This window comes from Fusarium tjaetaba (assembly GCF_013396195.1).
Source record: "Fusarium tjaetaba strain NRRL 66243 chromosome Unknown NRRL66243_c0000239, whole genome shotgun sequence".
Taxonomy (NCBI): Eukaryota; Fungi; Ascomycota; class Sordariomycetes; order Hypocreales; family Nectriaceae; genus Fusarium; species Fusarium tjaetaba.
In genome coordinates, this window is record NW_023501435.1 from 13,769 (window position 1) to 81,895 (window position 68,127).

A 68,127-nucleotide genomic window follows, 5' to 3' on the forward strand; every position below is an offset into this window, starting at 1 on the left:
AGTTACTTTAAAGATCGAGAAAATAGACAATCACTCTCCAGGGCCATGCTGGCCATCGCTGGGAAGGACAACCGCCTCCAGGAAGTTGCTGGTCTCTGTGCAGCTCTCAATTCTTTCAAAGAGGGGCGAATCGATGAGCCGGATTATGATAGACGCCTGGCCGCTTACAGTGCAATTTCGGGCGATCGAGAGACTCCATTGACTCCAAAGCAGTGGCTACCTTTACTTCATAACATGACTTATCACATTCGAGACGATGCCGAGTTCGGTATTCTTTCGTCCAACTCGGCCGACGGACTTCGGCGGTTCATTATGGATGCAGCAACATGCTCTTCTGAAACTTCGAAGGCGAGATTTGACATCCATTTGAGAGGTGTCATCTTGCCTGCTCTTTACGCCGGAGCCCGGGAGCCATCCGACACAGCTCGGCGAGAGTATCTTCGAGTTATGGGTCATCTCCTATCAACAATGCCCGAATGGGAACCCGTAGCTGACCTCAGTGCATTGTTGAATGATCGGACCGAGGACAGCGCTGAACTAACCTTCTTCTTTAATATCTTGAGTCCTGCAACGGCAAGACAGTTAGAGGCTCTGCATATTTTAGAAGCAGCCAACAAGCAGAAGGAGATGGGAAGCCAAAACCTGGCTCAGTTCTTTATTCCACTCCTTGAGCACTTCATTTTTGGTCGCGCTGATGGAGTTGATGACCATGGACTTGGCGCTCAAGCAATTATCACCATCGGTAATCTCGCAAGCTCTCTGCACTGGAAACACTATCGTACCACTCTCCAAAGATACATCGGCTATGTTGAAGCCAAGCCCGAACAACAGAAGCTAACAATTCGACTTTTAAGCAAGGTCGCTGATGCACTTGTCGACGCAGCTGAAAACCAGCCGCAGGAGCGTATGGAGATTGATGAGGTCGATGCATCGTCATCAGCCACCACCAGACTCCCCCTTACTATTCCGACGGCAGAGAAATTGAGCGTCGAGGTTACTAATACCTTCCTGCCCACGCTTGTCAAGCATCTCCATGAAAAGGACGAGTCGGAAGTCAGCTACCGTGTCCCCGTTGGCGTGATCATTGTCAGACTTCTGAAGTTGCTGCCCTCGGAGCAGATGGACCAGAAATTGGCTGGTGTCTTGACTGATATTAGTCACATTCTTCGCAGCAAGTCTGTCGAAGCTCGTGACATGGCTCGAGACACATTAGTCAAGATTGCTGTTATCCTCGGCTCCTCCTACTTTGGCTTCATCCTGAAGGAGTTGCGAGGAGCTCTTACCAGAGGTTACCAGCTCCATGTGCTTTCATACACCATGCACTCCATTCTGGTCGCAATCATCCCCATCTGCTCTCCTGGTGATTTGGACTATTGCCTTACCTTTGTCGTAACGGTCATCATGGATGATATCTTCGGCGTCATCGGCCAAGAGAAGGATGCTGAGGGCTATACCACCCAGACCAAGGAGATCAAGAGCAGCAAGAGTCAAGACTCGATGGAGCTTATAGCCAAGAACGCTTCGATCAGTCGACTTATCGAACTGGTCAAGCCACTACGTGCACTTCTGATGCAAAAAGTTGATCTCAAGATGGTTCGTAAGCTTGATACCCTGATGGCGCGTATTACAGCCGGACTTCTGCAAAACCCTGCTGCCGAGACCCGCGATACCCTCGTTTTCTGCTATGAGGTCATTCAGGACGTCTACAATTCTCAAAAGCCTGAAGTCGAAGAGAAGCTGGACCCTCGAGTTAAGAAGTATCTTGTTCAAAAGGGCGCGAAGAAGAGCGGCGATCGAGGCAAAACTACTAAGCACACGTACAAGCTAATCCGCTTCGCGGTGGACATTCTGAGGGCAATACTGAAGAAGCACGATAGCTTGCGAACCCCTACCAACATTTCCGGATTTATTCCCATACTCGGCGATGCTATGGTTGGTGGAGAGGACGAAGTGAAGATCTCAGCGTTCCGGCTACTCGCTGTCATTGTCAAAGTGCCATTCCTTGACGATGAGGGATCCAAGTTGTACAAGGTTGCAGTGAAGGAAGCAACCAAGAGCATCTCCATGGCAGTATCTACCACAACCGACCTATCTCAAGCAGCTCTGAAAATGCTTGCTGTTGTCCTTCGAGAGCGTCGTGATGTTGTCGTGAAGGATGCAGCGGTTGATATGCTCCTTGCCAAGTTGAAGGACGATCTCACTGAACCCCTTTATCGCCATGTCACATTCAATTTTCTGCGGTCGGTTCTGGACCGACATCTGGAAACCGCTGCCGTTTACGACACTCTGGACTACGTTGGCACAGTTATGATCACCAATGATGATAAGGACACTCGTGACCTTGCTCGAGGCGCCTTTTTCCAATTCATCCGTGAATATCCTCAGAAGAAGGCTAGGTGGGCTAAACAACTGAACTTCATTGTTGCCAATCTCAAATACGAGCGAGAGGGTGGCCGGCTATCTGTCATGGAGATTGTCCACCTGCTTCTCATGAAATCATCAGATGACTTCGTGCAAGAAATCTCCTCCACATGTTTCCTTCCACTATTCTTTGTCCTCGCCAATGACGACAGCGAGAAGTGCCGAGTTGCAGCTGCTGGACTACTAAAGGAGATATTCCGCAAGGCTGACAAGGAGAGGACTCAAACTTTCCTCGGACTTGTGCGAACATGGCTAGATCAGGACGGAAACGAGGCAGTTCTCAAGCTTGCCTTCCAGGTTTTCGGCTTCTATCTAGAGTCCGACGAAAATGCATCCAAGAACAAGAAGGATTTCAAGCTCGTTCTAGGAAAGATCACTAGCGTCATTGAGGTGGAGGATATTCGAGGGGCTGACGGAGAACTTTTGGAGGCGGCACTTGAAGTCATCCGGGTCTCGTTGTCTGTGTTCCCTGAAAAGATTCTGTCAAGCAGTAGCGAGAAAATGTGGTCCAGCATCTTGAGATGCCTGTCACATCAATCGACTTCGGTCAAATTGTCATCTATTGGACTGACAAGCTCATACCTGGCTGATTTTGCTCAGCAAGCCAGTGATGTAGCGGTTGGCGAAGCAGTGGTTGGCAGCCATGGACTTACACTTGATTTACCCAAGGTCCAAAATCTGGTGAGACTTGGTTTAGGTGTCCTGGCGACCCGAGACATTGACGAGAAGCTTGGAGCGGAAGCTGTCCAGGTCCTTGCTTTCTTGGCTCCTCGCCTCCCTCTCCGGCCTGTAACTGAAGGTGAGAGGTCTGACGATGTCGAGCAAGAGCAGCAGGATGAGGAGGAAGAGCACGAAGAAGAGGGGGGAGAGCAGGTTGAGGAGACACAACGAAAGACCGATCTTCAACATCTGTTCTGGAAGATCTCTCACATTATTCGACGAGAGATCCCCCCTAGGGCTGTTGCCATCACACCAAAGGTGGCTGCGATGGAGCTTCTTGAAACGGTTTGCCGGAGATCTTCAGCCGATCGCCTGCGACCATCTTTCAAGACTATCCTCGTACCCCTTCACAATCTTACTGACCCCTCCATTGCACCACCTTTCTCCAACGATGAACTCTTCAAGACGAAACATGAGGCTCTCAAGACAAGAGCCCAGATCCTCATGGATTCCCTGCAGAAGAAATTTGGTACGGCTGAGTACTCGAAGCAGCTTCTTGCTATTCGAGAGGAGGTGAGGGCCAAGAGAGAGCAGCGTTCAAGTAAGAGAAAGATTGAGGCACTGGCACAACCGGAGAAGTACGGAAGAGATAAGAGAAAGAAGTTTGAGAAGAACAAGGAGCGCAAGAAGACTCGATCAAAGGAGCAGAAGGTCATGCGAGAGTCTTTCAAGCGGTGGTGAGGATGATGGACGACGTTGCATCAACTGGCGTTAGGGATTTGTGTCATTAGTTAGATTGCTTCTCGGCGTCATGATCTGGACATAGTAAAAGTCATTTGTAGAAGAAGACGAATTGAAAATTTAGCCATTATCTGTCGCAACTTATTCTTTCTCTCCACACGATGGTCTTCCGTCAATTGGAGCAATATAATTCTGATGCATCAGTCATGTATAAGCCAGACTACTACTCCGTATCTTTCTTGGGGCTTCCAATCCAAGAATCGGATATCGGCCTCTGCATCAGTCATCAGCACCCCAGTCTCTATCCGACGTCGGGGAACGTTGGTACGGAATCTTTACACGAAATGACGTCTTGTGCTGAGACTACGACTCTGTGATTATCGGCATGTTTGAGCTAAACAAGACATTCGGAATTCCGACCGCTCAGCATCGTTGAAGATCGTCATAGTTAGGAACTCCGAGTTTCCACTCCGGTCCATCTTGAACAAATACATGAAAAGGGGCTTCATAACGGATTGATTCCGGATTAAATAAATCATAATGCAACATAGGTCTTCCTAGACAAAACTCAAAACTCATCAGAACTACATTCCCTCCACTGAACAAGTCAATCATGGGCTCACGAGGAGAAGATGTCTATAAATCTATCACTGCGGGGAAACTGTTACGCCAAAGGATAGAAGCGGGTGATTTCATCCTTGCTCCTGGTGTATACGATGGGTTCTCTGCGCGCATTGCGCTCGAGGTTGGATTTGATGTCCTGTACATGGTTAGTCTGCTATGATGTGCTATCAAAGCTTCGACTGACGAGTATAGATAGACTGGAGCAGGAGTCACAGCATCCGTTCACGGATGTGCTGACCTAGGGATCGCAACACTGAACGACATGCGGCGGAGCGCAGAAACGATCGCCAGTTTGTCACCATCTACGCCTGTTATTGCTGACGCGGACACCGGATACGGCGGACCAATCATGGTGGCACGTACGGTTGAACAATATTCGCGCTCAGGTGTCGGGGCGCTACATATCGAAGACCAGGTGCAGACCAAGCGATGCGGCCATCTCGCTGGAAAGGTCCTGGTGGACTTGAAGGAGTATGTGGTCCGTATACGGGCTGCCGTGCAAGCACGTCGAAGGATTGGAAGCGATATAGTCATCATTGCACGGACAGACTCCATCCAGAAGCATGGATATGAAGAAGCACTGGAACGGCTCCGTGCTGCACGCGATGCTGGAGCTGACGCTGCTTTCCCTGAAGGTCTTCGATCGGTCGAGGAATCGCGGCAGATGATCGTAGATCTCGCACCATGGCCAGTATTACTGAACATGGTGGAGAATAGCGTCACGCCGAAGCTCTCAGCTAAAGAAGCAAGGAACTTGGGGTTCAGCATGATGATCGTGCCTCTGGCTACACTGGCGCCGGCTTACACTGCAGTCAAGGCTGGTCTGCAAAAGCTGAAGGAAACCGGTTCAGCAGATACAGAGCTTACACCACAGGATCTATTCCGGGTTTGTGGGCTCGATGAGTCGATGATGGTTGATGAGGAGGCTGGAGCATCTAACTTTGAAGGTGGCGTGGACTGATGCGTTTTAAGATGCCATGCTACACTCAAGGGTGGCTACCAAACCATCTTGCATAGAAGACGTTGTATATAGCTCCTCGAAGCACCTGTGCTTTCTTTACCCAATATAATCAATATTCAGAGGGAAGTTCCAGTCCATATAAACCTCGGGGAGGTTGGATAATCCGAAGCTGTCGCCTACAGGCGCAGCTGTCGAGTTCCAAAACGTGCTGGCATCTGTGTCATCCGACTGACCAGGTTCTGGCGCAGTGTTGTCCGTGTCGTATGGGCTGCCTTGCCCGTTGTATTCGACTCGCCACCACCAAAGAGAGTCAAAGACGACGCTCATAAACTATAGCAGTTAGGTGAGTAGACCTGGGGAACTTTCTCTTGCACGTACCAAACGACTACGGATCCTCAGATCCAACCCATTGGCTGTAGAAGTATCCATCGAATCGCTGTTTGACCACAACTGGGAGAGGATCGTCCCATACCTCTCATCCAGGTCACCGTGTTGCATGGAACGCCTCTTGACGAATGAAATCGCCTTGAAGAGCGACTGTTGAGCATCACGCAGGTCAATGTGCTCTTTCAACTGGCTACGGACTATTCGTAGGATGCAGAACGCCGCTAGCAAGGCCATGCGGGTATAGTAGTTTGAAGCATATAACGCAAAGTCCTGCATAGCATCTAGGCGAGACACGACATCAAGAACTTCTGTGGCTGTTGAAAAGGTTGTGATCAGGCCTGGTTTCTTAAAGTCATGACTTCGTAGGAAGAAGTAGTAGGCTGATATTGCGAGACGGGTACAGCAACGGGTAAGGTAGCCTGGTAAGTCAGTCAAATTTAATACGGTTAAATGACACTTAACTTAAGGTTGGCTCGCACATACATAAGTCATCACGGAGAGGAAGTGGGATGGCTTCCACTTGTTCACTAAAGATCCTGATTAGCGGTGGCAACGACTTACTGCCCTCGCCCTGCTCGTTTATGATGTCGCCAAATGCTCTAGTGGCATCAATCAAGATGTCATGGCACTTGATGCGGTAATGGAATGAAGCGTCCACAATCTCCTCGAGCCTAGCTTTCCTCTGGTAGGGCTTGGACTCGGAGATAGAAAGGTGTGGGAGGCCATCACACAGGCTGGTACTGTTCATCTTGAGCGAGTACCATAATTTTATAGACAAGAGAACTTACGCTTGGAAAACTAAACAACAGTTGAGCCACAGATGAGCCCTCATATCTCTCATCTCTTTGGATAAAGAAGTATGCGTCCGTGCAAAGTCTTGCTCGTGACCATCGACGAAGAGCCCATTCTGGACAGCGAGCGAATAGGCTGTGCCTGCATACACATGTGAAGGGTCTTTCCACATTGTGTCCACTGGAAGAGGCCAGAGGCAAAGAATCAGGGAGCTTTTTATAATGGGAATAGGGCTCGTAATGTGTAAAAGGGGCTGGAATGTTCCGCCTCTGATGTGTTGAGCAGCTATCTGGTGCAGCTTCGTGGCATGCTCCAAGTGCCTGACACCTGTGACAACTATTGTCCAAAACAAGAGGGAAGACTCTTTGAAGCACGATTCGCAGTTTACATCGTCTTCACTGAAGATCCCAGGCAGAAGCTTGCTATAGTGGCTGAAGAACCTAGCAATTTCAGTTGGCGATCCATTTACTGCATGTGGTGGGATACAACACTTACCGAGCAAAGCAATCGTCTATCTGTTTTACCGCAATGTCCTCTCGGCGCAAGATTTCAGAAAGAGATAAAGATCGGTCTGACTGTACAGCATATGATGGACCAATTTCAGGAGATGGCTCAGTAGCGGTAAACATCAAGGCACTGCTTGAAGTGCCTACAGCCGTACGATCAGACCGGGCTGGCGAAGCGTCTATAGTAGCCTCTGGAGCTTCCACTATATTGTTGCATTCTATACGCATGCGTTTGCAACGTGAACATGGCTGTCCGGGGTGCTGGTACAAGTCGCACCTCAGCTATAAGCCATGAATTAGCAAATCTCAATTATCCTAGGCCCAAGGAAGTCTTTTAACCTTCTGTCGCCTGCAACGAGCACAGGCTTTCATGCGACTTGTCATATGCATGATTTACTCCTCTGAAACTAGTAGTCAGAGACAGTACGACAAGGGTCGTCGTGTTGCCCGAACAGTTGACTTGTTGCTTATGGAGTCGGAGTCAAGAGATGGAACAACTTCCCCACGATCCGCCGGCATTAGTTTGTGGATGTTCGGAATTCCGACTGCGGGTTCTTCGGCAGATCGACGCGGGGGTTTAAGTTTCCGGCATGAATTGTTTTTACTAGAAACTAACTAGAGCATGAAGAAGCGGAAACTTTATTATTCCCAATCCAACGTCCATGTAAGTACATAGCACAAGAAGTGGAAGTCATAGCTGAATATCGTTCTGGGCTTAACCATATCAATCAGCTCAAACAACATATCGGAACCCCCTTGGATGATCATCGCCTTCCATTCCTACACCAGGATCCTCAATCATCACTCTGTCCAGTCGCTTATTCTCCCAGCAAAGTAAAAGCGAGTAGGTTATGCTAAGTAGCACGACCAAAGAGGTAAACCCGCAGGAGATCCAAGCACCCTTGTGATAGTAGGGTCCCTGGTCTTTGGGGAATATGTTCGTGCCAACCAAGGGCCCAAACTGGCCCAGCGTAGCGAATATTGCCCACCCACCGGCGCGCTTGCTCTCAGTGTGGTGTACGCTCGAAACCCACGGAAGCAGAATGCTGATACTGACAAAGATTTGTACACTGAGGAAGACTCCCGCGTATCGAGCAGCAACCCCCTCGGAAACACCGAGAAGGCAGTATCCCACTGTTGATACAATCGCAGCAGCGGCCACAAAGGGTCCACGCAGCTTCGCACGGTCGCTGGCAAAAGCACATGCTAGAATTGTGATAAAGCAGAGAGCGTATGGGGGAGCGGACAGTCCATTGCTTTCTTGGTGGTTGAACGTGCCCATTTCGGAGATGATAGTCGGAATGAAGAGAGGCAGCGAGCCGAAGCACACGTTGCAGGAGAAGTACATCAAGCCTGGCACATAACCTAACACAACCATTCATCAGCCTGAGCAAGTAAAGAATAATGGAACTACTCACTCCGCCAGTCCAAGAATGCTGAACGCCATTCAGCCCAGCTGACCCCTCCCGCGCCCCCTGAGTCGACGGTTTGTCCCCGTCCAACACACTGCCAGGCAACTTCTTTTTCTCTGTCGGTAAGAAATTTGGCACTGAGCAGGTCGTCCGGGAGATAGAACCATGCTAGGATGGCAACGATCCATACTGGTAAACCTTCAATGAGGAACAGGCATCGCCATGGCGCAACTGAGCCCCGAATACCCAGAATAGCATATCCCAAAACGCCTCCATATGCGTTTGCAAGGGCAGAGCCAGAGAGGAAGATGCCCTGGCGGAAGCCAACTTTGTCTCTGGGGTAGAAGAAGGACAGATATAAAGGCACACCGGAAAACATGCCTTCGAAACAACCGAGCAGCACACGCAAGACGACCAGACTGGCGTAATTGGTGACGGCGGCTTGACATGCTGATATGGTCGAAAAACCTATAGCAGAGAAGAAAACCCATTTATGTGGAGGAAATCGTTTGAAACCGACGGCCGTCCACTGAGAACAAATATCTGTTTTCTTATCAGCGACACGAACCTGGCCACTCCTGTTGGTTCAGTGACTCACATGCGATATAGAAAGCCGTTCCAAGCCAGTCGTAACGTTTGCCCTCCAAGTTCACAGAATCTGTCAATCCTGCAAGACGAGCATTGCCCAAGTTACTGCGATCCAAGTTGGAAAAAGTGTAGACCAGGAACAAGAGAGGCAGAATATGGAAATCAAGCTTGCGCATGACTGCCTTCTCCTCAGCCTCTGTAACAAGAGCCATTCTGTCGCCAGTGATAGGACTTCTTTGCTCTGTCACCCTCTCAAAGGTATCCTGCTGAGCCTTTTCTTCAGACATGATAAATCGTTAAGGTCTTGATAGTATTTGCCTTGATACGTGCGTAATACCAGACAGTTTCTTGAAAGAAAAGCTGGGTGACCTACATCAAACTCCCTTGCCTACACTCGCGGTTTTAATACTTCCACAACCTGAAAGCAGGGCGGGCTATGTGAACCTTCAGTAGCCTCGAGGATCTGTCGGGGGTGGCATGGACGCAGTCAGAGGGTGAGATACACTTCGGAACTCCGATGTTGACTCTCCAGTGTAGGCGCATGGCCCCCGGAAATCAGCATCCGTCTATTCAGCCGTAGTGATATAATCAATTCCCACTGTACGTGGTAATCCCAAAGTTCACTAGGAATGGCCCGGTTCAGAATGCAACCATAGCATTAAAGGTGATCTCGGGCCTCCGTGTGGCTTCTTCTTGTTAGCCCGCCTGAGTACGTAGCTAATGCGTTGTTCGGAATTCCGATCGAAACCGTCATGACATTTGTGTAGACTTCGAACTAAGACGGCTCCGATGCCTTTGACTTGATGAGCCAATCAGGGAGGAAAGTCTGGGAATCTCGTTGAATGCTAAATCTCTCCGCAAAGAGGTCATGTATAAGATGCTCAAGTGACCTAGGACAGTGATGTCCTTTTATCTACTCGTACATCTACCAGCGACTTCAGCATGAGTGAACCAGAACCAAAGTCATCAAGCCCGACGGTGCAACTGTCACAATGGGTTTCAAAGCTGAACCTGGATGACATCCCGGACCGAGTGCGTACTCGAGCAAAATACCTAATTCTCGATGGGCTGGCGTGCGCATTCGTCGGATCTCATCTACCTTGGTCTGAGACGGCAGCGCAGGCGATCCTCAACCTGGAGCCAACACAGGGAGACGCCTCGCTCATCGGGTGGGGAGGACGCAAAGTTACCGCTCTCACTGCCGCGCTTCTAAATGGAACCTTTATCCAGGGTTTCGAGCTGGACGACTGGCACAGCGAGGCTCCCCTTCATTCGAACAGCATCATTCTGCCAGCTCTGCTTGCCGCTGCAGAACAAGCCAATGCACAAGCTTCCCGCTTCACAACCTCCGGACAAGACTTGCTTCTCGCGACTATTGCAGGCTACGAGACAGGGCCACGTGTAGGCCGTTCTCTCTGGGGTACACATGTTCTCTCATCAGGCTGGCATTCTGGAGCAGTCTTCGGACCTGCTGCTGCCGCCGCCAGCGTCAGCAAGCTTTACGGGCTCGATGCGGAGACGATCGAGGATGCTTTTGGGATAGCATGTACCCAGTCATGTGGTCTCATGTCTGCCCAGTTCGAGAGCGACGTAAAGCGCATGCACCATGGGTTTGCAGCACGGAACGGTCTTCTGGCTGCTGTCTTGGCACAAGGCGGCTATGTTGGTATCAAGAAAGTCTTTGAGCGCGAGTACGGAGGCTTCTTGAAACAATTCAGTTCTGGAAATGGAAAGCAACCTCAATACCGACTGGAGGAGTTGACGAGCGAGCTGGGAACCAAGTGGCAGACCGAAGGCATAAGGATCAAGCCGTACGCAGCGATGGCAGGCACACATCCTAGCATTGACTGTATCCGCCATCTCCAGGAGCAACATCCCGATAGGCTGAAGAGGTTCGACGAGATAAAGAAGATCGACATCCTTCTTGGCGAAGCTGCTTTCCATCACGGAGGCTGGAAAGCCGTTAAACCTCTTACAGCAACGGGAGCTCAGATGAGCAACTCGTTCACGGCTGCCACACAAATTGTTCATGGACAAGTTTTGATGCCACAGTTTACCCCTGAAATGCTCGTTGATAAGGATGTTTGGAGACTTGTCGATCTCACCGAGTGTAAGCTCCATATTACTGATGGCGACTCAATCGGCTGTCAAGAAGTGAGGATTATGTTTGAAGACGGGACGGTCCTACATCACGGTGTGCCGAATGCATTCGGCGTGGATCCACCCCTGTCTAATGAAGATATAGTGGACAAATGGAGGCAACTAACCAAAGGCATTGTTGAGAATGAAGTTGTAGCAAAGATTGAGGAGATAGTGTTGTCTTTGGAGGAGCAGGATGATCTTGTAATGCTTTTTGAGCTCATCCGTGAAACATCGAAGAATCCGCTGGCCAGATAGAGCTACACTATGTTCCATAGGCGGTGCTTGCAACAATTAAATATATAACGGACTGGCCCTAAAAGAAAGATATTCTTGATGCAAGGACTGTTAGACTATCGCAATGCGCTAGTAGTGGTCCACTGGCCACAGAGGTACTGTAGTCTGTCATGATTTCATCTCCGGGTGGGTGACTGGCCTCTGAACCATGCTAGACATGACATGGAGTTTGCAAAGGACGACATAGTGTTGGCTTGTATTGTACTATAAAGCTCATATAAAAACTATAGAATAACACAATGCGTCAGTTTAGAACAACTCTGATGTTCAAGAGTATAGTATCATTATTCAATATTACTCAAAGCCTAAGGTAGAGGAGAACAAGCTTGTTTTAATTCCAGGAATAGTATATCTTCAGTCCCGGGCCCTCAGTGAAGGGTATCCATCAACGCCACCCAATGCTTTTACCCAACCTGGGCATTGTACAAACCTCGCTTTTGTACTCTATTGTTACATCCCTTTAGCCACATGCCATATGCCATCATGAGCTCTCGCTTTTACCAGCTTGAATGTCTGCGGGAAGAGATTCCTCTGGCCAAAACTCAATATCGCCGTCCTCGCCTAAACTTCCCCTCTTCACAAGACGACCCTTTTCCCTCATAAGGTCTTCGATAGTGACTTTCCTATCACCAAAGATGTTCAAGTGGTCGCTGATGACATGTCTGTTCCTGCACTCGGGACATGTGATGAGCGTAGAGCCATAATGGTAGCCCTGCTTAGAGACATTGTGGTGAGAGCGATGGCCGCATGGAATGCACGTAAATGATAATTGGTAGTGCGACGCCTTGATCTCGGGCCTTTCTCCTTCGCTTTTGGGCGTCTCGCCAGTTTGCGCCTGCTCAGGGTTCGGTCTGGCGTACGTTTGGGTAGGTGGTCGTGGAATGTTATGCGCAGCGCGGAAAGACTGGAGGTTTGTAGTGGCAGGACGAATGAAAGGAGCGCGCAGGAATGGTGAGGAGCGCTGCGGTTGCTTTGGAAGCTGGCGCAGGACTTTGGAGGCGAAGGAGGGCGCCCGTGAGGCCATTGTGCGAAATTTGATTGACTTGAAAAGTGAAGGTTGGGGAAATGTTCTCATGAGTGGAAGAAACGTCTTGGTCTTTGAGACGTCATTTGTGGGGCTACCCATGTTAGGAAAGATGATGGAAGGTCAGCGAATCATATCGTTCCCATCACTTACACGTCTTCACTGCTACGGGCAGAAGAAAGATGGATGCATTCTTTGCCTTGATTGTCTTCCCTTGCTCCTAGGTATGCAGTAAAGACTTCTTCTTGCCGGCTTCGGCAAGACTCAACCCTTACATAAGGTTCATTTGCCTCAATAACGAAATTGCTGCCTTCATTTTCCTGTTGCTGCGTTTAATCGTCCAGAGGGATGTATTAGAGCCTTTTATAGCCCGTAATGGCAGGCAACTAAGTTATGTTTTAGGTTTCTATAACATCAGCCTTATGACAAAGCCATTCGTATTGCGGCATAACATCTAAGTTATAAGCTAGATACATTATTTGCAGTCAAGATTTATTGCTGATAGCTTAAATCAGCATAGGGAACTTGGCTGCCTTAATCAAGCAGTAATAATATAAGTTTCCTTTTTCCCTGTCTTTGTCTTCTTCTCAGCTGCTCGCAACCATCTACTTTCATCCCACATAAACAATCTTCGATCGACCTTTGCAACCGCGCCTAGTCCACCCATCACACTTCCTAGGTCTTGGGATAAACTGGTCTTAAGGCTTGTTAAGATATACCAAACTTGCCTGTGTCTTTTCATTACTTAAAATCACCACCCAAGTTTTCCTGTCATGCGACTCACAGCTCTCGCTGCCTGGTTGTGTTACACTGGCTTCTGTCACGGATATTCTGTTATAGAATCGGAAGACGTCGTGCACGGCCTTTTCAAGCTTAATTCAGCACGTTATGCATATGGGTACCATCCTTTGATTTGGGACTCTACCCTTGCCTCCTATGCGCAATACTATGCCAACCAATTGGGCTATGGTGCCGTTGTTCCTGATAATTTGCAGAGAACTGCTGTATACACAGAGGCCTCGGCCACGTGCGTGGGTCAACCACAGAGGCGTACTTTCGAGACTGCTGCGAACTTCTGGCTTATTGCCAAAGAGAGGCCCAACCGTGAACAAAGGGACTACTACAACTACCGTAAGCGATATCTCCGCTCCGTTATGATCTTCACATTCTAACTAATGACCAAGATGTAATCATGGATCCTAAGGCGAATCGAATCGGATGTGGTCTGTCATATGATTATCAAAATCCATGCGTTTTCCACACGGTTTGTATGCTTTCTTCCTAAAGAGATTGGTATGCTGTCCTACAGATCAAGTTAAAAGAAGTACAGAGTACTGACGGGTTGTCTACCAAGTTAGCTAGTGCGTGAATAAGATAAACCCTACCCTTATGGTAACCATCACAAAGGGGAAAACGGTAACATCCGACATCATATCATGGAATAGGCGGCGAAATCAAGAGTTTGCTTTGCTAGTAGTAATAAATCAGAACCTGTCTTCACCATATCCATCTCGTCTTTCAATCATATAACGATGTCTACAGGGTAGGTAGGCAGCACAGCTTATATAATCAAGGTGGGTCGGTTGGCCCGTGCACTCTGCCCTGCAGACTGGTGGAACAAGGAACGACGCGATCGAGAAAAAGGTCCCGTTCGCGCGACTCCATCAAGCATTGAACGTTGAAGCCATCGCGACAGACAGAAAACTCCACATATCTCGACACCTTTAGTTCACATCGATAGTGCCATCATCATCGGGTAAATTTTGGCATCTGAATCACTTCTATCAGTTCCAGCATCCGGCGATAGCGAGAGGAGACTCTTCGCGTGTTTGCGTAGCTCCTTTCCCGCAGCATGAGATGACCATCGAAACCTCATAGCTCACACGATGGAACGATCAAAGCCCCAGGCTTTCTTGACGAGCTATGCGCCGCGACTGCGCGCCTACAACAACTCCCTTCTCACCCCTGTTCTACCAAGCAGCGCGCCCGCCGGACCAGCTTCGAGAACCACAAAGCGAGGGACGACGATCATAAATTATGCTGAAGATGGCTATGATGACTTGGAAGATGATAGCGACGATCCTAGACGACGGCCGACGGGACTGAGGAGCTTACGAAAGGAGGACTCGGTCAGCAGACAGGACCTCGCCGACAAGATTGGCAAAGACACCAAGCAGCCTGTAGAGGTGCAGGGCGTCTGGCGCGATTGGATCGCCAAACACAGGCTGCTGAGGAGTGACCAGCAGAATGCCGTTCAAGCAACATTGCCTCTCACCCTCATTCCGATTCGAATCGATGTGGATGTTCCTGCGTTCATTCCACCAGCTCCATATCCCATGCCGCATAACCCGAGTACGGTGGACACCACACTTCCTCAGTATCGTCAACAGGAAGCGACAGCGCCGTATAAGCTTCGGGACATCTTTTGCTGGAATCTGCACGAGACCCTTATCTCTACCGATCAATTTGCCCAAACTCTAGTGCAGGACCTCGACCTGCCTAACCGGCAGGCAGTCATTGCTGATATCAGCAAGCAAATCCGGACGCAGCTCGAAGAGTACTCGGGCGTTGCCCTCCATCCGCTATTCCATAGTGACCCTCAGGCCCTCGCTGTTCCGCAGCCCACGACTGCTGCACTGACGCCACGGCCAAGCTTCGCGCTGAAGTCTCGGGATGACTCTCCCGTCTCCGCTATCCGAGGGGCGTCCCGGCCTGACACTCCGGCGCAGACTGGAGGCGCGGCCACTCCTTCGCAATCCCAAGTTCCCGATGTCACCGCAGAGGCAACGCCGATTCTTCCTGAGTCTGACGACTACAACCCTGACGATACCTATCGATGCATCATCAACTTGAACCTTAATCTGGCATCAATGCTCTACACTGATAAGTTTGAATGGTCTCTATTGCATCCGCCTGGAACCGCCGAAGCGTTCGCCAAGGTCACTTGTACAGATCTTGGGCTGACAGGAGAGTGGATACCGGCAATGACGCATGCCATCTACGAAGCGGTTCTGCGGCTGAAAAAGGAAGCCTGTGAGGCTGGCGGCCTTGTTGCTGGATGGGGTGGAATGCAGCAGGAGTTACCGAACGATGCTGCCCATGGCTCTGAGGCTGGCTGGAGGTACGACCCGGAGCACCTCGGAGATGACTGGGAGCCGAAAGTAGAATTCCTTAGTAAGGAAGAGATTGAGAAGCGAGAGGGCGACAGAGAACGTGAAGTTCGTCGATTACGCCGTGAGACGGCGCGGTTCAGCTCTACAACAGGCATGCTCGGAGGTACGCCCTTTGGTGCGCCGATGGAAGTCGAGGAGGAGAGAATGGGGCGAGGCGAGCGGTCCAAAAAGAAGCGGCGTTTCCGAAGCTTGAGTCCGCTTGGCCGAGGCGGTACACCAGGAGGGCGAGGGACACCAGACGTTGGGGGATATGGAGGTGGCGGAGCTTTGACAGACCAAGAGAGATATCAATGGAGGTGTATGCACTGCAGGATATGGGGCACAAGCGTCTGGGCTGTGAGAGATGGACCAGCAGGTCCAAGAGTAAGTTCAAATCTTGGCACTCCGTTTTCATTGCTAACATTACTCAGACTTTATGTGCCAACTGTGGTTATCTCTACGAGCGTGACCAGAGACTGCCCCGTCAAAGTAAAAACATTCATATATCAGATATCCGCGGATAGAGACCCTACGAGTCTGCTCTTGACAAGGAGAAGGTCCTAGACATTGAGGCAATTGAACGGCAACCGCCTGTTCTCATGGGCAGTGGCGAATAGTACTAGCAATGCGTCACCCCGACAGCCAGTGATGATGGTGTTTGTTTTTGCGAGGAAAAGCTTTTTGGAGGTGGAAATTGCGAGGGATGATTATACGGCGTCTCGGGAGGATATGGGGTTCCTCATGTGGAATGATACTTTCTCCCCTATCTATGGAACGTTGGTAATTGCGGGAAGGATATGAGATGCAGTATTGCGAAGTACGCATCCTTGTAGCTTATATTGATGCCCGGTGGTTTACAAGGGGTGTTTGTGATGCGTCCATTGACACTACTATCTTGAATTATAGATGGGTTGAGCTTAACTCAGAATTATGCTCGTGTGAAGGGCAACGCAGTGTGAGGTGGTTTACCTTTAGATACGATACGATTTTCGTATAATCTACCTACTATACCTATCTAGGTAGACAATGGATGTGTAGATTATTCACAGAGAAAGGAACTACCTATAGGTGATATGTGGTCATCACGTGTGCCAGCTTGACCAGGCCTCCATATTTCCTAAACCTGACCACAACAACCTCATTCTATCCTTGACATGGCCCCGTTAGGCAAAATACGTAACTTCAACAGAGTATCATGCGTACTATCCACATATGCAAGTCACCTCTGGACCCTTGCTATTGCATAGCATTACATTGGCTGTCGAGCCACCCAGGCAAAGCCGCACCACGCTTTGGGGTAATCCGGAAGAACCTCCTCCACGATCCAATCCGTCCACTCTAACGCACCACATCACAGCCTAAGGAACGATTAACTTACACCCCGCACTTCTGAAATGGGCTATTCTGTATCTTCCGAAACAGTGGATATCACGTTCCACTGGGGTACTGGACTACTTGGAGACGCCCCCAAGGCGGTTCGAGCCGAGAAGATGCTGCCGATTCATGCAGGGTTGATGACTTTGATACCCCTCGTTAGCCGTCTTCCGTGTCTGGAAAAGGCATTCCGTTCGAGAGCCTCGGCAGTCCGAGAAATCTGTATTATCGTTGCGAGTGCTTCGTATATTGAAGAACAGAAAGTAAACACCTCAGAATTGAGGCGGCGGCGAACAAATAACAACCTGGACAGGGCTCATAAACCAAGTGCAGTCAGTCAAGGCCCGGCGGAACAATTCAATCACCGTAACATTCATGTCGATTGTGCGCTGCACATTCGCCAGCCATCACATGAGACTACCAGTCGCAGACAAGATCTGGTAGCCTGCCTGCTCGCCTGGCAAGGTCCTCACACATGGCCGGCAGGAGAATCCTGGTCTATAGTCAACAATATGCCGGGGTTATAGCCACTATCTCGGTCATGATGTATCCGAAACTGCTGGATTTGGACGAGAAAGCTCTCCAAGCCCTCACCTCCATGCGCTATGTCAGGGGTTTAACTTCTGCCACCTCCGCATTGCCCGGCAGCTGACCAACAACAGCTGTTTTTCGAGATGGGCATGGGCGCACAATGAACACATGAACAAACTAAATTTGACGGAAATTCTCTTCCACGATACCTGCAGTTGCCGCCTCGAGACTTCTTTTAAGCGGACGGGCTGAATCCCGAAGTACCGCGAGATCCCCTTTACCAGGACAACTCATCTAGGTTCCACGGCTGTAATTGTTCCACCATCAAGAGCATATGAGCTATGGAACTTGAAGTCAAATATACACCAATGTTTCGGGTTCCGGTTTACAGACGGGAAAAGGAACATCAACGCTACCAAAGACGGATCAGCTGGAAACGGATGCTCAACAGACAGTGTGATGTAAAGATGCCCTTCACTTCCCTCAACAGATCAATATGCATAAACTATCTCCTAAAGGATATATAATCTTTACCGGAGCTACGGCCCATTGAAGCGATGTCTACTGAGGAGCATTGTGCCCGTGGTGCAAGGCACCCGTGGATCTCGAAGACAGGCTTCTCCATATTGATACCAGACGAAGATGTGACAGCACCGCATAGTTGGTAAACACCAGGCTCGAATAGCGGCAAACGGGCCAAAGCTTTGGGTCCATGAGAGAACCAACAAGTTGTGGGGTCAGCCTCCTCACTTGAAGTACGGCTAAGTACAATCAACCCTGGGCGGAGATCCATCTGGTTAAGATGGCAGGGTGACTCAAGGGTGACCGTTTACTCCTAGTTGCCTTTCCGGGACTGGTAACTAGACTACCTCACGATCATTCTATGGATTATATCATGGGTCTCATTAGTCCACGGCAAAAAGACGATGGAAGCGACGGCCCGAAAAACGAACGATGTTCCTATCCTTTAGATGCCTGTGAAAACAGTAATCCTGAATCTTGCTCTTATTCTTACACGGCCTCGATAGTCCAAGCTACAGGGTCCCTCCAATGAGCGAAGATCATGAGTGCAGCCTCTTCGGAGGCCAAACCATTGCTCTCCTTCGGGAACTACGGACCGGCCTACTCGTTCTCTTTGCTACTGTAGGTATTCATCGGACACTTACCGTACGCCACCGGAGGCTATCACGGAGATCGGCTCAGGAACTGCCCCCTGCAGTCACCGTACCTCGTTGTGGCTCTTCTCGACAAGTCTCCGCTCTGGAGGCATGCCATGCTTTGCCTGTTGTCACCAAGTGGGACATCACTGGCTCAGCAAGGTCCTTCTTACCTTCGTACTGTCCAAGGGCGTGCGGCCCGTGAACCGATTCTCTCCTGAAGCTACGAAAATGGAGCCTCATCGGTATGACGGCTTCTCTTGATGTTGATCACTCCTTTCTTTCGAACTTGGACATGGGTGGAGGGGACGATCTTCTAAGTTCCAGATCTTCTTATTGACGACTATATAACAAGCTCGGATTCCCAATTCAAATCGAACTCACCACTCCTCACCTCATCACCACTTCTTCAGTCAACCCAGTCTCATCTATCCAACGGTCTAGCTTCACTTCAAAATGTATCGTGTCGTCGCAACCGCCTCGGCTCTTATTGCCGCTGCCCGGGCTCAACAGGTCTGCACTTTGACCACCGAAACCAAGCCTGCCTTGACCTGGTCCAAGTGTACATCCAGCGGCTGCAGCGATGTCAAGGGTTCCGTTGGTATTGATGCCAACTGGCGATGGACTCACCAGACTTCTGGATCTACCAACTGTTACACCGGAAACAAGTGGGACACCTCCATCTGCACTGATGGCGCGACCTGCGCCCAGAAGTGCTGTCTTGATGGCGCCGACTATGCTGGCACCTACGGAATCACTTCCAGCGGCAACCAGCTCAGTCTTGGATTCGTCACCCAGGGTCCCTACAGCAAGAATATCGGCAGCCGAACCTACCTCATGGAGAACGAGAACACCTACCAGATGTTCCAGCTTCTGGGCAACGAGTTCACCTTTGACGTCGATGTCTCTGGTATTGGCTGCGGTCTGAACGGTGCTCTCTACTTCGTCAGCATGGACGAGGATGGTGGCAAGGCCAAGTACTCCGGAAACAAGGCCGGAGCCAAGTACGGAACTGGTTACTGTGATGCTCAGTGCCCTCGTGATGTCAAGTTCATCAACGGAGTTGTAAGTATTAACCTAGAGCACGATTGCAGGTTTGGGACAGACGCTAACCAGTACTCAAGGCCAACTCTGAAGGCTGGGAGCCCTCTGACAGTGATGCTAACGCTGGTGTTGGTAACCTGGGCACTTGCTGCCCCGAGATGGACATCTGGGAGGCCAACTCCATCTCCACCGCCTTCACTCCTCACCCTTGCACCAAGCTCACTCAGCACTCTTGCACTGGCGACTCTTGCGGTGGAACCTACTCTGATGACCGATATGGCGGTACTTGCGATGCCGACGGTTGTGATTTCAACGCCTACCGCCAGGGCAACAAGACCTTCTACGGTCCTGGATCCAACTTCAACGTCGATACCACCAAGAAGATGACTGTTGTCACTCAGTTCCACAAGGGCAGCAACGGACGTCTTTCTGAGATTACCCGTCTGTACGTCCAGAACGGCAAGGTCATTGCCAACTCCGAGTCCAAGATTGCAGGCAACCCCGGTAGCTCTCTCACCTCTGACTTCTGCTCCAAGCAGAAGAGCGTCTTTGGCGATATCGATGACTTCACCAAGAAGGGTGGCTGGAACGGCATGAGCGATGCTCTCGCTGCCCCCATGGTTCTTGTTATGTCTCTCTGGCACGACGTAAGTCTAACGCAGCCCCCCTATTCATATGTGAAATAGGAACACCACATACTGACTTTTCTCTACAGCACCACTCCAACATGCTCTGGCTCGACTCTACCTACCCTACCGACTCTACCAAGGTTGGGTCCCAGCGAGGTTCTTGCGCTACCACCTCTGGCAAGCCCTCCGACCTTGAGCGAGATGTTCCCAACTCCAAGGTTTCCTTCTCCAACATCAAGTTCGGTCCCATCGGAAGCACCTACAAGAGCGACGGCACCACCCCTAACCCCCCTGCCAGCAGCAGCACCACCACTGGTTCTTCCACTCCCACCAACCCCCCCGGCAGCGTCGACCAGTGGGGACAGTGCGGTGGCCAGAACTACAGCGGCCCCACGACCTGCAAGTCTCCCTTCACCTGCAAGAAGCTCAACGACTTCTACTCCCAGTGCCAGTAAAGGGGCTGCCGAGCTATCTAGCATGAGATTGAGGAACGATGTGATGAGTGGATGATAAAGGAGAAGTGCGTGGATGAGATGGACTCGATGTGGGGAAACAGGGGTTGGCTTTCAGTTTTCCGGGTACTTTGTGCTCTTCTTTTGCCCTTCGTTTGTCTCGCGCAATAAAAAGCGACCTTTGCCCCTATTGTTATATACATCGGTAGAAAATAGTTACAACTGTCGTTATCAACCTATCTCTTACTCGACTCGCTTTGAAATTTCTGTATGAGTAACTGTTCCACCGACTATCTTTCGAAGATAATTAATGACTTTCTGCAACGCCCGTTTTAGTACAGTTCTTGGCAAGGAACGATGTGACCAAGAAAGACATGAAATCCTGTCAACAAGATGACATGGGAACACAACATACATAACAGACCATGATATTGGAGATAATATCGGTATTGTGAACGTCGAATTTAATGTATGGATAAAGCTGTTGCGTTCTACGGCGTAGTGTAAGACGCCTTATATTGTGCTATGCTGAAAACAAGCATCTTGTCTTATTATGTCGATATTTGAGAGCTCTGAGCTATACTTTAAGTATTACTATAGAGGGATTTGGCTTTTCAATATGGATATGGCTGTTGAGTTAAAAGAAGCTTCGAGCCCAACTAGGAGACAATGACGCCCAGTGTCGACTTCATGATATGATGTCCGTCAGCTAACCTCCTATTACACAATCTGGATGGGACATGCCACTTTCAGGATCCTGGACTTTTCCTAGAGATCACAGCAATGTCTTCGTATCTTCAATGTATCCTTATATCAGCATATATGTCTAGGTAGATACACGGCTGAAACGATTGTCTTCCATATCTCGAATTCCTAGATGCAAAATTATCCTAATTCAAAATCCTCCATCAATTACAGTATATTTAAACAGACTCGCGCTTCTTCTCGCTCTGCTGAATCTCAGCCCCGTCCTTGAACTCTTGGGTCTGATGTTGAGCAGTGTCAACACCGAGCATCTGGGCACCCTTCTCAGTGTGATCGGCACCACCGAAAACAGTATCCATGTGCTCAAGAGCGATACCCTTGGTTTCAGGGACAAAGAAGAAGACAAAAATGCAGAGCAGGATGTTGACGGCAAAGAAGAAGAAGAGGCACTTGAGGCCGGTCTTGGCGAGGAATGTTGGGAAGAACTGTTGGAAAATGGTGTTGGCCACATTCTGGCATTGAGAGGCCATACCGACGGCCTGGGTTCGGACGTTGGCGGAGAAGACTTCACTGGTCCACATCCAGACACCGGCACCCCATGAAGGCTTATAGAAGAAGCTATAATAATATGTTAGTATGCGTTTACAAAGGCGAAAAAGCAAGAAAACTCACATGAAGAGGTAGAGCATGACAACAATGCCAATAGCAGTGGGCTCGGTCTTGGGGGTGGGAGTAGCGAGACCAATGACGGGAACAATCAACATGCAGACAGCCATACCCGCGGCACCGACCATGAAGAGCCATCGGCGACCAAAGCGATCGGCGGTCCATACAGCGTTCAAAGTGAATAGAATACCCATGGTGGCCCACAAAGCGTTGATGAGGTTGATCTTCTCAGTCGAAGTCCAGACTTGCTTGTAAATGGAAGTGGAGTAGGTGTTGAGGGTACCCTGGCCGGTGAGCTGCTGGCCGACGTTGAGGACAACTGCAATACCGAAGCGCTTCCTGATAGAGGGGTCCTTGAAAAGGGCACGGTATCCAGGGCTGATGGCCTCCTTCTCGTACTCGATAGCAGCCTGGATAGCCAGGACCTCGTCCTCAACCTCCTCCTCAGTGTCACGGATACTTCGAAGGGCGGAGCGGGCGTCGTCGATCTTTCCCTTCTTGATGAGGAAACGAGGAGATTCTGGCTGGAATGGAAGCAGGATGATGACAAAGATGGGAACCATGACCTGGAAGATAACAACCATGCGCCAATCCCACTCGCCAAGCTTCTCTCGGTTCTTGCCGCAAGCGAAGTTGATCCAGTAGGCAATAAAGGCACCGACCGAGTAGAAGAGTTGCCAGAAGGTCATGACCTGACCTCGAATCTCAGCGGGGGCAACCTCACCGATGTAAACAGGGCCAGCAGCTGGGAGGAAGTCAGTGACCAGTCACAGGAGCTGGTGAAAGTATATAACTTACTGAGAGCGGTGCCCTGGCCGATACCGATGAGGACACGGCCGAGAATGAAGACACCAAGCTTTCCCTTGGGGGCAAAAGCCTGGATGATAGCGGCGATGATGGTGATGAAGCAACCAATACCCATACCGGCACGTCGACCAAGCCAATCAGCCAAGGGGCCACCGATGAAGAAACCACTAACGATAGCACCGATAGTGTAGCATGTGTTGATGAGACCGACAGTGTAACTGTCATTCTTGAGGTCGAGATTGAACCAGTTCAGCCAGTTCTCCGAGGCCTGGAGAGCGTTGAAGACACTGGAGTCAAAGCCGTAGAGCGTCATACAAGACGCAGCTACCATGGCAATGAACCAGTTGTAGACTCTGGTCTTGCTGGGCATGTTGGCGGTGTCTGGCCCTGTGCCTTTCTTTTTTTCTTTCGGGTGTCGTTAGTCGAGAAAGAGTTGCCGATTATATGACTCAAGAATGAGAAAGGTCGGACTCAAGAAGAGGCAGAGAAGAGAATGAGGATAGTGGGACAAAGAACAGAGGAGAGAAGGAGAGAAGATGATGCTTCCCTTGCTATCTTTTTATCTTCGAGACGAGGAAGGAACCCCCAGAGGCTAGAGCCGTCTTTCTTGCCCCCAGACCCCAGACTATGTCTTTCCTAGGTTAACCCCAGACCCAACCCCAGGATGCGGTTGCGGTTGCGGTTTGCGTTGCGGCTACCTATGGGTGGTTTACGGACGGACGCACCTTCCCCACCGTTCCGTAAGTCTCTACCTCTAATTGTGTGTTAAATGTGATGTCTCGATGTGAATGGCCGAACTTGCTTTCTGTTGTTGCTGTCTCCTGAAATCTTGACTACCTCAGTTGTTCGGCAGAAGAGGCAGCATTTACATCCACCATTCACGCTCGTCAGTCGACCCCTGGTAGGTACTTGATGATAAGGCAGTTGAGCCTGTATATCAGTTTCATGTCCTCTTATCGAACGTTGAGAATTCGCTTAATTATCGTTGTTTCCACTTTTCTAGCACTGAGTCGGGATCCCATCATCCCATCGTTGAGCGCTTCACAGTTCAAACCCCCGCAACTATTGAACGACTCAACGTAAGGTAGCTCAAGATCGGAACCCCCAAAGTTGCATCCTATTCCCCCACGATTCATTTACCATGAGTCTAAAGAATAGAATTCAGTCCAATGTATCAAAAGAAGACTCCCTTAATTAGACTTGTGATGCTACTGTGCCGTGCCGAGTTCCGTCTGCCCAGGTCGCTGACCCCTGCCATGCCCTCCACCGGCTCGGCGCCTCTGTCAGTTTTGGGTGGCATGCTTAACGCCTGTTGGAGCAATTTCTTCCTGGCGTTCTCTTAGACCTCGACTCTCTTTGGAATTGGCTTCCTTGGGGGAGTGGAGAATGGGGGGGATGTCTTTTTGCGGCTGATGATGGCCATACCGCGTGGCCAGATGGCAGGGCATCAAAAGCTACGATTGGTGGAATATCTCAGGAAATAATTCCTCCGTCAGAAATAGTCAAAATTTAACTCTGCCCGTGCTAGACCCGTTCTGAGCCAAGCTCCATTGGTCTCCACCTCCACGATTCACCCGTGCGGAGTAGACCGCTTCTCGTTTTCCTGGATCTCTTCCCCGCATTGGACTTGCCTTGGTTATGGAGAAGAATCTCGGAGAGAAAGCAAATAAAGATAAGCGGTTATTGGGGAGTGATTACTCCGTGATCTTTGGTGTTCTATCTTAGGGAGGTATGCTGCGATATGCTACGATTAGTAGCTGAGCCTGATGGCGCCACTTCGTATATACCTTTGACAGTTGAGTCTATCTCAACAGCACAGAGAGTCATGTAACCCCAAAACGGGTCCTCCAACTTGAAAACGACCTCATGGATGATGGACGTAGGTAGTAGACTTGGTCAAGGCGCAGCATGGCTTGGTTGACTCCAAAACTGAACTACATAGCTCCAGCTCCAGCACCAGCTCCAGCACTTGCCAAGACATCGACCCCTTATTCAGCCCGATCTTACACCCTCTTACAAGTTGTCATATTGCATCTTGGCCATACCGCTTAGACGGCAACATCAACACACCACACCATAAATCTCAATGCCAAGTGCGATCAACCCAGGGTCTCAAGCGCCACCGACAACGGACCGATGCTCCCTTTGTGACGACGTTGTACATATCTTACCTTACAAGTGTTTGGCCTTTGCAGAGTACCTAACTAATAGCTATTCTTCACAGTTTCCCTCTCCTTGATAGCAGCACCGTTAACGTTAACTGACTCTTTGGCGAGAGGACGTTCAACATAAAACCAAATCAGGCGACACCTATGTTCCGGCGGGGTCGGCCGATTGCTAGATAAATGAGAGTGAATACTCTCTATGTACCATATTTCTGCCTTGACTCCATCATTCCAACTCCGAATGACAGCATTGTCACCCCCAAACTTTGCGTCCATCCCCGTCATTTCCACACCAAACAATGCAGCTTTCGGCTAAATTTGAATCGATGCAGTGGTTTTCATCATACTTCCCTAACATTGACCAATAGCTTGCTTTACGGGGTTCTAGTCGTAGTCACAAAATGCATTGTCTTTCTAAAATACCTTAGGTTGACAACCTATTCAGTCCTGTCAATGAAACTCTTACACCATGAAGCATCCTGATTCGAAACCACCCTCATAGTAATTGAATCTCGATTCATACCAGCAATAGGTTTCACCCTATACACGGCTAAACCGCGAACATCGAGAATATTACGAATTCAAACCTCCTATCTAATCTATTGAATGGCCTTACAAAGATATACATAAGAATTGGGATTGTATGTCACTTTGGAATTGTTTGAAAGGTAATGTTCATAAACATGCCCATACGCAAATTCTTTACTTCCTATGGCTTATGCGGTCCGGCCGACCCACATCGATGAAATTGCACACTCCAACTCCTAATCAACGCATTGAACAAGGTATGATACACTGCATCTCGGCATACTAGGAAGTCAGGCTTTAACTCTACCCAAAATCTAACCTAAGAGCCTCAATCCTAGAGCGTGCTTTGGAATTAAACATGAGGAGTGTTTCTACCCTCATCTTCCAAGCCCAGCTCCTGGGATGTATTATTAGGAGTCGTCACCGTGAGCATTTGTGTAAGATCAACCCCTCCCCATGGCATCTCCTTGATTTGCTGTGAGATTTGTATTTAAAACCCAGCCTGAGTTTGGGGTGGTATACCCCTGCCTTGATACTGTAATTGATACTGTTCTCTAGCGGTATCCCGTGCTTGCTTTCGCCTCGAAAGTCGTTCCACCATTTCCTGGGATATCATACTAAAGCTTTCTCTCCAGGTCGAGGCATCTGCCCAACGGTCTCCGTAGGTATCTAATGTCTGTGAGACCTTATCGAGACATCTCAAGCTGCGATCGAGATTATCCTCTCCATTCATCCCTTGGGGTTGCAGTCGCCTTGGGAGAGGAGGCGCAGGTGCAGCACCTGGGCGAGAAATCGGAATTGGAACCGGCATTCCCGAGAGAAGCATATCTTCTGCATCTCTTAGAACCGCGAGGAACTGATTCGCCATAAAATAGACCCTCAACACGTCATGGTATGTATAGAACCCGGAGTTTTGTGCACCATGTGCTATCTCATGGACAGTGTCAAGGTAGGCCATCGAATGCTCAAAAATCAGGATACGGTTATAGTCGGTAATGCTGGGTGCCCTGGCCGAGGGTGCAATACAGTAGACGTAGCTATACCTCAGCTCTTGGTCGAACAATTGTCTGATTTCAGGGGCCAGATTTGTCGGCAGAGTGTCTTGCCATTCGCGCATATCAAGACACATTTTCCAAATATAGGAGATTGGATCCTGCAGAGGGACTGAACCTGATTGGTACAACTCCTGGTACCAATGGGATTGCGCTCGTCGGAGTTGAAAGAGCAGTAGAGCAGGGTCCGCGGGCTGGGGCCCGGTGATGGGACCTGACGCAGAACTCTTTCTCCCGTTACTAGATGCCTGGGGAAAGGCGACATTGACAGTATCATCAGTGAACGAGAATGTTCGCGCATGGACCATACTAATGGCACTAAAGTGCAGATTAGCAGGTGCGGGCTTGGTTAAAAAGGAAGGGTTATGAAGACTTACCGGTCAAGAGCGTAGACGCAGTAAAAGATCTTGCGTCGCATGTCCAGAGAAGCTTTGTCAGGGACAGAAGACGAAGGAGGGTCTTGGTGAAAACCCAGGTCAACTATCGCACGGGCTGTGAAACCTATCAAATGCCAGCTATCGAAGTGGGCAGGGTCCAACATGGCATACTGCGTCAAAAGAAGAAGCGACTGGATTTGCGTCACGTATCCGGGGGTGAGAGCACCATCGGCATGGTTCATAGCTCTTGACGCATACTCGAGGCCAGTAAGATAGTGTGTATCCTGGCTACGTTTGCTTTGGGCTATAGAGCCAATGGCAAGGACCATGTACACCATCCAGTAGTCCGAGTCTTTGATGGTCCGGGTATCTTCTTGATAGATGTCGTCAAGAGCGGTTAAAAGTGAGGTTTCTGAAAAGCAGGGGAACAACGAATAGACATTGTCCATGTAATGCTGGACCAGCACATGAGCAGTTTGCCTTGGAGGTAAGCGGGCTTGGTCAGACTCTGGAAGGGCATCGTTCGTTGTTGCCGCCAAGACAAGTCTAGCAAAAGTCATGTTTGTTGATATGGGTTCAAAGTCTCGCGTTGTGGCATTGACAGAACTAACGAGGCATATTAGCATAAAGGGACTTGGCTGCTGTTCAGTACTTACAGAAAGCCAAAGTCGGATACAAGAGAGTTGACATCAGAAGTCTCCCGCTTTTGCGCCGCTTTGCGATGTATAGCGGCACGAATGAGCGCAAGAGAGTCTCTACGGTCCATCTGTTGCACATTGAAGGCCGATGCATCTGTATCATGGAGTGCAACGGATGCCTTGCGTGATTTTGCAAACTGAAGCCGCTTTTCAAGCTTCTCTATGCGCAATTCCAGGGCCGCCACGTAACTGAACACAAAGATTAGATGGGCTCTCGCTCTCAACGACCAAGTTATCGACCAACCTTCTCTCCTTGCCCCGAGCGAACTGATCGTTTGCTGCTGAACACTCATTTGAACGGCCAGCCTTTTCGCAAGCTGTACAAGCCGGGAGTTTGCCATCACACTGTATGATATTAGCCACTGTCCGAAACATATGAGCGGCAAGCTAGTTGCGTTTACCTTGACCTTGGCAGCGCGGCCTTATACATGAAGCCAGTCAGCAAACATGACCCCTCGAATATAGGCTCACTACTTACACCGAGAGCAAGCGGACACTGGCCTTGACACCCTCAAAAGCGGGTTGTGAGAGAAACTCGGACGTGGCATTTTTTCCAAGTCTGTAGATGCCGACCTAGCACAAGGTATCGACGGCAAAAGTCCTGAGGGACTGATAGGGCAGAGTGTCCGTGCAATCAACTACAATAAGCGCAACGAATAGAGCTTGACTGGAGATAGTAGGTGATGGGTGAGGTCTGGGGTAACAGTTCGTTCGACTGTTGTCAAATTTCTCCACTCGGAAGCGGGACAATCAAGACCACGAGGACCAGGTTTGTTCCAGGAGTCAGTGGATCGACCTGTAATCTAAGCCGTTGACTCCGGGGATACACAGAGATTGTAGTTGGCCTTTGAAGAACCTCAAGGAGCCTGACCACAACGTGAAGCGCAATCAGAAAGAGGCGTGGGAAATGGGCGCGGTCTTGTGCAGGCAGGCAATCCACTGTTCCGTGGCGTCGTTGGCTAGTTCTTCTGAGTGGACGGTTGCGGGACAATCATCCAGGAATGGACTTAAAAAAGAACTCGATGCGTCGGTAACGCGTTGTATTGGGGTTTCAGAACTCTCTACAAGTTTCTGGAAAAGATAGGCTCAGATGATGACGGGAGGGAAGTGGCATCTCAACCGCAAAACATGGCAATGTAGGTAGTTTTGTCGACAACAAAGGTAACAAAGTGCTATTGTCTCATCGAGTCGACTCGTGTCCCTCGAGTTGTCGAGCGGGGCGGGGCAACAGATGTGGGTGGATAGGCACCTTTAGAGAATAGATGGCGTAGTAGTAGTGCGGTTATACAGCGGCACAAATGACGATTATGAGCAAGAGGTACAGGTTCTATTATATGATCCGTGGCGGGCAGTCTTAGTATTGAAGAGCGTTGCTATTCTGATGGCGATAATAGTTGTTTATTGTGTACCAAGAATGTCAGCGGCATGAGTGTAAGGAAGAAAAAAAGATAAGCGCGTGCCTCCCGTCTATGACAGGATGGACAGTTTAGGTGTTTGTTATTGGCAAGTAAGCTCATCCCAGGCGGGCGTCAGTAAAACAACTACCTAAGTACTAACCTCGGTTCATGAGTGTAGGTAAACTCTATTCACCAACCCCAGAACAAAATTCAGGAACAGTGATCAATGACTCCCCGAAGCTTGAATATCCAATATGCCAATTCCCGGGCACTAGCGAATTTCCCTGTATACAAAGGTTCCGAACTCTATCGTATGCTGTCTCATCATGCCATATTAAGCCACCGCAATGCAGAGCTGTAGAACCAGGGCGAACTTAGGATACGACGAATCTTAGACGGACGGGCCGGATTCATTTCCCCGATGCACGTCAGTTCAATACTATTACTTTAAATACTGCCGAATACCTTAGTCAATGTGTCTGTGTACGTACTTGGCCTGCAGAATACTGTGCAATCATAACTCCCTTCGACCTCATTTGACACGCCAAGGTCTGTTGGTTTTGGAGCTATATGTCTCTCTACTTGACTAAACCTCTCATTCTTGGACTGTCGACAACTAAAAATGCTATAACATCAAGGACCGAGTTACAGTCTGTAAGCCCGACTGAGGAGCGATAAGATTGGAATTTGTATCGACAAAACAAAGCATCAGATATTGGACGTGGGATGGCAAGGGTTTGTAGCTTATTTGCTTATTTATCAACCGATAGAGGCGCGAACAGACTTCGAGGCTAAAGTAGGATACCTTTATAGCGGGTCTGGTGAGCAAGGCATCCAATCCATGGCAGATGAAAACAGAACATATCATGCATGCATAAAATAGGTAGCTGTGTATTCGCCCGATGGCACATCCGGCTGGAGATAGAATCAATTCCGCACGGTACTTGATCAAGTTCCGCGGCCCATAAAATAACACGATGTGACACGATGTTTGGTCAAAGCTGGAGTGGGCTTTATCAGATTACGGCAGATGCCTGAATCTATAACAGGGAATCATATGGGTCCTTTGAGGTACCTTACTACGTGTTGTGAGGGACTTCCTGAACATATTTGCGCGACATGTCATTGCTGACACGAGTATCACATATGCATTATTCTTTGTACGCGCGCCATCTAGGTAATGTCGCATACGGCCTCTCGGCCACATGATCCACGCGAGATGCATGTCCTGGAATCAAACGTTGAAGGTCCCAGAGCGGGCTGGCCGAACAATAAAATTCATCATAATTCAGCACCTGTCACTCAAGGATCTGCACTAATAGAAGCTAAGACTAGTCCTGTCGAGGTAAAGTCAATTTTCGCCCACCTTATCTGGGGCATGTTTCTTCAATGCTGAAACATTCATCACTCAGCCAATAAGTTACCAATGTTGTCGCCGAGCCAAACAGCTCGTGACTTCTGGTACTCATCAAGAAACCTGCAAACTTTATCCTTCTGGCGGATCCAAGCATATAAACTATGGTCTTGTGGTTTAGACCAGCAAAATATCGGTGTCAATGTCTATTCTAGCTACTAAGCTATTTTCTCTTGTTTTTCACCGAAGGCCCTAATTCTCTAGGTCAACTTACTAAGGTATTGGTGATGCGTTGACATCCATACCTGACCCGCCTGCCCAGCCTTCTGTGCCGCTTTCAACTCCAGTGGAGGCTCCAAATTTCTCAGGGTCTTGTTAGCGAGCATCGAGACCTCGAACACTTTCCCCGCTATTGCAACCTCGTTTGCCCTGGACGCTTGGGCGTCGCAAGAGTCAAGCAGCCAATCAGCAACACCTAACTTGCCCATCGACCTGTTGCCTTGCCCCTCGTTTCCGCGTCGTCGAGGACCTGACCTGCTTTGGCGTACATCCATCCATCCATACCTCACTCACTCACCTGGGTAGGTACACAATCACTTTGCCTGTGCCCTCTACCTTACCAAATACTCCCACAACACAAGCGCCTGGCCAATACTATTCAGTCAACCTGCGGTGATGTTGCCATCAGCGTATACATCCCTTAACATCACGGATTATCCATAAACGCCTACTCAGGTCCTGGAGCTAGAATCTATCATCATCGTTTGGGTTCAAGACCCCGGCCCGTTCCTGTGCCTTGTTTGCTTTGTTTGCATTCCTCCTGTGCGTGCGTAACGGTGCCTCTCAGCGCATCGGCCTCTCGATATCGATAATCTCGGCATCGGATGCCTGCGCGCGACCAAGTTCAACCTACCTCATAGGCGATTTCGCCGATATATTCAATGGACCCGGCAGACATCTTCCGACAAGGCCTTGGCCAAGTCGCTCCCCGCCAGAATCCCGTTTTCATGGGTCACCCTCAACACCATATGGTCCAGTTCCAGCAGCAGCCGCCACCTCCGCCGGCCTTCAGGAAACCTGCACAGCAGACCGACGAAACTTCGGATGGTGACGGCTCGAGTCACCGCATTGCCCACACTCTGACTGCTTGCTGCCGTTGCCGACAGGTACCTATCCCCTTGGTGCAACTCGATAATCTGAGCTACATGCTAATGTATTCCTATGTAGAGGAAAACTCGATGCGATCCAACTTTGCCCCGCTGTTTGCCATGTGAAAGATCCGGATCGACTTGCGAATACCTTGATGCAGCCAAAGGTCGCAAAATCAACAGGCATTATGTTATCAGGCTACAAGACAAAGTCAGGCAACTCGAGGCCGAGCTTAGCCAATATACCGACGACGAAAATGAGTATCCTACAAGTAATGAAGACATGGTACGGCCCGGTGGAATGGTTCGTCTGAATGGTGGCGATGAGACCCCTCGATACCTAGGACCCAGTAGCGGTATCGCAATGACACGTCTTCTTATGGAGCAAGCAAAACGATACACTGATTCAAAGCGCATATCCGATCTCATCCCCAGTGTACGCGCCAGACAAGCTCGTATGCAGTCCATACAAATGACAGGACCTTCGGCAAGGAGAAAGAGTTACCCCATGATTAGCCAGCATCCAGCCGAGAGTCTGCCCACAAGAGCCGTTGCCGATAAGTTACTGGAGATCTTTAACCAGAAAGGTAAAACCTCAAGCCTGTTATGAATTACAGCATTCGGAATGCTAACTTATCAAAGCTCAACTCTTCTGGCCTGTTCTTCACGAAAAGGATCTTCTACAGGATCTGGATGCGGTCTACAATGGCGACACTGATCCTTATCGGCTTTTTATTGTCAGAATGCTTGTAGCCATCAGCTTACAAAAGCTTGACACACAATATGCTGGCTTGGCAGACAGCTACTACTTGGCAGCAATGCAACTGTTCGAAGACGTCGTCCGCCCCAAGGATCTCAAGACATTGCAATGTCTCGTGCTTCTCGGACAATATTCGCTTCTTACCCCTACAAGGACGCCCATCTACTATGTGATCGGCCTGGCAGCTAGAATATGCCAACAGGAAGGACTAGCCAGCGAGAAGACTATTTCTACAGGGTACAACTTGGATGCCAAAACAATTGATATGAGGAGGCGGATCATCTGGACTGTCGCCGCGATGGAATATGGCTTGGCGCACAGCATGGGTAGGCCCAACAGTTTTGCGACAGGCGACGACCGACTAGACGTCGAATTCTTCGCAGCAGTCGACGACGACAACATCACCGACCAGGGCATCCAGCCAGGCCCTCCCAGTGAGCGCAAACTTGTTGCCATTCATTTCTACAGAATGAGAATGTGCCAGGCCGAGATCCGAAGGGCTTTGTATGAGAAGAAGAAGGAAGAACCGAAGCACGACTCGCACCCTTGGTTTGCAAGGATTGAGAAAATGAACAAAGAATGGCTAGATGCATCACCCACGAGCCCCGATTGGTGCAAGCCTTGGTATGTCCTCCTCCATTTTATTGCTCTCTATGTCTAATGCGATTCGATAGGTTCACCGGCAGGTATCATCAGATGAGGATATTCATGTATAGACCCTCTCCGCAGATCCCAAAGCCATCACCTCGCGCCGCGGCGATTTGTTACGAGAGCGCAGCGTACATCATACAGCTCAATGCTAAGCAGATGGGAAGTGGCGCGGATCTCACATGGGTTTTCCTTCTGACCGTGAACATGTCCCTCAACACACTCTTGTGGACTGTTTCGTATCCAGAAGTGCGCCGAGCGCACCCCCGTCATGAGGTTGAAACTCTCGTTCAGACTTCTATGGAGGTTTTGGATCGCTGTACAGAAAGATGGCCCGGGACTGCGTCCGCCTCACAACTTTACTCCATCTTCTCGAAAGCTTGTTTGCAAGGCTACGATGAGCGCCCAATGACGGGACAGACAGCCGGCTTCTTCACCACGCCCCCTTCCTTCGCAGACCCTAACTCGCCCGAAGCCTTCCAGAACCTTCAACAAGTCCAGGCCCCTTATCAGAACCCACCTCAGTTCAATCATGTATTCAACTCACCGCCAGAGGCCATGACCGCTTACGCCTTCGATCCCAACTTCCCTCCACCTCAACCGAGCTTCAGGTCTAACTCCATCTTCTTCAACCCTGCGAGCAATGAACCTACTACGGGACGAAGATTCTCATACTTCCCACCCGACTTCATGCAGCCCGGCGAGACCATGATGGATGACCCAACACCGCCAGCCACCACGACCCCTGAGCAACATATGACATCGCCTCCAGATCACATGTCAGAGCAATTGCCAACTCCTCCTGACAGCATTCCGACCGGCAATATGACAACACCAACCCCTAGCAACACTTTATCGCCCGCGAACACCCTGACGGCCCATCCTACCCCCATTATGCAGCATGCCTCGCCGGCTGGAGTTTCTCTGGTGCCCGTGCAGACGAACATGTCCCCTCCTATCAAGATTGAACAATCCCAACGTGGGCCCACGTTTGTTGTACCTCAAAACCCACAGGCTGCACCTACTCAAAGACCTCTACCAACCCCAAACGGTATTGGGGATTGGTTCTCGCCTCCTGCGCCATTTATTTCCCCGTACGCTTTTAACAACATGAGCAACAGTTTCTTCAACGATTCCATGGCGAATCCTGGGAACTATGGAGATATGTCAGGCTCTGGTCTTGGGTTACAGAATATTCAAGGTGGGAATGCTCCTCCTCAGTTTGACTATGGTTTTGCCAGGCAGGGTAGCCTTACACAGTCTCAGCAGCTTGAGTTGATGAATGTGCTTGAGACGGAGGGTATGGGGGACATTGATGCGTTCCTCAACGGGGGGAACATATCTAACAGGTGGTATTAAGGTTATTGCTGAATACAAGATAGGATAGAATGAATTTAGGCAACGGATTGGTTTCACAGGATATATAAGCATGGGCGGCGTTTCTTGGTTATAAAACATTAGACATTGTCTGCGGAAGGACGCTTGAATTATAGACCTGCTCCTGTTTCGAGTCTTGATTTATACTGTATGAAATGCATTGGCCATGAAAAGTCCCGCCCCGAGACCACTTAGTGAAGTACACGAAATATCATTTTTCAGATATCAATCAAATGGCGGCCAAGTAAACAGAGGGTTAGCAAAGGGTCGTTACAGCAGCATAGATTCTTTGTCATCTTCAAGGTTCCTCTTCTCTGGAGGACCAGCTTCACTTGCCCTGCTGACAGGCTTCTTGGTACGCTTCTTGCGCCGCGTGGTGCCAGTGACACGGGGTACTTTCTGCACCCACTGTCCAATAAGGCTAGCCCTCACACTGTAAAGGGGGTAGTCGTTGCTATCTTCGTCAGACCATCCCTTGAGACCTGAATTATTAGTAGATGTTGCATTGGATGAAGAGCCGTTGGCAGCAGCAGCGGCAGTTGCTGCACGTTCTCTCTCATCGCGCTTCTCTCTAGCCATCAGGGATGCACGGAACGTAGCATCGTCACAGACTCGTTCATCATTAAGGGCTTCGTAGACTCGCTGGTTGTGTTCCCGTTTGAGCTGACGCTCCTTGTCTGCCGGACTTGGTTCGGCTGGTCTAGCGTTGTCAGATCCACCATTGATCAGAGATGCGGCGGCGGCGGCAGCTTCCTTGCGAGTAGTACCGATGTGCATCTTTGAGACATTCTGGGGCAGGGTATCGTATAAGAACGGGAGGGGCGCAGGTATGCATAAGGTCTCCCAAGAGGCGCTGAGCTGTAGCCAGTTATCGTCGGCACGACGGAGAATTTCGACCCAGTCAGACCGAGCAGCAGAACGACTAGGTTGGAAGACCGGATAGCCATCGGCGATACGGATCAGCCTTGCCGCCATGTAGGTATGGCGTTCAAGCTCCTTGGTCGAAGTTTGGGCGAGGCAGTGGCAAAGGAGGAGGGAGTGAAGGGCGTCGGCCATAAGGGGGTGGTAGGTCGACCATTCGCATGTCTGGGGCACATCGAAAAGCGGTGTTTTGCCATTGGAGGTTGTCAACTCTTGGCTAGGATATGAAGGGAGGTCTGAAGGGGGGACGGCGGCGAAGAGTTCCGAAATGGCGTAAGTGGTATGTGGCTCGAGAGAGTATGTGGCCTCAGAAGGGCGAGGGTTGCGGGTGCCTTTTGCGGAGGAATTGACTCGATCATTAAAGTCCTTTGCGATGGAGGACGGTAAATTGGGGGAGTAGTCAAAATGTGACATAAAGGCGAGGAGATCTCGGATCGCCAATTTTGCGTACTTCTTGACAAGCTTCCGCGCTTCGGTCTGTTCACGGAGAGACTTTTCGTCAATCTCTGGCGACTTGCGGCCGCTGACTTCTGTATCAAAGGCCTCGCCTGGCCTGTGCGAATCGGCATGCCCACTCTGGCTCTGACTTGTTGGGATGCCATCTCCGATATGCTGGCATGCCACTGATAGATACGCCGCGCCACGAAGGAACAACAGCTGAGATTCCAAACTACTCGGTTGCTCTTTCTCAGATGGGACGATGTCCTGGCGCCATCGTCTACCCCGATGTGAATACTGGGACTCTAGTTCGTCGCCACTGAGTCGATGTGGCTGTTGATGTATTCGACACACTGCGAGAGCGGCCGTCAAGTCATGAGCCGCACCTTCATAATCCTCCTTGAAAGTTTTGACGATTGCACGCGTTCGGAGAGCTTCGCCCTCGTTGGGCCTCTCGGATATGATGTCTGTCAAAGGCTGAAGACTAGTTGACTCTGCCAACTGACGCGAGGGTATTTTCTCATGAAAGAAATGTACATATTTGGCATCTGGATCCTGTGGGTTACGCAACAGCACCATCGCCCCAATTTCGTCAATCGGTGATGCACCCTGCATTGTTGCAACGCTGCAAGCAATCTCATCCAGATGGTATGCACGGCTAAGCTTCTGGCTTGCCTGCTCCCTCATCCGAAACTTGCGCTCGCGGCTCAATCTTGTCCCGTGTCCTGGCCCCGTCATTCCCAACACAGACATAGGAGATGCGCCGGGTAGCCCACCATGGACGTTAGTCAACACGGGTGAGGCAATGTCACTAGCAGCTCTCACGGCGAGATTGGTGGCTTCGTCGACGAGACGGCGAATTTTCAGTAGGTCATAGAGGACGGCAGGGTCAATAGGACACGGCCGCGGGGTATTGTAGTTGATGTTGGCAATAGTTTCGAGGAGCTCGATAGGCATCTGGAGCCATGGACCGTGGAAAGCGGATATGTATCGCCAATGCCTAAGGTAAAGCGTCAACGGGGTAATCGAATGGATCGCAAATGGCCACCTTGCAAGAAAAATCAGCGGCGCATAACCAAACCTACTTATTCCGGCAAATATTAAGAGTCTGGAAAGAAGAAGATGAGGAAGAAGAATCATCCTTGGGCATCTTTGGTTTCTTCTTTTGACTGCCTCCGTTTGTATCCATAGTATTCGAGGTTTGTGGATGCGTTTGCGAAGCGTTGTCCAGGGTCGCATTCTGCCCCTCACCACCAGGAGTTTGGCTGCCTTTTTGCTTTGCCATTTTTTGTACCGAAATCGCGGCGTAGGCAAAGAGCGCGAGCAGATGCCTTGTGCGCTGGTACAAAATCTGGAGACCCTCGAACCGGCTTGATCGCAGACCGCAATGTGTAGATCGATAATGAATGGTGTATTCTGGTATCGAAGACGTGGGGTAAGTGTAAAGAATCTAGTTGCGACGGTTGCATGAGGGACGAGAGGAAAAGGCTAAAAAATTGCGACTATATTGATGTTGGCTGGGAGGAAGCTCTTGATAAGGATTTGTGGTCCAAAAACAATAAAATCGTCGGACTGCTATTGTGTTCGAGCGCAGGAAATCGTCATGTTTTTCTGTAGTACAGGAAGTAAGGTGGTTTGGATATGCAAATCACGTGAAGGCAGAGTGCTGCTGAGAAGGTGCTTCAACGATAAGCGAAGGGTAAAGGTAACCAGCAACGATCTGTAATGGAACCTGCCTTTACTTTTCAGATTGAGAATATGGACCTGATATCTCTTACAAGTGACTGTGCCAGTACTTGAATGCCATCATTGACCTGTGCCTTGTCTGATCGTCTTCTCTTTACAAGCTCCTGTTCCACGAATGTGTTGTCCCTAGCAAGAAAACGAAAGCCTGTACAAAGACGGAACGTCGCTACAATTTTGTGACTGTTGGATAATTGACGCAGCATGATCAAGATATGTTCATTACTCTCTCCCGGAAATATAAAATTATTAACGTGGGTAGACGAGGGAGTGATTAAGGTGTAGGTGACTATAGATATTCCCGTTGAGACCTATCCCCTGCGGCCTATGTAGGTAGGTCGACAGACACAAAAACCAAACAATCCCAATTCACACAAAACTCCCTCAATGCACACCGAACTCTTCAGCTGACTCCTTATGGAAATTCAGATAAGCATCAAGCTCTTTCAACACATACATCAATGCTCATAAACAAGGTCGCGCTCACTAAACTCCTTTTCGGATGTGAGATAGGGGAACTTCTCCCGTAGCGGTAAATCCTTTACTGTTCCGAGCAACCGTGGTATTGGTACGCTTTGTGTGATGAACTCGTTGGAAAGAAATGATATAAATGCCTGTATGTCTCGCTTCGTGGTCATGGGACCGAGACTCGCGCGAACGATTCTGTTCCTGTCAGTTGATAAATTTGATGAATCTGGTGAAACATACCCCGTTGGCTTATTATGTATAACTGCCATCTCGCTTGAACCACAGGCATGTCCGCTAGAGAAGATCCTGTCCCATTCCCAGTCCTCATAGTCTAAGGCTTTAGCGACACCACCAGGGCAGCAAACGCCTGAAGCATAGTCGTCAGCAGTGTTAACACGAATCCAGTTGATGCCCTTACCTCCTGCTCGTATATATACTCCAGCGCTATTGGCAAGCCTCTCTACCTCCGTCCAAGGGATATATGAACCATCTTCTCTCATAATGTTGAAGGCAAAAGTTGGCCCTTGAAGTGAAGGGTCGCCATACATGAATGGGCTATCAACATATAGCTCGATCAATGGGGATCCGTTTCGGTGTTTCAGGTCTACAAGGCGTTCATACAAGTAGCGAGCGAGATAACAGCAATGACGAGATATCATATCCTACGATCAACCGTCAGTTAATCTCAATACTAAAGTTGCATGGCAACTCACCATTGAGCCATAAAGCCTTAGGTGTGTATCAATGGCGACTCCAAGCGCCAAGATACTATGAAATGGCAGTGTGCCATCCTCGACACCTTCATGTATATCCCATATTTTGTGCAGATCCCCCAGCCCGGGAACTTTCTTCATAACCCGAGAGTCTTTTGAGGGGGATAGCTGAGCAATTGTTCCCCCACCAAAGTACCTCCTCATGTTCAGTATATGTCCAGATGCCCGCCTGACAACCAGTGCTCCCAAATCAGGGAAGCCAAATATCTTGTAAAACGAAAGACAAGTGAAATCGGGTGCATCCAGCGGATCGTGGAACAGGGAGCCGAGGGAGCTAGTCATAGCGAGAGCCGCAGCATCGAAAAGGGTATAGACATTTCGAAGCTGAGGGTGTTGTCGTATCCTTTTCGACCAGTCCTGTGGTAATCGGCGTCCACTAAGGTTGGACTGGCCTGGATATGCGAACAAGCCCAGACTGGTCGATTTTCCTCTTCGGGACTGGCAACTGAAAGGCCGCGAGATCCATTCTTCAACACTCTCATCGTCTTCGAAACAATGATAGTCCCCTGACGTAAGTGCGCGAACCCCGATAATACTCGTATGAGCTTCCTTATGGCATCCATACCAAAAGCTCTTGGTAGGGGTCTTCTCCCCGATGTCCCGAAACGCGTCAGCAACGAGCTTGATTGCAGCCGTAGCATTGGCGACGAAGACCAGGTCGAAATACTTTGGGTCAGCACCAACGAAATCAAGAGCTTTTGCACGGATATTATCAACCATATCACCCGACAACTTTGCCGGGAGATTCTCTGAGTGTGGATTGCCCCAGAGGTTACCAATCATTGCTTGGGAGAAGCCGGTTATAAGTGATCGCGCATATATGGTAGCTCCTCCATGATCAAGATAAGCCCCTGTAAGCAGGCGTCAGCGGATCTGGGGATGAAGAGCCAAGGAATGAAGCTGGCACACCTTGTGCCATGTTGGGATACTCGTATTCTCGGAAATCTTCGACCGATGAGTTGTATTCCATGTCCGGAGAACGTATATCTCGCTCTGAGCGATGTTCAAGTGCTGTATTTGTTTCTACCTGAGCACGTAGTCAGTCTCATTCCCAAGATAGACAGATTGGTGGCTCTAGATTACAAAGCTGACGTACCATGACTGAGGGGGCTATAGAGACAGTTGATGGGTTTGGGAAGGGAGAAAGACTTTCCCGAGTATTAACAGAAGATGAGACAGTCTCGGAAGATAAAACAAATGCTGATCGGTAAGAACCATCGAGATCGGTCGACAAGTACAGTACTTTAATTGACTTTGCAAGTAAGGAACCATGGTCAAGGGATATCCGGGGATAGTCACCACCTGGTTCACAGCCGCCACTCACCAACCAGAATCAATATATGACACAACTCTGATCAGATCAGCCCGGTTCCTCGGCTTGGCCTGCATCTGTATCTGCACGTCCAAGCTAGGGCAGTTTCTCTTTTTGACCCTTTCCATGTGATAGAACATTCCCGAAGTGAATACTAGTCAGCTACCCAAAGCCAAACCAAGGAAGCAATGCTGATTACAGTGACAAGGGTTTGCAGAGACTTCGGTCAAGAACTGCCTGATTTCTCAAAAGTTGAGAGCCTTGAACCTTGCTTGAATGTTGACTGATGCTTTTCATGTCGATGAGCCGAATAGCCTGTGTTCCAGCTGAAAGAAGAGATGGATGCAGCTAAACTCCTTAGGCTTGGCTGGTCAGCTCTAGTGATTCTTACGTGCGCTAGGGCCGGGCCTCGAGAACGATGATTTGGGGGCAGAGGTGCACTAAAATAGATGCAGGAAATCAATCCATGGTTGCTCGGCATCCACCCAAACGATGCGCGTAATCCTGGTCTCGATGTGAGCAGGGGTATAACAGAGTCCGGAATCTTCTACAGCAATCGACCGATACTGATACCACTACTCAACGAGGAAACAAGAAATAGTGCTTAAAATTGATGTTAATGCCTCACTTCTCACCCCGTTCTTATTAACCATGGTCTGTCGTTGTTGATTCCTGAAAGCCCTTGGCATATATTGATAACTTCGGTGGAATGGTACAGCTACAATGAATCTGATAACAGTTGGGGAAAGTTCTTGGAGGCTTTTACAAAGGTCCCTATTCGACTACTAATGGGATGGAATGAAAGCCTCCGAGACCTCCATTTAAGAACTGGATCAGCACTTCTTGCAGGTACCTTGAGCTCTATTAAACTGACATCCACAAGGTCCAACGGCCAATTCAATAGGCCAGTGACAACGGGCACATCTGCGCCGTACACTACCGGTTACCAATCTGATACCGATAACCGCTGATTTGCATTAATTTTCACCTAAACATGTACCACAGCCGAAAGACAGGTTTCAAATAAGATTCTTTTTTCATGATATCTGCTTGTCAACAAACTAGAATACCCTGCAGCTCCTATCAATCAAGCTTTGTTCAGGGGAACAACAATCTGCTTCCAGACAAGACAGAAACTTTTGGTTTTCTCAACGAACTGAACTGAAATCGCCACTCGCATTAAATACAGTTTCACCATTCACTCCCCTCACATCGCAAGAATGAGAGCAAAAACACCAGCCAGGGCAAGGTTGATCGGGAGCGTAGCAGACGAGGCACCGTTGGGACTAACAACGCTAGTCTCAGTAGAAATAGGCTTGCCGCCAGTGCTTGTGCTTGATGGAGTAGGAGTGTTCGTCTCAGGGTTGACAGTCTCAGTCGGAGTAGGGAGGTAAGCCGGGGCAGTGTAGTTCGGGTTCATAACACCCGGGTTCAGGTTCACAAAGTTGGCGCATGTTAGACGGGTCTTGTTGGCATAATGAAGAACAAAGGACCGGTTGCCAAAGTAGGCCCCGATGCCTTCCTTGGTGGAGGCATAGTAGTCGATGTAGTCGGCTGTGAAGGGGTCGCTGGTGATCTTTCCATGCTTTCCACTGTTGTCTCCAACCTGACAAGACGCAGGTTTCTCAGGGTCACAGGGAGGCTCCTCGCCACGAGCGAAAGGGTCGAGATGGGCGAGGGTGGCGGTACAGTTGCCATTCTCGGGAACAGGTTCAACATGGATGTGGTATGCTATGGCAAGGTCAGCTACAGTCTGGTTGAGCGATAGTCGAACAATTACTGAAGGGACCTCCCTCCTTGGGAAGGTTGCTGAACTGGACCTTGAACTGGACGCCGTGTCCATCACTCGGAGCTTCAGCCTGGATAAACCCCTTGACGTTGCCGTCGATTGCGGTATCTTTGAAGAAAGGCTCCTTGGGAAGGGTAGCCTTGTATTTGACACCAATAGGGTTGTCGTTAACTCTGGGAGCATCGTGAGAGTCATCCTGACCAATGACCTGTCCGGCAAGCGCCGAGAACAGGACGGCCACGATAGCTTGAGTGCGCATTTTGAGTGAGATTGTAAAGCTGTGTATGCAATCTTTGTTGTGTAGGTAGGCGATGCTGTGTGTAAGGCAAGCAGGTGCGACTAAAGACCTTGGAGGCGAAGTAAAGGTAGGATCTCGATATTAAAAGAATACGAGCGAGTGAAATGACCACTAGGGCCCGACAGAATTATTTAGGTGCTGAGGCTTGCTCAAAAGTGAATCAACGGATCCAGTCTTACGTTGTGATGAGATGGTGAACAGCGACAGTGACAATGACAGTGGCAGTGGCAGCCGAAGCTATATATAGCGTGGGCGCTGAAGCTTGCCAAGAGCGTCATCACTAGGTGATAATCCTAGAGGATAAATGAACCTGGATTGGTCTCTCAGTACAAGCCGCATAAACGAGGAAATGCTAAAGTCCCCAATCCGTGTTGGGCAAAGCCTGGCTAGCCTGGTCTGAATTTGTGCAGCAAGCAGCAACCAAAAAGAGGCTCTTTGCCTCTTCCCAACGAATGAATCGCCTAGCAGATAACGCGGGGGAGAGAGACGATCCATTCTAGGCCCGGTAGCAAGCAATAGTCTCCCTGTGCCGAGATATCTGCCCAACGATTGGTGGCCACAGGGGACAGCCCGTATTCACGAGCGACGTGGCTTAGGCTTTGCTTGTTTCAACGGACACGGCGCCATGCGTTTGTTCACCTTTTGATTCAACGGCTATGACGGCCAAGCACAGCATGGGGCATCAGCGGACAGCGTAAAAGTCCTTTGAAAGCTCTTCGGCACACGGAACCCCGTGTTTGCCAGGAGGGTGCATCGCTGACAGGCGACAGACAGCCAACAAGCAACAAGGGAGGGCTGCGTAACCTCACACGGCGTCTAAAGGCAACATCCATCTTACTGAGTCCTGGCTTAGGATCTTGCTGCTTGTGTCGCTGTTGCACAACAAGCAAAGCGTGTGCGTAATGATGGCATCACAAATTTCCTTTTAATGAGATGCTCTCAACTTCCGAGCCTTGGTATTGCCTCATTGGGGCCACTCATCTAAAGTCACTGACAAAGGCCGTCATCTGACGGAATGGAGCCCTCCGTGGTAGCTCTCTTGATCAGTAGTCTGGCGATCATAAAGATGGCGCTTACATGTTTTGTCTTGTTTTGTTTCGTTTCGTTTCGTGTTGAGCTCTGGGGTAGAGGTGTGCCTGAAGCTATTGGAGTGTGAAGCACAGAGCTTAAATGCCAAGGTCGCTCAAGACACCAATACATTTCTCAGAGGCTTAACCTCTTTGGTAGGCTCCAATGTTAGTATACACCATCCAATGCTTACCACCTGCATTGCCACAAGACAGTTCAGTTAACCTCCGAGATCAAGAACAACAGAGAAATATTTACGCAGTTTTAGTGGTTATGGCTAAACCACACACCTTGTTGGTTGGATCTTGGGTTTTAGAACTATTCAAACTGCACGCCGTGATTGTGGTTGCCTCTCGTCAGCCAAGATAATAGCTCAATTTCAATGTTACACTTCTGAACCCGAATTCCGGCTTGAGGAAGATCAGTCAACTATTCTTTCGGATCTTCACACTTGACCATCCGTGTAAGTAAGCATCTTAGAGGTAAACATTGATTTATTTTGGTCAGCACTGTTTGCTCAACTGCGTACCTACCCAGCATCAGAACAAATTAGAGAAAAACCAACATAGAACAAGCACAGAGACATGCATCTTACACTATAATAATACCTAAATAAGGGACGCACCGGAAATCTCAAGGTGTGTGCCCTGCGCGCCTAGCCCCTCTGGGCCTGTCAAGATCTACAGTAGCTGGTAGTGGCGCATACAACATGTGGCGGTGCTTGGTAGTGGCTCTTTCTCCAGCCTTGTTGCTGAGGCAGGAAAGGAGCTAAACGGCGACACATTGACGCATTACCGACCAACAGCAACGAAGCTATAGCTACTACCAAGTATCAACGTCGCAAACAACATTCCATCACCACCACACTCATCGCGATACATCGATTGGTCAACCATACTCGAGCTCTTTCCACATACACCCATAATGAAGCCCGTCGTCAGCGCCTTTAACGCGTGGTCATGGTTCGCCAATTCCTTTGAACTGCCTTGACTTTATCATGATGAAGCTAACATGAAACTTGCAGCACCGTTCTCTCTGTTTTCGCCATTGTCATCCTCAGCGCCCTCGCAGGTCTCTACCGAAGCAACCATGAAGAATTCACGGGTGGCGTAGATGATCCCGAAGATGGGAAGGCAGTCTCAGACACCATCTTCGTCGCTGTCCTCGTCTACGTTGTACGTCCTTTCACGATCAAACAGATTGGCCATCCATGGCCCGAACCCAATCTCGCATCTTTGCTGACAGCAATAGGCTTTCTTCGTCTTTTGTGGCTTCCAAGGATTCCTCCATACTCGAGAAAGCCGTCGAGGCGCGATCGCTCTGTAACAATACTACCGATCGGCGAGCAGAGCACGACACGGAACCTGGCGTCCTGGGAATCTTTATTGATTTGAGTTTAGAATGGCATTGTATTTGAAAGACGAGCATTATAGTTGTATGGGCAAAAGAGAAGATCACCATGAGATGATGATCAAGACGACGCGTATACTGTCTATAGGCACGCTATGTACGAATATTCTTTGGCTTAGACGGTTTATTCAGTTTTGCTTCCTACTACTTATCTTGTAGTAACCTGCTGTCTTGTGAGGCTCAAGTCATTTAACTATGTTGAATGACCCGGCCAGCGGTAGCTACACATGTTCAAGCTTGGCTGTTGTAGCTATGTTCGATTGGCCACCTTTCCGGTATCTCTCAACTGAGAGTGTCAATCCGTAAGTGCGCGGATGGGAAGGGAAATGGATGCTCCGCGATGCATCCTTACTACGCACAACAATGGGATTCAGGCCTGGACATCATGATTAGGCGACGGGCCGGCACAGTGGGGCCGCTCTGGACAGTGCCGAACGGATGAAAGCCGTCCGGAAGTCCCATTGTTTGCAACTTTGTACGTCACAGCAATCTCATCGACGTTGGGTTGCTGAACAAGGCGCCGCACATATGTGCCCCTCTTTTCAGCAACAAGGTCGTCATATACGCGAAAAGATAGCGAAAGGGTCATAATCATCGGGCCAGCTTCCGCCGTCATACAGCGTACGATCATGACGATTGGCCGATAGCTCGATAGCTCGATCTTCTGTCAACTGATAGAGGAGCTCTCACATGACGAAGAGCCAAACGCCAGATTAAAGAAAGAGCTGTCAGCATGGATGTCCATTCATGCTTGGCTGGCCCCGTTAATGTGACGAAGAAATGTTCAACCCTGACTGTAGTGTCGTCATCGATCGATCTTCATCATGATTCGGATTGAATGCTCCGTGTGTTCTTGTACGATGAGTATTAAAAAGAGGAGGCCCTTCCGAGTAATTCAGAAAGAATTTTCAATTCCCTCAAGCCCGAGAAGTTAATTGCACAATTGACTATAATCCAGCTACTAAGATGACGACTCAAAACTTCAAGAATGGTGAATTCTCCCTCACCACTCTCTACAATTCAACGACATAGCAGCTGACCAAGAATTAGAGAAGGATATTCCCGTTTCTCACCAGGACTTCCCTGGCACTGAGAGGCAGATGCCCAACCCCAAAGCCACTCGTGACGAGTTACCTGAGGCCGGCGGCAATTCGAGGACATACCAAGGCTCTGGAAAGCTCAAAGGCAAAAAAGCACTGATCACTGGAGGCGACAGTGGCATTGGTGCTGCTTCTGCTCTTCTGTTCGGCCGAGAGGGCGTTTCGGATATTGTCATCGCCTATTTACCAGAGGAGGAGAAGGATGCCCAGGACACCAAAAAGCAGGTCGAGAACGAGGGTGCCAAGGTTCATCTTATCTCTCTTGACCTCTCGAAGCAAGAGAACTGCAAGAAACTTGTTGACTTTGCCGTGGAGAAAATGAACGGAATTGACATTCTATTCAACAATGCAGCTTGTAAGTGTACCTGACAGTATCGAGCATATCGAGCAAGTCTGACAATCGATCTAGACCAGATGATGGTCCAGGATATTAAAGACCTTCCCGAGGAGCAATGGATTCATACTTTCAACATCAACATCCACTCCTTCTTCTATATCTCCAAATATGCCCTCCCTCACATGAAGACCGGAGCAACGATTATCAACAATGCTTCCATCAACGCCTACATCGGTCGCCCTGACCTCCTCGATTACACATCCACAAAGGGTGCGATCGTTTCATTCACACGAGGTCTCAGCAATCAATATGTCAGTAAGGGCATTCGTGTAAATGCTGTCGCTCCTGGACCCGGTATGTTAAGCTGATCTCACCAATGTGTAATACGACTAACAATACATAGTTTGGACACCTCTCATCCCCGCCACAATGGATGACGAAGCGCAGAAGCAGTTCACAAGCCCCATGGGACGACCTGCTCAGCCATCAGAGATTGCTACATGCGTGGTGTTCCTGGCGTCGAGTGATAGCTCGTGTGTTAGTGGACAGACCATCCACTGCAATGGCGGTACCGTTGTCAATGGTTAAAATGGGGAGAAAACAGAATGACTGAGTAATGACAATAATGAAATTAATCTAAGATTAAATATTGCACCTTTGGTTCCGTCGCCCGAAAGGTGTTGGAGTGCACGGTGCGGGGTTTGGATAAGATTCCACTGTATCTAGTCCCTTTGTGATGACTTCCCTCGTCAATCCCAATTCCACCTTGTGAATAACCTTTTGACAATGAATATTGTTCAAATTTCAACTTCTTATTGATCCTCTGACACTCTCACATCTTATGGATTTGTTGTTCGGGGTTTATTTCCACTTGTCCTCATCACTGCCAACAACCTGGAGCCTTCAAGCTCAAGAGCTGACATGAGATGAACAACTCAAGATAATCACCGGTTTAGGTCAAAGATACAGCTCAGCATGAGACTCATAAACACACATACTCTTCAGCTTGAGTTTTATCCTGGCGGATCACGTCGGTATGCCATCCTATCCCACGTCTGGGGTGATGATGAGGTCACTTTCCAAGATGTTGCTTCTGGTGATCCCGAGGAAGCGCTTCATCTTGAACGTTATAGTAAGCTACGCGAGAGCTGTAGCATGGCACGCTCTTTTAAGTTGGACTATTTATGGATAGATACTTGCTGTATCGATAAAAGTAGCAGTGCCGAGCTTTCGGAAGCCATCAACTCGATGTTTCGTTGGTATGCTGAGTCAACCATCTGTATCGCCTTTCTTGAAGACGTTCCCTCCTCAGAATCTGAAGAGGAATGGAGAAAGATATTTGTAAACAGCCGTTGGTTTACCAGAGGCTGGACACTTCAAGAGCTCATCGCACCGGGAAAGGTCATCTTTTACGGACGAGACTGGCAGCGGCTGGGTAGCAGAGCTGAGCTCAAAGAAGACATAAAGAGTGCCACTGGGATCAATTACGAGCTTCTCGATGCAACACATCATATGGCGGAGATCAGGCAAAGTCAGCTTGGTGAGTTTTCTGTCGCTCAGAAGATGTTATGGGCTGCTGGGCGTGAAACAACGAGGCCAGAAGACATCGCTTATTGCCTGCTGGGTATATTCGATATCAACATGCCTTTGCTATACGGGGAAGGTCAAGTCAAAGCTTTCAAGCGGTTACAAGAGGAGATTCTTAAATCTACCGATGATGAGTCTATTTTTGCTTGGCGGCAGCCTCGATATCGGGTCGAAGGAAAAACGTATTGGAGCCTTCTTGCAAACAGCCCTTCCGCTTTCGATCTCGGCCAAACCTCAAAAGATCTCAATGGCATGGTGCCTCAGAGATCCAAGTACCTATCTCTTAGGTCTGGAATTTCAATGTCTATGACAAACCGTGGCCTGGATTTAGAGCTTCCATTAACACCGTTCCCAATTGATACATCAGGGACCATTTTCTTGGCCTTCTTGAACTGCGAGTTTCGAAGGGGCCAGACATCCATCAACCCGGCTATCCTCCTTCAGAGGGCAGCGTGGGACAGAAACTCACATTTTGTGCGAATTCGACCAGACATATTAGCGTTGTCCATGATGAACAGCATTATTCTTCCTGATGAACTCTTGAACATGATACGGAGTGGTCAAAACGATGTTTTGCAAGAGGCCATTCCGCGACAGATCTTCGTGCCACATAGTACTCCGGACCTACGATATTTGAAGGGTGTGATATTTCGCCCGGAGATAAAGGGTCTTGCAAAGGAGAGTAAGATGGTTGTCAGAGTGCGCTCACGATCACCAACGTGGCAATATTTTGTTGACGCTCGAAGTGGTCCCTCGACCACGCCGGAATCATATGAGATCAACTTTGACCTGGCACCTGGTCCTTCGCTTGGATCATTACAAGCATCCATCGTTCTGGGAGTGTTGGAGCTTGACCTAGGCAGTTCAGATTCCACGCAGTGCTTGGTCATGGGATTAGAGCCCTTGCCCCCAAACCCGTTTCAAACGATGCCTCTTTACTTCTCACCGTGGTACGCATTTGAAGAACATACTTGGATTGCAAATCAGGACTTTTCAAGAGTTTTGGACAAAACACAGCGAAGGCTGGAGTGGAGAGTTCCAGATATCGTGACGGCGAAAATTGGAATTGAGAGCAGGTATTCGAGTCTATTCTATAGTTTGACTTTGGAGATTGAGAACAGCCGGAAAGTCAATACATGGTTTTGAGGACATGGACAGACTTGATTCGGGGTTTCGCTTCTTACTACTATACAGGGACATCTGTCATTTCCAGCTTGGTATGAATTGCTTCTGGCATCTCGAACGGCCTCTCCTTGAATATCAGAGCCATGCTCAGCAGTTCTTCGTCGGTGATGCTTGGCCGCTCATCGATCACTCTCTTTAGCTCACGTGCCTTATCCGTGACATCCTCAATCTCAACAATCCATTCATTCGCCCACTGCTCACTCAAAGCTCCTGGAATGCCAATCTGAATACTCCTATACGGCAGTACCTCTAGCTTCGCTGTCCTCTCAGGATCCCACTGAATTCTCACATCAACCGTCTTCTCACGCTTCTCGCCAGGGTTGAGCTTATGAGTGTGGTTAGATAGCACACCTCGCTCAAGGAGGGCGATGAAGTGCTCGTGTTTCATTCGCAAAGCCAAGATGCGGGATTGGCCAGGGTCTTTGTAAGAATATCCGGCGCGGTACATCATCCATGCCCAACTAGGCTTGATCCATGTCATTCGACCTGATTTAAAATCTGGGGATGCATTGAGCTTCTGCGCATCTACAGCAGCTTTAGCAATGGATTCTTTGTAAGCTTGGTACACTGTTATAGTGGTGTCATCGTAACAGGCACGAACTTGGCGGTAGGGAGCGACTGAAAGTGCTGTTGGCATTATGGAGAAGTCGGTTCAGGTCGATGGCGTCTGCTTTGAGGATGACAAGACATTCTATGGTGGCCACTTGAGCCATCAAAGACCCTTGGCTTTATATATGTATAACATGCTGCCTACGCCTACGCCAACGCCTTTAGTCTGGTGACTCCTTCGGCGAGAGGATTGGTGGTGGTGGCTCAGCTTTCAGCTGATGTTAATGGTCTCCAAGCACTATAATTGACTAGAGTAACTGAAATTTCTATTACATTCTTCAGGCTGGAATGGCCGAGTGGTCTAAGGCGGTGGTTTTAAGTTAATTCATTTAACACCACTCTCGAAAGAGGCGGGAGTTCAAACCTCCCTTCCAGCAAATTCACTTTTGCCTATTTTTACTCCTAGGAGTGCATCTTACCTTTCTGCCTCTGATTTGGTTCTTGTCTTTTTCATTCTTGTTGAGATTACTTGGTATAGTCTTCGGCAGTTCTGGGCGATCGCCGGATGGCAGCTTGCCCGAAGGATTTGGAACTTACACTGAAGCATATCCCCTGGAACTATCGCGACGTCACAGGTACGCCCCCCTGTAGACACACTGTAACCGCAGCCAAGCTCCCCAAAGAAGTGCCTAATTGCCCCACTTCATGAAGCAGCTCCAAACAAGTGCGCGCCTGACCAAAAGCTGAGGCACTGGTTGCTAGAAGGAAGCCTAGCTTGGAAGATGGAGAATGAGGGGTCCTGCCATGTGCTCCATCCAGCTTGCTGTAGTTACGCTTCGGCTCTAACTACCTTACCTAGAGGCATCCATCCATTGTTGAACTCCAAGTATTCGAAGACGCTGACCCGACAACATCGCCAAACAACAATCTTTTTGTGGCAGTTGATCACCTGCGAAGCGACCTGTTATCGACAAGCCCTAACCTTTATTGATCTTATCGACGTCGACGACCACCGCTCTACGAAGACCCACGATACAGCTTTACCTTCCGCCTCGTAGAGCAACGAATGGGCACCATCTTGTCTTACACAAGTCGACCTTTCGCCTTGGACCCGATTTTCCATAACAGCTACCTCGCCGTCGAACCTTCAGAAGCTTTGCATGTCTCCGCCGGAGCAGTCCACAACTTCATCAAGCCAGCCGGTCTTAGACGAGACGCTGTCTAACAAATCCAATGTCGAGTTGATGTCTGCTCAGGACCCTGTGGCAGGGGCGCCTCAAACCTCCCATAATCATAGTCATGGATCGAGCTCCAGGGACAAAGCCGGAAAGGAGGACAGTTTGATCGATCTCGGTGATCAGGCAGCTGACGTTCCAGCACACGAACATAAGGCTGATGCTGATGAGCAAGGTCCCTCAGGAAAGCTCAAGGAAAAGCAAGCCGCCGATGATTATCAAGCCCCTAGCGGCTACTTGAACACCCATGCCTCAACAGCAGGCAAAATCAAACCTATTGCACTACCCTCGTCGAACGATGCTACTACACAATACCTCACCGCCGAACCATCCACTTATGTTGACCCCACGCCTGCGACCCCAATAACCTCTCAGCCACCTTCGCGGACCCCTTCAAATGCTGCGCGTTCCCATGTCTCTGGAGACTCTACCCCTCCCAAATCAGACGCAGAGTTTGATGAGAGACGATATGTAAGTGAAGATGAGCACGAAGGCGCTTCACAGTCCGAAATTCAGAGCATCATGGAGCAGTTTAGCGAGTTTGGCGGTGGTCCCGGCGAAGAAGAAGTCATGAGTCCCAGACTGGAGATTGCCTCGCCGATGTTGGGCCATCCTGTTCAACATCCTCCTCGAAAGTCTAGTCTGGAACCTCTTGTGCCTACACTCTCTGGTCAGATGCAGGGCCTACACATCTCCACGAGTTCCCCTCCAGCTGAGACCTCCAACAACACTGGTGTCGAGGATCTGGGGCCACCTGTCCCACCCAAGGATGGTGTTCATGGAACACCTCCACGTCCTAAGATAGAGCGGAACATGAGTGTTGCTTCTCCAAGCTCGCCAGCGCAATCGCACCGGCCTCCTCCTCCTGAGCCAGAGCCTGAGCCCACTCAACCATTTGATTTCCACCGGTTTCTTGAGCAATTGCGAAACAAGAAGGCAGATCCTGTGGCAAGGTACCTCAAGTCTTTCCTCTCAGAGTTTGGCAAGCGGCAATGGATGGTGCATGAGCAAGTCAAGATTATAGGGGATTTCCTAGCCTTTATTGCCAACAAGATGGCACAATGCGAGGTCTGGAGGGATGTATCCGACGCGGAGTTCGATAATGCTCGTGAGGGGATGGAAAAGCTGGTCATGAACAGACTGTATACTCAGACGTTTTCGCCTGCAATCCAAGCGCCCAAACCGATCCCTGGGGCGAAGCCGAAGCGCAAGGGCGGCGATATACCTCTTGGCCCCGGTAGGCGAGGTCAACACCAAGAGGATGTTGAGAGAGATGATATTGTTAGACAGAAGATGAGCATTTATGGCTGGGTGAGGGAAGAGCATTTGGACATTCCGCCGGTCGGCGATAGTGGACGCCGGTTTTTGAAACTAGCCCAGCAAGGTCAGTTCAAGATCACAGACTGTCGGTATTTACTAACTTGATCCAGAGCTGCTTAAAATAAAATCCTACAGAGCACCGCGAGACAAGATCATTTGTGTGTTGAACTGTTGCAAGGTGATCTTTGGTAAGACAGCTGAAAATTTACAGTTGCACAGTCATATTGACAACTGACAGGTTTATTAAAACATAACAAGTCTGATTCCTCAGCTGACTCCTTCATGCCCCTACTTATCTATGTTGTACTGCAATCAAACCCAGAGCACCTAGTGTCTAATGTGCAATACATCTTGCGCTTCAGGAACCAGGAAAAGCTCGGAGGTGAAGCAGGCTACTACTTGTCCTCGTTGGTATGTTAGTTTGCTCTGGAAGTAGTCACAGCCTAACATATTATAGATGGGTGCTGTTCAATTCATTGAAAATATGGATAGAACTACTCTAACGATTACTGATGAGGAGTTTGAGAAGCATGTGGAAGAGGCCGTCTCAGCAATTGCTGAAAAGCATGCTCAATCACCTCCAGCCACCCAACAGCCAGTATTCAACGAGAAGTCTGGGCCTCTTCCCGGAGAAACTTCTGCTCGTCCTTCTCTTGACGGGCCACGCACTTCAACTTCGAATGACGAGTATACGGGTGAAGAGAAAGCTGCCATCACTGGTCTCCTCAAGACTATACAAAAACCTCTTTCCAGCATTGGGAGAATGTTCTCTGATGATCCTGGCCCTTCCATGGATCCCGGGCCCAGTAGTGCGCCTCGGACACCAGCGCCACCGGAGCGTCTCAGCCGTGAGGAGCCTCGCGAACATCAACAAGTACCTTCAAAACATGCATTATCTGCTGAGGAGGCTGCCGCACGGCAGGCGAGCGCTGAAGCAGCCGAGGCTCAGCGACTTTCCCGTGCGGAGCATGCAAATGTTGTCGAAACATTAGCAGGTATGTTCCCGGACTTGGACAAGGATGTTATAAGTGATGTTGTTTATGAGAAGGAGGGCAGGTAAGTGATACTCAAATCGATGTCTTTTGGGCTGAAGCTGACGTGTTTCTACAGGGTCGGCCTGGCTGTTGATGCGTGTCTCGCTCTTTCAACATAATGCATCTGGGGGGCAAGATAATTGTTGGAGCTAAGAAGCTGCCTATGCTCCTTTTAATTGGCCTTGAAGCATCGCGGTGCGATTTCAGGTTATGACAACCGCCATGGTTTCCACTGGCAGCAGGATAGAACAGAAATATCATCATTTTTTTTTTCAATGAGGTCTGGTGTCCCACCGCGTGCCGTTACAGATGTCGATAATCTCGCTGAGCTTAAAAGGATCAGCACCAAGCGTTATGCATACCACGTTGCAGCCGCAGTGACACCTTATCTGAGATCTTGTCGATCACATTTCCAAGCATCCGACAAACTCAATATTCCTGGTAGAATTTCGGTGCCTTGTAAGATCTGCACGAATAGTTCCTGTACTCCGTACCAGAGCGAAGTCACCTAATTCAGGCTTTTACTTCGTTTACATTTCGAAAAGGCCTTACCAATGAGTTCTTTTTGAGCTCGTTGGTTGCATTCTATGAAACAATTGCTTGTCTATGCAGCTCATTATCTGATAGGCTCAAATGCCCGCCTTTTCCAGTCCAAACGACCCTTCATCCCAGCATGGCAGAACGCACGGCCTAATATTAACGACATTGACTCGGGCCGTATCAACTTCTCACGTACAACTTAGGTGATCCTTGCATTTGAGTCATATCATCGATTCACTGAACCTCCAACGCTTATAAGAAGATAGATCCCCTCGAAGCCTCTCAGGCTGCTCTTTAGGAATCGGCTTTCTAGGACACACTTCACCGATCATGCCTCGAAAGCTAGTAACAGTCCGCCACGTCTCGGCTATAACAGCCATCCCGCGGGCAGACCGTATTGCAGCTGCCACTGTGGACGGTTGGACCTGCGTCGTTCCCATCAACGTCTTTAAAGTTGGGGATCGCGCTGTGTTTTTTGAAATAGACTCGCTTCTGCCGGCCACAGACCCGCGATTTGCTCCTCTTGCGCCGAAGATCATCGGGCCGGGCGGCCCCACTTCCACGCCGGATATCCGGGTTCAGACTATTCAGATTCGGGGAGTGTTGTCGCAGGGGCTTCTATTGCCTTTGGCCGATTTTCCGGAAATAGTTGCTAAATTGGAAGGCATGCCGTCAGACAAGCTACGGGACATCTCGTTTGAGGACATTCTCAACGTAAAGAAATTCGAGAAGCCCGCCATGCCACTTCAACAGACTTTGGCATCAGACACACCTTTGCCTGAATATCTCGACTTTATACCACGAACAAATCAGGAGCGCGTGCAGAACCTCACAGATGTGTTCAGTGAGCACGGCACTGAGATATTTGAGGAGTCGACCAAGATGGACGGCTCATCCATGACAGTCTTTTACCTCAACGACGCCAATCCTCTCGCCAGCACAGTCCCTAGCGAGACGATACATAACGGCGTGGCAGTTTGCTCGCGGAATCGCATTCTGATAGAGAATCATCCGCGAAGCCCGCCTCTCTTCTACGCCACTGCACGAGCACTCAACCTCCACGAGATATTACCCAAGATCGGGCGTAACATAGCTCTGCAGGGTGAACTTTGCGGGTCGAGCATACAGAGTAACTTCGAAGGATTTCCTAAGGGAACACATTGCTTTTTTCTCTTCGCAGTGTACGATATCGACGAGCAGCGATACCTACCACCACGGGAGGTGTATGAGACGTGGGCACCACTACTGGGCGTTAAGCACGTGCCTGTACATGGGTACCGGCCATTGAACGAGATGGGTTCGCATATCACAGATCTAGTTAATCGAGCGGAAGGAAAGGGAATGAATGGGCGGAAGAGAGAGGGCATTGTGTTCAAGCGTGAGGATGGGCAGTTCAGCTTCAAGGCGATATCCAACTCTTACCTGCTCACACACGGAGAGTAGTGAAAGATGAAGGGGGGGCGTTGTTATGTTGCATCGAATTTACGAAGGATACAATTGAGAGTGCTGTTCGCATAGTTAAAAGGTTCTATTGACAAAAATGAATGATTTGATGCGCTTCCGTAGTAAACAAAGTCTTCCGCTGTAAACCTCGAGTACTTCTGTACTCCGTCTCCAAATTTAAGTGAGAGATACTCAGGCTTTGATGGCCATTTCTCGTACAAGTAAGCCAAAGATCGTATCGAATAGATAAGAGACAGATCGGCTTAATTGTACAAGCATATCCAAATATGCTAGGTAACCCGCATTATGGACAGCGAGACTCAGCCGTTGCCAGCTATTCCTCAAAACCCTCTATAACCTCCTCCATTTCCATACCCATATGTTTGTTGCTTGTTGAGAGGGCTGTAGCCGGTATCCCCAGAGTCGTATCTTCCCATACCCACTGGACTTGGGTCTCGGTTGGTCCACGCTACAGGTGCCGCGTTGTCCATCAGATACTGAGAGTCGTTATTGTGGTCCATGTTGGTAAGGTTCCGTTGCATAGGGGGGCTCGAAGACAGGTAGTTTGGTGGTGGTTGTTGATATCCTGACTCAGCGACCCTGTATTGGTCAGGGGACATGGATCGGCCTGAGCCCTTTTCTTGAGGAGCAGGCATGGCGAACATGGAGATGTTGTTGTTGTCCTTGCGGTCAAGGAGCAGAGAATTTCGGGCATCCAGAGGTGTGAGAGTGTCCATATCACGCTTGGCTTTCTCTGCAAGATATGTCAGTATATACTGGAGTGGCTTATGGTTTTGAAATCAACTTACCCATCTCCTTTCTTCGCTTGCGGTGGGGGTTCTCCTTGATGAGAACATTGATCGCGTTCCAAATGATGAGGATAACCAAGAGACCAGTCAGCGCAGACTGGACTGCGATGAGGACTACACCAGCGATTGTCTTGCTGTCCTGGGGGATCTTGAGCTCATGAACAAAGACGAGAATGAGAGCAACAGACAGGACGCGCACAGTCTGAATGGCGATACCAATGATGTTGCTAGACTTTCGCTCGAAGGGTCGAGTCCAGACGAGGAGACACAAGAAAATGGACTCAACGACAAGCTGAGCAATGGTCTGAGCGAGGCCATTGCCATCGCCGACAGCGAGAGCGCAGCCCTTGGCAAAGAGATAGACAATGGTGGGAATGAAGATCCACCAGTAGTCTTTCTTATAGGACTCATAGAAGAGAGAGTACTTGACCCAATACTCCTTGTCGTTGTACAAGGCATCAGCGTTGCCCTCAGTGCTCTTAAGTTTCTTGACTGTGCTGAAGATTTTCCAAGTAAACCAACCAAGAATGCCTGTAAAGATTGCGAGCGTGACGCCAGCTAATAGCTGTGCGGCCCATGAGTCACCCACTGTGAACTGAAACACACAATACAGGACCCAGATTCCGTAGAGGACGAGAATTAGGTGCGTGATGGTTCGGGCAATGGACCCCCAGTAATGCTCACGGAAGCCAGCTAAAGATTGCGGAAAGCTGCCAAACAGAGCCCAGAATTCGAGGATGGCCTTGACGAGAAGAATACTGACAATGATGGTGGCGATGATGATGGCGACAATGAGCAGAACCATCATGAAAGTGTTAGACTTGGGAACACTATACTGCTGAACGTATGCCGAGATTCCAGCAACCGAGAGGGTCTGGTTCTTGAGGCTTTGCCCACCCTCACTTTCCGACGCATCTCCCACTGAGGTCTCAACGCCACGGATGGCCAGGTTGGCCAAGGACTCGAATGTGCTGAAAGCGCGCTTAACTTTATACGAGTGATCCTCGGGAGTGCTGGTAGAGTTATCAGAGAAGACCAGTGTGGCATTTTTGAGCACGTCGAAGCTGTCGTTGGCGAGATCACCTCCGGTCATGTTACGGAAGTTATCGATAGACTTCTGTAGCGACTCCCAGGGGATGATACCGGCTGAGAAGCCAAAGTTCTTGGCAAAGCTGCGGTACACAGGGGGGTAGTCGACTGAAAGCATGCCGTTCATGGCCATACCCTGAAACCATCCCAGAGTCTCGGCAAAGCTTGGACTGGGAGCACCGCCATGCCCGGCAGCTGCACTACCACTAAGGGCGGACGAAGCAGCGGATGCACCCGAGACGAGAAGGGCGGCGCCAACAACACCGACAGAAAGATAAGTGACTGCAGGAACCGAGGCAGTCTTTCCATTGCCGACCTGAGCCTGGAAACACGCAACTTGCTCATCGGGATTGTCGACTGACACGAGTCGGAGAGTTGCTTGAGCTGAGATATCAGGGACCTGGAAAGCAATGGAAGGAACTTTGTTGGCCCACTCCGAGTCTATCTTTTGACTTCCAGCGGCAGCGAAATGCTTATCGGGGAGAGGGCAGAGTTGTGGGATGGGAGTGTCTTTGCTGCAGGGGTTGATTGAATTCTCGTAGACCTTGCGGCCATATGCGTTGACTTCGAGGATGGCCGAGACATTTCGCTGCTTGTCACTGGTACCCGCAACATCGAATGTGACAGTCTGTTTGTCGTTGTCGTAACTAATGTCCAACTTGTCAATGCTGATACCGGGCTCTGAACCGCAGTCAGCAACACCAGATGTCTTGAGAATGTTGTCACCAAGGACCCCGGTGACGAGGGTCGCGGCTGTTACAGCCACTTTCCAGGCACTCCAGTTGGAGTGAAAGCGGGTCATGCTGAGTGTATGTCGTGCAAGATAATACTACAGAAATACGGGAAATTCGTGGCTCGTTCGGAATTGATCGAGGAATCAGCTTGAGGAAGTTTCTGTCGTGAGTAGATATGTCGATATATCCAAAGAGGGATGGGATATAGAGTAGGAAAGATCGAGGAATAGTTGGAATTCGTTTGACGGAACAAGACTTTAAGGAATGGTATCAAGAGAGGCCGAATGAAATATGAGGATGTAAAAGCAATATGGAAAGAGAGCAATGAATGTCCGAGATCAAAAAGATATCTCAAAGGTGTCGGCAAAGCAGTGCAAGCACGCGCACAGAAGTAGGCCGAGGATCAACCTGGAAAGAAGAGAAGATAAGGGGCAACGAATTGCCTGAAAACCCGTGAATGTCCAACGTGCCGGCGTTAAAGTCGTTCGAGGGTGTTTCGTATCGTGAGACCAGAGTCCTTTTGAGGTCGTCGTCGAGTCTAATTTTGGTGGTTGCGTGTAGTTGGTTTGGTGTTTTGGTGTCTATGTGACGCTGAAATGAGAGGCTAGTAGTCGACAATGCCGCAAAGGAAGCAGCATGTCCTTGTACGGACGGCAAAATCAGATAGTCGAGCAAAACAATAGAGAGTGTAAGAGAGTTGGAAAGAAAAAACAGAGACGCTTCTTGTTTATTCAAGATTATAATGCAACAAACAGAGAGATATGAGACGATGAGAGTAGGAAGAGGGAGAAGAGAGAAGAATAGATTCAAAGTCAACAGGGAGACGAGTACAGTAAAAGGCAAAGATGCGAGCCGAAAAAAGAGGAGAAAGCCCCAAGAGGAGAAAGGATGAACGAGACGAGCAAGGAAGCCAAGGAGACGCAAGGTTTGGAGTGGAAGAGAAGGGGGTGTGAGGTTGAAGCAACGCCCTGGACCACAGCGTCCAAGATGGTATTGGGGGAGAAAGTGCTCTTACAGAGCCTCACGCCAGGAGTCTCCCCAACTCTTTAGCGTCCAGGGTCCCCTCCAAAGTCCCCAAATCACAATCCCCAGTGGGCAATTTGAATCATCCATGAGACGGATCCCATCCACTTACTCTTCCATCGAACCATACACCGAAAAGAAGCTGAACCCCTGAGACCGCCAATGCCAGGGGTCAGGGGTACTTTAGTGGTTCGTCGAACAGCTCATCCAATCACGGACAATTAACGGAGGCCAAGCTTGTTGCTGCAGGGGTTTCCCTCGCGGGTGGCTGACCAGTCTCGGGCCAAGCTAACGTCAACCCCAGCTTCTTCTGAAACCAGCCAGTTGAGGTCGAAAAACTTGGTTGAGAACTGGTTCGGCAGAGCTTGGTTTGTGTTTGTACTTGTACGAAAATGCGTATGTATGAATATGCATCTATCGTGTGTCTGGAAGCAAATCGTATAATGAAGAGTTTTCACGGCTCTTGGTGCTGTTGTTGGACTTGATTATTTGAGGATGATGAGCTGGGAACTAATAATAGAGTTACTAGACTACCTTACTTAAAATATCTCCACCGTTATCAGCCTCTTATACGGAGTACACATACATACACAAACGGACCACGGATACAGAACACAAATACTACTGTTGATCGATTAACACCTCCCGCTCTACCGCTGTCTCGCTACTCAGCAGACAAAGATCGATTACTTACTAGTCTCGAGCCAATATTTGCATACCCAACAATCACAGTGGACCCTTTGATTCTTCTGGCTAGGATTTGTTATAAACCATCTCATATCATGACTGTACAAGCTTCATACCCTCACTATGCACAAGTGCGTACAAAGTGCAATGTGCAGCATACGTTCTACGAACGTTAAAAATCCATCGCTTCGCCCTTCATCCGCTCAATTCTGCAGGTGTAACTTTCCACACAAATCACGTCTCAGAGCGTCCCGTGGCTAAGGGACACTACGTTTTATGTATCAACTAACACACGACCCAAAACTCAATCGTCTCGTAAAATGTCGTCACTAACTCAGGTCACACAAAGCAGCAAGTTCATGTACGAATACACAATCTCGAATTCATGATCGTCGTCACTAATTCACAAGTTCAAAGACGGTGCCCTCTAGCAGGAAGCATTGACCTCAATCTGCTACTCCATGGATCTTTGATGAACCGCCAATATAGCCTCCCCAGCGCAATCACCGCCAAGTTATTACATTTCTATACCATAGATAGAAACAGCTTCCCATAATCTAACAAGCCTAACCCATCGTTTTCCTGCCGAGCCCAGAACGTTCACGCGACCAGGCCATTGCAAATCTCGGTAATCCGAGTATCCCAGCTACTAGCATTTGAATCCCTGGCTATGGCAATTGCTTCCCATGAAGCGGCGCAATAAATTAAATTAAGAGAGAAACAAAAAGATAAGGGAATCAAGCTCACGAAGGAACAGTACGGAGCGGTAAATTGGATTCTCAAATCCTCCTCGACCCATTGCCGTGGAAATGAGAAGCATCGTGATTTTAATACCATCAATCTCAAACACTTAGTGCATTACAATACACGATATCCCTCTACTGTGCTCGACTAACTATTATTCAAGATTCTCCACATCATATGCTGGCCCTTGATCCTCCAAGCCACGTTCCTCGGCACCCTGCACTCCTTTTTGAATCCAAAAGCTTAGCTTTGCACTCGCTCCATCTTTTACCCTGCTAGATGCGGACTACCAGACCCAGGGACTCGTAAGCATTTTGCTCACGCGAAGGGCGGCCTCCGCTGAGCCTCCATCTTGACCAAGAAAGATGCATATATCTGGTATATTTAGAAACGCCAAGTTGCAGATCAGAGAGTCTACAAAGACTATTTGCATTCATAAGTGTTGTATCCAGACGCCGTGTGCTGTTCCAATCCCTTCCTCCCTTCTCTAGTCCATCTCATAACACCGCAGTATCGGTGACTCCAATCCAGGACATCCATCATTCAACACAACACCGTTACCAAACAGCAGGCCCTACCTGGTCTATTTCCTCAGGAAGAACACAAAAAAAGAAACAAGGCTATCGCCTGCAAAACAAATTCATTGCCGTAAGAATCATCATGGTATCCAAAAACACATTTTCTCATCCTCCCCTTTTCATTCATAATTGAAGAAGATAGTATGCCATGTATGTGGCTTCGAGAACACAAAGCGCCTTCATAAATAGGAATAGTCATCCAAGCGGCCGGTACAGTGGCCGTTCTTACTGATATCCAGCCATGCGTCTATCACCCCACATACCATTCCCAGTGTTGGCATTCAGATTTGGAGAGTGGGAGTAAGGAGACATGGATCCTTGTCCACTGAAAGGACTCCCATTTCCGCTCGAAGGGTCTGTAATCCCGTCATACACCATCGGTCCCATTTGTCCCATGGGCATTCCATGGCTTTGGAGCCCGAGGGGGTTCATCTGATTATATGTCTCCAGTCCATTATTGGGCACCATAAAGACATTTTGCTGGTAGCCAGCACTGCTCGCAGTCATTTCCTGCATGGGTGCAGTATTAAAGCTCTGGTTGTTCATCGGATGCATTCCCATCTCTGCATGTGCCGAGGGGAAGTTGTGGGTAGCGTTACTGGCGTTGGTATACTGGTCAGTATAGAACCCTTGCTGCTGCTGCTGCTGTTGGTGGTGGTGGTGGTAGACCTCCGTTGGCATCACAGGATACGCCATTTGGTTCTGGTTGTGATTCTGATAGATCTGTGGAGTTGCCTGCGGAATTTGTTGGTGTTGTCCTCCCAAGGGATATTGCGTTGGCATATTAGTCTGAATAGGCGTGGTCAATATGTTGCGTGGCGGTGGGTCCTGTACTGGGCTAATGACAGTGTCTGCGCTGAGCTCACTGGCTTTTGCGTCTACCAGTCGGAGTACGGGCAATGATATTTGCTCCATATGCTTGGCCAGATGGACAGTCAATTTCTTCCATGTCGGGAACGTCTTTCCACAGAAACGGCACGGCTCGTCGTGTGGCTTCTTCGTAGTCTCATGGTGACATTGTTCAACCTTTTGCCATGTCGGCTCAGAGCCGCCCGCCTTCTTGACGGCAGCTTTGCTCTTGACCTTTGGCTCAGGGTACTTATGCTCTCGAACAAGATGCTGGAGAAAATTATCACGACGATAACACTGGTGATGACAGGCTTCAACATCGCAAGTCCACCACTCAAGCTGCCGATGTCCTTCGTTTTCGTGTCTTACCCAATCGGCTTTGCGTTTGAACATCTTTGGCCCGGGGCATTTGTCCCAAGTGCAAGTAAAAGGCTGAACATCTTCATGGACGTGCTTAGTCCAGTCAGATGGTTTCATGAACTTCTTGGCAGCAAAGCAAAGTCGGCACTCAAACTCAGCTGGAAGGTGAGAAGTTGGAGGCATTGGGATGTCTTGAGGAAAGCTCTCGGTATTGATAGCGCCTTCAACTGGAGATCCATCATCATCATCGTTCGGGGACGAAAGAGGATCTAGCTCTCGTACGTTCTTATTTTGGTCCAACAAGGTAGCAGAGCCGCCTCTGGAAACGCACATTATTCCAGAGTTGCATGCAGCACCAAGGCCGATATGAGTAACCTTGTTCTTCAGTAAGTATTTGTATCGCTGAACCTGGTGGTATGCGATGCGGTCAACCAGAAAGGTGTTGGTGGTCGCCAGGCCAGGGTTCAGGTCAATGATGTGTTGCTGGAAACCTTCGAGATTGGGGGTGATGTTGTCAATGACGTTGGGGTTCGTTCTCATATCAGCTTCATCACTGAAATCGTCATCATCGTCATCTTCATCATCCAAGTCGGCGTTTTTGGTTTTGGCTAGGGCTGCTACAGGTGGGCCTCCCGTCTCACGCTTCCACATCGATACGAGAGTGGGGTGGCTTTCTGTCTGCATGCCAGCTGGGGTCGGTTTAGGGAGCTCGGATTTGCTTCGGGGGCGGCGTATCGACTTTTTCACAGAAAGGCCACTAAAGGGGCTCTTGGGTGATGATATAGAGCCGCCAGGGGTACCGCTGCCACTAACAGAGCCGCTTCGAGCATGCGTAGTTCCAATGGATGCGATATTGCTCCCCATGGAAGCAATCGCTGTGTTGATAGAAGGCATGGGCTTCTTGCCCCAGCTACCTATGCGGTTGGGTGGTGCGAGGTGGGAGACGCTGTCTCCTCGCTTGGAAATACTATCACGCTTCGAGTCTTGGCTCCCTCTACCTTCACTGCTTGGTAGGCTCTCCTCATCGTTACCACTGCTGAGAGTACGCTTGAGACGAGACGCGCTGGGTCGCCGCACCAATCCTCGAAGATCTCTTAGGAGACTCCCCGGTTTGCTCGACCTGCTCTCTCGACTGCTTGAGAGCTTCTTCAGAATGCCGCCACTGGTGCCGTCGGTCATATCAAGATCGAAGACACTAGGGAGACTTCGCCGACGGGTTCCCCATGTTGCTGCTCTTGACAGAATGGAATCAGTATCACGACACATCCTCTCGAATCTCTCCATGGCAGCAGCTGATGACTCAGGTTGGTTTCTTCCGGGCTCTCCACGGCTGATAGAAGGAAACATAGGTGTGTCCGCCCAGTTACGGTTAGCGGCGATGATGTCGCGGTCTTGTTGGCTCATTTCGCCCTGGTCACGATAATAGGTCTGGCCGGGGACGAACTTATTCTCAGTCTCCCGGCCAAAGGGAATCACATGATCTTGTGGATCGTCTCGTCGGCTGTCCAGTTCGTTGATTTGGTCTCGTGAGTTGTCGTCTGGCCTCACTGAGAGGTCGTTCATCTTATCGGCCAGCCAGTCGCCCACGATTTCTTTACGCTCGTCGTCATCTCGACGAGTGGCGAGCTCATTGATACTTGGCACTTCGTCGGAGGGGCGGTTGTTGGGGTCAAGACCAGATTGGCCTGTTAATGTGTTCTGCTGCCATCTGCCAGTAGAGTCACGGGCAGATGAGTTGGCTCCAGAAGATATCAGATCTCCGGCAGATTCAAAACCCCCGCGGACTGTGGTGGGGCTGTCTTCAAAACTGCGCTCAACAGAGGTATGAACAAGAGTCTCATCATGATTGCCCCACATGGAGACAGTAACACGAGGGCTCGTCATGGTAGCTATACCTGGTGCAAGGCCGTCCTCACTAGATCGGCAGCTGCTACTGTGACTTGGTGTCAACTCAGACGTTTGTGTGTTAATTGGGTGCGGGTTGAATCGTTTTTGAATCTCTTGGGGTGAGATACAGTTGGGGAGTTCTGATGGCACAGAGCCTTTGATGGCGTATGAGAGATCACCCTGAGGGGGTGTAGCATGAACAGATGCGGTCTGCTCGGGCGTCAATGGATATGTGCCAGAGTCCACGTCTTTATCTGGCATAAGGCCAGGAGGAAAGGACTGGTCCAGTCCGTTCAGGTCCTGTTCTAGGAAATTGGGGGCACCTCCATCAGCATTGAAGTCGGCACCAAAGAAAGGGTCGTCGTCTAAATCGCTGAAGTCACTGGCTTGGTAGTGGCCTAAGCTTGAGGTGGAATCGGGTGTCTCGAGGTAGTTGATCGGGGAGAGTGAGTCGCTATCCACACGCGACAGTGTGGTAGGAAGTTGATTCGAGTTGAAGGCTGAGGTTGGTGCTTGTTGGTTCGAGGGAGGGAAGGGTTGATTATCCTTGTCATGAAGACTGGAAGGTGGTACATCAAATGTCGAAGCCATGGTTGCGATCAAGTGCAGGGAGGAGCTGAAGTATATATGCAACAGGTGGACCTTGACTGGGCGAGCTCCCGGAGTCGGATCACAGGCTAGCGAACATAGCCCTCGCGGTGATACAGCAATGAAGTGAAGTGGATCGGCTCAAAGTGCAGAGGAACGAACTATCGGAGCTGCAGAAGAAATGCCGCTGAGGTCCCAGGGGTCGCGACTTACGCCTCATGAACAGGGAAAACAGAGTCTACCAGGAGATTTGAAAATAAGAGGCGAAGGATTGCAGTGTAGTATCCCTTGGTCAAGAATTGTGAAAGAGAAGAGAGAGGAGGGGAAGAGAGGGCTGAAGTTGGAACGCGGCGTTGCGCGCGAAAGCGGATCGAAGAGCGCTTAGGGGTGCCTGCTTAGTACTGCAGCTAAAAAAGCACAGCACCTATGCCGGATGCTATAGTTAGACCAGGGTATCGAATGCGACAAGCAACAGGTCCAGTTCAGGTATCGAATGCGAAAGATGTACCAGTAAGATCGGCGTGGAATTGTGGTGTGGGGATCGAAGCAGGACTGAAGTGGTCAACTGTCTGTCCAAGACACGAGCGACGGAGCATTCGCGCTTTGCTGATTAGATGCAAGGTGTACAAGGTGTGCTACTGCAAGCTGTTGGTAGGTAAGGTACCTGGTGATATGATCGCGGGAGGGGGCTCGAAATTGAAATAGAGACAAAGTACAAGCAAGTTGGCGGCCGTCCAGGGACAGGTCAAAGTGCAGCTAAAAGGCAGACCGGAGGGCAGACAAGAAGAGATTGTGGCAGAACCGAACAGAGGTGAGGCTTGATCAGTCAGAGCCGGCGTCTTGGTCAGGGAAATCCAGACGAAGGCGGTAAGATCGTACGGTAGTTGGTACAATAGATAGATACATGTAAGGTCGAGAACAGAACGAGGGGCGTTTTATGCGCAGGCGTGACATACAGTACAGCCTGGACCTGGTTCCTAGTCCCCAGTCTCTTTAATCTGGCGCTTGTGTGATGCATTTGTTGGAGGAGGAGGTGGAGTACATACTCGGAGGAGTGCCCAGCTGCAGGGTTGTGGATGGAGACTCGTTTGCCAATAGGCGGGCCGTCGGGGAAACGGTTATGATGTTTATGGATTTCGGTATTATCTGATGCTGCGATACTTGAGCCGAGCACTGGCATGCACTATAGGGTACTGGTATTCCTCTATCGTGCTATGCAAGCCCATCCTTCTTGACGAGGCATTCTTGAATCTCAATGGGGGCCCGGGGGGGCTCTGTTGCCAAGGCGCATTCACCAAGCCCCACGCCCCATTATGAACCCTGGTTCCAGCTCGTCCATCGCTTGGCCATTCAGGAACTTGAAGACAAGTCTCAAGGCATTTTCCTATTTCTGGGTTTGCATTTCGAGTACGGAGTATATTGTGTGTGTGATGGGTATTGCGGAGCTGCCGGTCGTTGTTCGACTTCGAAGAGGCACAACGGTTAACTTGATTGCAAACTGTCTCTTCGTGTCGTGTCGCACCAACGACTCTCACCAGCCCTGTAGGGTTTCCCCGATGTCACTGCCGATCTGAGACTTGTCTCAGCGACAAGACACAAGTTTCCGTATAAACAGCCTTGCGCCTTGCTTGTTGCCCGACCCTCCTGAATTCCAGGCATCCATTGAGCTGGCATGCTTCAGTTCTTCCTTTACAATGTTAGTTTTTCCACTTTGTCTCAAGGCTGAGACTATAATCCGCTACAAACACAGCCTCCCGGGTGCTGTGCATGCATGAGCCTGTCAGGGCCTGACAAATGTTGGACGATCACAGATCACAGTCGATGCATTGCATATGGTTGGTTGATACAAGGTGGATCTTACCAGTTGTTTGGCAGTTAATTCCGCTTTATTTACCCTGGATTCCGTCGATGCATACTCGAGACAACCTGAGGGTATAGGTTACAATGGTAAGGAATACCTAAACTAGGTACGGAGTAATTCTGTCAATATAAGGGATACATAATTTACAGACATATATATAATATATAGCATTACCAGATAATACTTTATTTCTAGATATAACCTCTTCTTGACATGTTAGAAGTTGATTTCTATCTTTAAATAATATAAGATCATAGTAAAATATTTTAACCCCTGCAGCCACGCCCGATAGACTGACTGGCCGGTAGAGTTTAAATGTGAGCGTTACGCCCGCCTAACGTTGTGACATTATCGTAGTCTCGTCGTCTTGGTGGTGGATCGCATGGGCTGGGCAACCTTTTAAGGCTGAAAGCAACAGCCTAGAGCAAACCCGGCAATAATGAGACCATTTGACCCAGATCTGACGTCACAGTCCTGGAAACATAAATAATTGTCTCCCCAGTGTTCCTGGCGGAAGTCTCGTAGGACCAGCTCCCTGTGACGGCGAATCTGCTGGACAAGACAGGGCTTTTGAAGATGCTTGAAGAGGTGATTTCGTGAGAGGAAGAGTGCCGGCAGTCTCTTTTTCATACCTGATATATCGAGCCTCACAGAGCAAAAAAACATCAGACCTTAATATAAGGTATAAAATAAACTTATCAAAAGGTATCCTAAGCTTATACTAAGTTGCCTAAGTCTTTTTGTCCCTTAGCATCAAGGTCCTGAGTTTTCTTTCCCTCCCCTAGCCCAGATATCTTACCCAGTAGCTAAATGACAGGGGGCAAAGAGCTTGGTCGGAAGCTTCATTGATCGCGTCGATTACGGACGAACCTGTGCCTTGGCTCAGGTTTACTTCCCACGACTTCACAAAGGAGACCGCGTCCATTTGTATTAGTCGGCTGTGTCCCGCCTAGGTTACCCTTGAGTCTTTGATCACGGCTGCGAGCCTGGCAGCTTCGACCCATTGATTCGGGGTTCAACCGATTTAGGTAGACTAAAATAAACTCAGCAAAAGTATCCTAAACTTACCTACTACTCACCTAATGCTAAAAGTACCTAAATTTACCTAAATCTTTTTGCCATTTAGGATCTGTAGGGAAAGTTTAGACCAGTTCTCGCTTAGTCACACCCCTCGAGGCCCCACATTTCAATCAACAACCTTTCCTTCACTGGGTGATGCTTTTTTTTTTCCCGGTCGTTTTTTTTTTGAAAAGGTACGACATCTAAATCATCATGGCTCATGATTTAATATTTTCCGACTCCCCAACCCGCGAGCAACGTAAACATCAGGCTCGTGAGTTTGATTTACTAGGGAGTGAAGATCCGGCCGAGAGCAACCCAGCAGCAGCTCGCATTGTCCTTGCTTTGCTCGCGCCTGATGTATCTGAGACCGTCCTTCAACAGCAGCTAGATCGCCGAATCCTGCGCGCTCTCGCTAGTGGCCGCCATGCCTCGCGCCTTGGATTCAGCTTAGTACTCACCAATATCCTCAAAGCCCTCTTTGGAGAAGCAAATCTTGCACAGACTAGATTCCCCAACCTTGGTTTTGGTGAAATCCTGCAGTTACTTACCAAGAACACCAAAGCCAGCGGCGGCAGCATTTCTGGGCAGGAAGAGAGGGACATCTTGTTTGGCCGCCTGTTCGGACTTTTCGCTTTCATTGAATCTGGAATTCTGTTCGCCAATATCACAAGATGGCATCTGGTTCTTCGGCTCATTCTGGACCTGTCAGGCAAAAAGCCGTGGATGCAGCCAT

At 49.4% G+C, this 68,127-nt stretch overlaps 20 protein-coding genes across 20 annotated transcripts in view; 9 read left to right on the top strand and 11 right to left on the bottom strand.

Moving 5' to 3' along the window:
• Positions 1-5,503: 5,503 nt before the first annotated feature.
• FTJAE_10293 (zinc finger transcription factor) lies at positions 5,504-6,758 on the bottom strand (the record flags this gene model as incomplete). Its single annotated transcript, XM_037343120.1, has 4 exons — positions 5,504-5,737; positions 5,786-6,213; positions 6,278-6,534; positions 6,583-6,758. The coding sequence occupies 4 exons, from the start codon at positions 6,756-6,758 to the stop codon at positions 5,504-5,506; spliced, it is 1,095 nt and encodes a 364-aa protein (XP_037202556.1).
• Positions 6,759-7,825: 1,067 nt separating this feature from the next.
• Positions 7,826-9,379, bottom strand: FTJAE_10294 (nicotinamide mononucleotide permease; the record flags this gene model as incomplete). Its single annotated transcript, XM_037343121.1, has 3 exons — positions 7,826-8,457; positions 8,511-9,047; positions 9,103-9,379. The coding sequence occupies 3 exons, from the start codon at positions 9,377-9,379 to the stop codon at positions 7,826-7,828; spliced, it is 1,446 nt and encodes a 481-aa protein (XP_037202557.1).
• Positions 9,380-10,034: 655 nt separating this feature from the next.
• Positions 10,035-11,489, top strand: FTJAE_10295 (immune-responsive 1; the record flags this gene model as incomplete). The annotated part of the gene is made up of 1 exon (XM_037343122.1): positions 10,035-11,489. One exon carries the CDS (start codon positions 10,035-10,037, stop codon positions 11,487-11,489), a length of 1,455 nt encoding a protein of 484 aa, XP_037202558.1.
• Positions 11,490-12,009: 520 nt separating this feature from the next.
• FTJAE_10296 (zinc finger DNL-type) lies at positions 12,010-12,552 on the bottom strand (the record flags this gene model as incomplete). Its single annotated transcript, XM_037343123.1, has 1 exon — positions 12,010-12,552. The coding sequence occupies one exon, from the start codon at positions 12,550-12,552 to the stop codon at positions 12,010-12,012; it is 543 nt and encodes a 180-aa protein (XP_037202559.1).
• Positions 12,553-13,325: 773 nt separating this feature from the next.
• Positions 13,326-13,724, top strand: FTJAE_10297 (Basic form of pathogenesis 1; the record flags this gene model as incomplete). The annotated part of the gene is made up of 1 exon (XM_037343124.1): positions 13,326-13,724. The coding sequence occupies one exon, from the start codon at positions 13,326-13,328 to the stop codon at positions 13,722-13,724; it is 399 nt and encodes a 132-aa protein (XP_037202560.1).
• Positions 13,725-14,438: 714 nt separating this feature from the next.
• FTJAE_10298 (SFH1 subunit of the RSC complex) lies at positions 14,439-16,321 on the top strand (the record flags this gene model as incomplete). Its single annotated transcript, XM_037343125.1, has 2 exons — positions 14,439-16,088; positions 16,229-16,321. The coding sequence occupies 2 exons, from the start codon at positions 14,439-14,441 to the stop codon at positions 16,319-16,321; spliced, it is 1,743 nt and encodes a 580-aa protein (XP_037202561.1).
• A 2,901-nt stretch (positions 16,322-19,222) lies between these two features.
• Positions 19,223-20,894, top strand: FTJAE_10299 (exoglucanase type C; the record flags this gene model as incomplete). The annotated part of the gene is made up of 3 exons (XM_037343126.1): positions 19,223-19,831; positions 19,891-20,457; positions 20,526-20,894. 3 exons carry the CDS (start codon positions 19,223-19,225, stop codon positions 20,892-20,894), a joined length of 1,545 nt encoding a protein of 514 aa, XP_037202562.1.
• Positions 20,895-21,814: 920 nt separating this feature from the next.
• FTJAE_10300 (HXT3-low-affinity hexose facilitator) lies at positions 21,815-23,439 on the bottom strand (the record flags this gene model as incomplete). The annotated part of the gene is made up of 3 exons (XM_037343129.1): positions 21,815-22,214; positions 22,269-23,007; positions 23,061-23,439. 3 exons carry the CDS (start codon positions 23,437-23,439, stop codon positions 21,815-21,817), a joined length of 1,518 nt encoding a protein of 505 aa, XP_037202563.1.
• Positions 23,440-26,252: 2,813 nt separating this feature from the next.
• FTJAE_10301 (GAL4-like transcriptional activator) lies at positions 26,253-28,437 on the bottom strand (the record flags this gene model as incomplete). Its single annotated transcript, XM_037343130.1, has 6 exons — positions 26,253-27,132; positions 27,192-27,797; positions 27,848-28,078; positions 28,134-28,234; positions 28,291-28,310; positions 28,368-28,437. The coding sequence occupies 6 exons, from the start codon at positions 28,435-28,437 to the stop codon at positions 26,253-26,255; spliced, it is 1,908 nt and encodes a 635-aa protein (XP_037202564.1).
• A 3,144-nt stretch (positions 28,438-31,581) lies between these two features.
• FTJAE_10302 (purine utilization positive regulator) lies at positions 31,582-34,555 on the top strand (the record flags this gene model as incomplete). The annotated part of the gene is made up of 4 exons (XM_037343131.1): positions 31,582-31,910; positions 31,987-32,375; positions 32,431-33,172; positions 33,223-34,555. The coding sequence occupies 4 exons, from the start codon at positions 31,582-31,584 to the stop codon at positions 34,553-34,555; spliced, it is 2,793 nt and encodes a 930-aa protein (XP_037202565.1).
• A 288-nt stretch (positions 34,556-34,843) lies between these two features.
• On the bottom strand, positions 34,844-37,217 carry FTJAE_10303 (uncharacterized protein; the record flags this gene model as incomplete). Its single annotated transcript, XM_037343132.1, has 2 exons — positions 34,844-36,932; positions 37,018-37,217. 2 exons carry the CDS (start codon positions 37,215-37,217, stop codon positions 34,844-34,846), a joined length of 2,289 nt encoding a protein of 762 aa, XP_037202566.1.
• A 916-nt stretch (positions 37,218-38,133) lies between these two features.
• On the bottom strand, positions 38,134-40,015 carry FTJAE_10304 (molybdenum cofactor sulfurase; the record flags this gene model as incomplete). The annotated part of the gene is made up of 5 exons (XM_037343133.1): positions 38,134-38,338; positions 38,384-38,805; positions 38,857-39,767; positions 39,826-39,943; positions 40,013-40,015. 5 exons carry the CDS (start codon positions 40,013-40,015, stop codon positions 38,134-38,136), a joined length of 1,659 nt encoding a protein of 552 aa, XP_037202567.1.
• Positions 40,016-41,435: 1,420 nt separating this feature from the next.
• FTJAE_10305 (cytosolic Cu Zn superoxide dismutase) lies at positions 41,436-42,276 on the bottom strand (the record flags this gene model as incomplete). The annotated part of the gene is made up of 2 exons (XM_037343134.1): positions 41,436-41,959; positions 42,009-42,276. 2 exons carry the CDS (start codon positions 42,274-42,276, stop codon positions 41,436-41,438), a joined length of 792 nt encoding a protein of 263 aa, XP_037202568.1.
• Positions 42,277-44,307: 2,031 nt separating this feature from the next.
• FTJAE_10306 (uncharacterized protein) lies at positions 44,308-44,709 on the top strand (the record flags this gene model as incomplete). Its single annotated transcript, XM_037343135.1, has 3 exons — positions 44,308-44,345; positions 44,408-44,558; positions 44,635-44,709. The coding sequence occupies 3 exons, from the start codon at positions 44,308-44,310 to the stop codon at positions 44,707-44,709; spliced, it is 264 nt and encodes an 87-aa protein (XP_037202569.1).
• Positions 44,710-45,759: 1,050 nt separating this feature from the next.
• FTJAE_10307 (heterokaryon incompatibility protein het-E-1) lies at positions 45,760-48,963 on the top strand (the record flags this gene model as incomplete). The annotated part of the gene is made up of 6 exons (XM_037343136.1): positions 45,760-45,784; positions 45,844-46,248; positions 46,303-46,584; positions 46,634-46,767; positions 47,236-47,362; positions 47,423-48,963. 6 exons carry the CDS (start codon positions 45,760-45,762, stop codon positions 48,961-48,963), a joined length of 2,514 nt encoding a protein of 837 aa, XP_037202570.1.
• A 40-nt stretch (positions 48,964-49,003) lies between these two features.
• Positions 49,004-49,639, bottom strand: FTJAE_10308 (uncharacterized protein; the record flags this gene model as incomplete). The annotated part of the gene is made up of 1 exon (XM_037343137.1): positions 49,004-49,639. The coding sequence occupies one exon, from the start codon at positions 49,637-49,639 to the stop codon at positions 49,004-49,006; it is 636 nt and encodes a 211-aa protein (XP_037202571.1).
• Positions 49,640-54,010: 4,371 nt separating this feature from the next.
• FTJAE_10310 (DRB0094 family RNA ligase) lies at positions 54,011-55,123 on the top strand (the record flags this gene model as incomplete). The annotated part of the gene is made up of 1 exon (XM_037343139.1): positions 54,011-55,123. One exon carries the CDS (start codon positions 54,011-54,013, stop codon positions 55,121-55,123), a length of 1,113 nt encoding a protein of 370 aa, XP_037202572.1.
• A 341-nt stretch (positions 55,124-55,464) lies between these two features.
• FTJAE_10311 (calcium-related spray) lies at positions 55,465-57,823 on the bottom strand (the record flags this gene model as incomplete). Its single annotated transcript, XM_037343140.1, has 2 exons — positions 55,465-55,877; positions 55,933-57,823. The coding sequence occupies 2 exons, from the start codon at positions 57,821-57,823 to the stop codon at positions 55,465-55,467; spliced, it is 2,304 nt and encodes a 767-aa protein (XP_037202573.1).
• Positions 57,824-61,012: 3,189 nt separating this feature from the next.
• Positions 61,013-64,474, bottom strand: FTJAE_10312 (uncharacterized protein; the record flags this gene model as incomplete). Its single annotated transcript, XM_037343141.1, has 1 exon — positions 61,013-64,474. One exon carries the CDS (start codon positions 64,472-64,474, stop codon positions 61,013-61,015), a length of 3,462 nt encoding a protein of 1,153 aa, XP_037202574.1.
• A 3,130-nt stretch (positions 64,475-67,604) lies between these two features.
• Positions 67,605-68,127, top strand: part of FTJAE_10313 (DNA polymerase V) — a gene marked incomplete at both ends in the record, with an annotated part of 3,016 nt that continues 2,493 nt past the window's right edge. Inside the window, one exon of the mRNA XM_037343142.1 lies at positions 67,605-68,127. This exon is cut by the window's right edge and continues 387 nt beyond it. Within this exon, the coding sequence (XP_037202575.1) occupies positions 67,605-68,127 (523 nt within the window).